This window comes from Sceloporus occidentalis, unplaced genomic scaffold (genome assembly GCF_023333645.1).
Source record: "Sceloporus occidentalis isolate IW3139 unplaced genomic scaffold, rSceOcc1.0.p SCAF_65, whole genome shotgun sequence".
In the NCBI taxonomy this organism is placed as follows: Eukaryota; Metazoa; Chordata; class Lepidosauria; order Squamata; family Phrynosomatidae; genus Sceloporus; species Sceloporus occidentalis.
This window is the reverse complement of record NW_028317045.1, coordinates 4,452,133-4,524,221: the sequence shown is the minus strand read 5'-3', so window position 1 is coordinate 4,524,221 and position 72,089 is coordinate 4,452,133. Positions and strand designations below refer to the sequence as shown.

Here is a 72,089-nt window from a genome sequence, read left to right as displayed (position 1 = left end):
CCTTCCAGAACTTTGTCAATGACATTTTTCGAGATTTATTGGATACATTTATGGTGGTGTATCTAGATGACATCTTGATCTTTTCGTCTACTCTCCAGGAACATCGTGACCATGTTCGTCAGGTCCTTGCCCGTCTTCGCACCCACCATCTATTTGCTAAGTTAGAGAAATGTCAATTTGAGGCTACCCAGATTGAGTTTCTGGGGTTCTGCGTTTCCTCTAAGGGTATTGAAATGGACAAGAACAAGGTACAAGCTATTGAACAATGGCCACAACCACAATCCCGTAAGGAGGTGCAACGTTTTATCGGTTTTGCAAATTTCTATAGACGTTTTATTCGTAATTTCTCCAAGATCGTCCTACCTCTCACGTCCCTTACGTCTAAGACTGTCAAGTTTCTGTGGAATAAGAGTGCTGAGGAGGCTTTTACCACTCTAAAACAAAGATTTGTGTCTGCACCAATCCTCGTTCATCCTGATCCTGACCTACCTTTCGTGGTGGAGGTGGACGCCTCTACGGTGGCTGTAGGCGCTATCCTTTCCCAAAGGCAGGGAAGTAAAGACTTGCTTCATCCTGTGGCTTTCTACTCACGTAAATTAACGTCTCCGGAGAGAAATTAGGACGTGGGGGATCGGGAGTTGTTGGCAATAAAGTGTGCATTGGAGGAGTGGAGGCACCATTTGGAGGGGTCACAACACCCATTTCTCATTTTCACCGATCATCGTAATCTAGAATATCTGCAGAGGGCTAAGAGATTGCGCCCTCGTCAGGCCAGGTGGTCCCTCTTCTTCACAAGGTTCAATTTTCATATCACATACAGACCAGGAAGTAAGAATGGCAAGGCTGACGCTCTCTCCCGTCAATTCTCTAATGAACCTGATCATCCTAACCCGACTCAACCAGTGATACCTCCTACACATTTCCTGGTAACGAAAAAAGACTTTCTCAACACCCTTCGGGATTATTTTCAAAGCAGAGAGAATCGTCCAACTCAGCTTCGTACTGTAAAGCGAGAGGGCCTTTTCTATTATCAAGAAAAATTGTTGATTCCACCTCCATTTGTGCGTGAAGTACTACAAATGTGTCATGACGCACCTTTGGCGGGACATCCTGGGATAACAGGAACCCTTAATCTACTCCGTCGCCGCTTTTGGTGGCCCCACATGGTATCTACTGTAAGAGACTATGTAAAGACATGCCAAACCTATGCCGGCAACAAGTCTTCGCACCAACGCCCTCAAGGGTTGCTACAGCTCATTCCCGTTCCTCGCTCTCCTTGGTCTTCAATCTCAATGGATTTTATTGTGGATCTACCCGTGTCCAATGGGCATACTGTAATCATGGTAGTAGTGGATAGGCTAACAAAGATGGCACATTTTATACCTCTGCAACATCTTCCCTCAGCAGCAGAGACGGCTGAAACATTTATTAAAGAAATTGTTCGGTTACACGGAGTTCCTCTCCAAGTTCTGTCTGATAGAGGTTCCCAATTTACATCCAAATTTTGGAGAGCTTTCTGTAAAGGACTAAGGATTGACCAAGCCATGTCCTCCGGTTATCATCCCCAGACCAATGGGCAAACTGAAAGAGTAAACCAAAGTCTCGAACAGTACTTACGATGCTTCACTACTTACCTGCAGTCCGATTGGTTCTCCCTATTACCCATGGCCGAATTTGCACACAATAATAACAAGAATGCGTCTACCCAAGAGACTCCATTCTTTCTTTTATATGGCTACCATCCTCCTGACTTACCTACCCTGATCCCATCTGTGCCGGTGCCTGAGACGCAACAAAGGTTAAAAACCTTGCAAAGGGCCCTACGAGCAGCCAGGCTCAATCTGGTACAGGCTCAACAACGATATAAAGAGCAAGCAGACAAACATAGACGGGATGTACCTGTCTACTGTCCAGGTGACAGAGTTTGGTTGGCCACCAGACATATAAGGTTAGCCATTTCCTCCTTAAAGCTAGGACCCCGATTTATAGGTCCCTATACTGTCACACATTGCATTAACCCTGTCACCTATCGTCTCGCCTTACCATCGTCTCTTAAGATTCATCCCGTGTTCCACGTGTCACTACTGAAACCAGTAGTGATTAATAGAATGACCAGACATTCTCCGTTACCTCCTCCGCCTGTTTCGGTTGAGGGACACCCTGAATATATTGTTCAGAACATTTTGGACTCACGTTTCCGGGGAGGTCGTCTTTTTTATTTAATTGATTGGAAGGGTTATGGACCCGAGAATAGGTCTTGGGAACCTGCGTCCTCGGTCCATGCGTCTGCCTTGGTTCGACGTTTCCATAGGAACCATCCATCTAAACCCGGTCCTATCGGTTCCCGGAGGTTACCGTTAGAGAGGGGGTACTGTCATAAATCAACTCACCCTCTCCCCGGTTCCAGCGTCGGCAGGTCTCGGCGTCGGGTTTCCTCTAAGCCTCTGCTCGCCAACACAGACACGAGCAGAGGCTGCGTGCAGGCACGCCCCCTCCACTGCCGGCAGAGAGCAGCAAGGAGGAGGACGCGGTCCCAGGTTGCTATGGAGACGCGTCCACTCCCTGCTACTGCTGATAGACGCCGGCAACGTAGGAGTTGTGTACTCAGTATGACGTCATTTTGGCGCCAAATTCAAATTATAAAAGCCCCTTCCGCTGAGAGATCATTGCTCAAGTATCAAGCTATTACTGCCTCTGTACCTAAGCGTTCCTGATTGATTCTACTAGTGTACCAGACCCTTCCTTCTGATTTTTGACCTACGTTCCTTGCTGCCTGCCTCGACCATTGCGTGTGACCTGACCTTGTTTTTGGATTATCGTTTTGTACCTCGCCTCGGACTTTGTGGTTGCCATCTGCTATTAGGAACCATCTACCTTTTCGGCTCACGGGTCAGCCGTGATAGACAGTTAACACAGGCCCGTAATATGGATCCCGCAGAATTGGCAAGGATGTCCAACCATCAAGAAAGACAAGATCAAGTCTTAGCCGCTCATGTGTCTCAGCTCCAATCCTTGGAACGAAAGTTGGATGACGTGGCTGACATGCTCAGATCATTGGCCACGAATCTCGCACCCACAATCTCCCAAGGTGCATCTTCGGACGCCTCACCTCCTGCGCCTGGAATAGGCACTTCAGTTAAAGCACCAAAAATGCCATTGCCTGAAAAACACTCTGGAAACCCACACAAGTGTAGAGGTTTCCTGAATCAATGCACTCTACACTTTCGTGCACATCCTCACACCTTCGCTTCTCACAACAACAGAGTGACTTTTATTATCAATTTATTAAAAGGAGAAGCGTTAGCATGGGCCTCACCCTTATTTGAACAAGACTCCTCCATTTTGGACGACGCCGACGCCTTTATTGCTTCATTCAGGGCTGTATTTGATGCTCCTGGGAGACGTGAAGCAGCTGAATCCAACTTAATGGAGCTACAACAGGGAAGAAGAACGGTGGCTCAGTATGCCGTAGAATATAAAACTGACTGGAATATCAGCGATTTAACTTCTGCTTTTCGTAGGGGGCTGAATGAGTCCTTGAAAGACTGATCTGGAAAATTTAATTGCTCGGTTAGAAGCCAGAGGTCTGGAGAGAAGATTTGAACGGGAGAGAGAACCAGACAGAAGGGCGCGTCAATTTCGGCCTCCGGTTCGTCCTATTGTTCACGCATCTTCAGAACCAGTTCCTGCGGCCGCGGAACCTATGGAAATAAGCCCGTTACTTCATCTTTCAGCCGAAGAAAAACAGCGTCGTAGCTCCTTGGGCTTATGCTTATACTGTGGGCAGAAGGGACATTTGATTTACGCATGCCCCAGAAAGTCGGGAAACGCCAGAACTTAGTGAAGATCGGAGGTGCTTCACTAAGTGCTACTGTAGCCACACCTCCTCAGCCTCAAATACTATTTGTTCCCATCAAGCTGCAGTGGAAAGGCCACCAAGTGGCCACCCAAGCTTTCATTGATTCAGGGGCAGCAGAAAATTTTATAGACAAAACTTGGGCTCTGGACAATAATATACCTTTAAAGCCTAAGACTCAGAAGACGGCTATTTCTGCGTTAGACGGGACTCCCCTGGGAACAGGGATGGTGTCCTCTCAAACGGACGTTATTGGTGCTGTAGTCGGTGTTCTACATTTCGAGGAGATACAATTCGATGTCCTGTCCAGTCCTCACATACCAATTATCCTGGGAATGTCATGGCTCCAATCTCATAACCCCAGCATCGATTGGAGAGAAGGACAGATTTTGGCCTGGAGTAAGGAGTGGTTAAAGAATTGTTGCAACACTCCCACTAAGTTAAGTTTGATTCTGGACACACTGGCTAAAGACCCCCGTCAACTAGTACCGTCTCAGTACTGGGACTATCTGGATGTTTTTTCTAAGCAAAAGGCGGACATTTTACCTCCTCACCGTGCGTATGATTGCGCCCGGTGCGCCCGGTACCCAGTACAAACCCACCTAAACCCACCATTATCTCAACCCCGAAAATCAAGCTTTGGCTCAATACATTGAAGAAAGTTTGGAAAAAGGATTCATCAGGCCTTCAGCATCTCCAGCCGGTGCAGGGTTCTTTTTCATCGACAAGAAAGATGGCTCTTTACGCCCGTGCATCGATTACCGAGGGTTAAATAAGATAACCGTAAAAAAATAAATACCCTCTTCCCCTCATTACTGAATTATATGACCAATTAAAGGACGCCACCATCTTTACCAAACTTGATCTCCGTGGGGCATATAATCTGATTCGTATTCGGGAGGGTGATGAATGGATGACCGCTTTCAATACTCGATACGGGCATTATGAATATCTAGTGATGCCTTTCGGACTGTCTAACGCTCCAGCAGTTTTCCAGAATTTTGTGAATGAGATCTTTCGAGACATGTTGCTATCCCATGTTATGGTGTACCTTGATGATATCTTGATTTATTCTAAGAATCTGGCTGAGCATCGGCGACATGTTTCTCAAGTATTGCAACGTTTAAGAGAACATTCACTATTTGCCAAGGCCGAGAAATGCGAGTTTGAATGCGACAAAGTCAAGTTCTTGGGTTATATTTTGTCATCCGGACAGTTGGAGATGGATCCAGACAAGCTAGCAGCTATTAAAGACTTCTGACTTTAAGGGTGTACAACGATTTGTGGGATTCGCCAATTATTACCGCCGCTTCATCCGGAACTTCTCTCAAATCATTGCCCCAATCATTACTCTCACCCGGAAAGGGGCGAATCCAAAATCCTGGACCCCAGTGGCGAAAGAGGCTTTTGCAAAATTAAAGTTGGCCTTTATGACGGCTCCTATCTTACAACGACCCAATCCAGACTTGCCTTTTATCCTGGAAGTCGACGCATCGGAGAGTGGAGCCGGGGCCATTCTGTCCCAGCGAAATCAAGAGTTTAATCGTCTTCATCCATGTTCATACTTCTCTAAGACTTTTACTCCAGCTGAACGAAACTATGACATCGGAAATCGGGAACTATTAGCTATCAAATTAGCCTTAGAAGAATGGCGACATCTTCTTGAAGGCACTGCCATTCCCATTACAATCCTTACCGATCACAAGAATCTGGTATATATTGAAAAAGCCAAAAGACTTAATCCCCGACAGGCTCGATGGGCATTGTTTTTTACCCGTTTTAATTTCTCTATTTCGTTTCGTCCGGGTTCAAAGAATAGTAAAGCAGATGCATTGTCCAGGAAGCACAAAGCACCTAATTAAGACACCCCTGTTGAACCAATCATACCTCCTACCAAAATCATTGCCACCATTCACAACACCCTAATGTTGCACATCTCCAAATCGCAGACACCTCGACCTAAGGGACTGATACCACCTCCTTGGAGATTATTTGTTCAACCGCGGTTTCGTAAAGCCGTTTTATCTTGGGGTCATGCTTCTCCAGTAGCGGGTCATCGGGGAACTCGGAATGTGAAATTTCTTCTCCAGAGACATTTTTGGTGGCCTTCTATGACTCGGGACATTGTGGATTTTATACAAGCATGTAATGTATGTGGTCATAATAACATACCCCGCATCAGACCGGCAGGTATTATTATGTCCACTACCCGTTCCAGAACAACCATGGCAACATATAGCCATGGATTTTGTTACAGACCTACCTCCCTCCAAAGGCCACACGACAATTCTGGTTGAAGTCGATCTGTTCAGCAAGCAAGCTCATTTTATCGCTCTCTCCAAACTTCCGTCAGCCAGTAGTTTAGCCGAGATCTTCATGAAAGAGATCATACGTTTACACGGTGTACCTCAAAGAATAATTTCCGATAGAGGATCTCAATTCATTTCCAGATTTTGGAGAGCCATGTGTAAACTCATGGGTATCGAACTGCATTTTTCTTCTTCACACCACCCGCAATCCAATGGACAAGCTGAAAGAGCTAACCAAGTACTAAAACAGTATCTTAGGATGTATGTCTCAGAAGACCAGTCAGATTGGTCTACATTGTTACATCTCGCTGAATGGTCTTACAATAGCTCATTTCATGAATCTTTAAGGATGTCTCCATTCAAAGCAGTTCATGGATACGAACCACTATTATGGCCTCAGGAAACCGGTTCCACAGGGGTTCCAGCTGCGGAAGCTCAATTTCGGGTTTTGCAAGATAATTGGGCAACACTTGCTGAACATTTAAAGCACACTAAAAGACTGCAAAAGAAGACAGCTGATAAATATTGGTCCAGAGGACCTATGCTTAATCCCGGAGACTCTGTGTGGCTCTCCACTAAATATCTGCATCTTCAGCAAGCTGCCAGAACTTTAGGACCCAAATATATAAGGCCGTACAAAATTAAAGCAAGAATTAACGAAGTTACCTACTCGCTGGTTTTACCTAAAACTTTGCACATCAATAACGCATTTCATGTCTCATTGCTTAAACCAGTTGTGACCAATCAATTCTCTTCCTCAGTCCGTGTTCCTGAACCAGTAATGATACAAGATGAAGAGGAATATGAAGTACAGACTATCTTAGATTCTAGAAAGAAATGGGGGCATACGGTCCTGAGGAGAGTTCTTGGATTGCGACCTCTGATGTTCATGCTCCTGCCAAGATTCGTTCTTTCCATTCCCCTCGTAGAGGGGGGGGGTACTGTTACCTCCCTGCTCGTTCCGTTGCGGTGAGCTGCCGCCGGGTCCGTCCTCCTTCGAGACGCGGGTCCCCGGCGAGTTAGAGGGATCTTGACGGGGCGCGCCTCCACGTCGTGAGAGCCGTTCGCGCAAAATCTCTTAAAGTGACATTTATCATTTTTCCTCCTCCCCCTAATTAGGAGGGTAGGAGGATCTGTATTGTTGGAGGGATATTTAAACCCTCATTTGGCACTACACCCTTGCCTGTGTTAGTGTCTTTTTGCCTACACTAGCGTTTGAATCCTGCTTTATCTTTCCGGTATTGACTCCTGCTTGAACCTGACCTTTGTTGTTTTGCTACCTGCCCTGACCTTTGCTTGTGACCCGACTACTCTATTGCCTGATCCCTCGAATACTATTATTATTTTTTATTTTTATGTTCCTGAGTTTCACCCTTTACATTGCTCTCGGTGGTGAATGGCCCACATCTCCATTGCCCTGGTGGCAGAGCGTCCTCTCTCCACCAGGAGGCGCCATTTCTGCAGCGCGGATCCACAGCCCGTACCTCGGTCGTGACAGTACTCCTGTGGGTCCTGGATTCAGTGGTCTCCCCTATTCAAACGCTGTCCTTTTTTTTTTTTTTACGCAGAGGAGAGAGAGGGCACCAAGCGGTCGCTCATGAAACAGTTTTCAGCAACCGTTCCGCATCCCTCAGTCTCCTCCGAAAGGCCTCTAGCTAGGTCGCTGTGCCAGCTCAGCAGTGAAGCAGTGCGCACTGAGCAGCGAGACAGAGACCTTGAAGTCTCACCACGGGACCTCTGCAAGGTAAGTTAACGTCAAAGGTTAGATAGTGACAAAGGGGGAGAGTAGATAGTGAGAAGGGGAGGAGAGGGGGTAGATAGTGAGAACGGGAGGAGAGTAGATATGAAATAATTAATGTGTGGATGAATTGTCTGAATGAGTAAGAGTATAAATTAATTTGTGAGAATACATTAATAAATATGCGTAAATGATATGTGTGAATGAGTGAGAGAATAAATGATTGTGTGAATGAATTATATGAATGAAAGTGTGAATTAGTGAGTGACTGTAAAAGTGTTTACATCTATGTGTGTATCATAAATGTATAATTGCTTTGTGGAAAGGCAAAGATGGCCCAAGCAGGGTGTTTGAGCATTGGGGACCAAGATGGCCCAAGCAGGGTGGGACAAAGATAGCACGGGCCAGGCTGTTTGGGGACAAAGTTGACTCATGCTGGGCTGTTTGAGGACAAAGATGACTCATGCTGGGCTGTTTGTAACAAAGATGGCAAGTCCTTTGTGTGTTATCTGGGTGCTGGGCAGGTTCTATGTGGGTAGTGTGGATGCCAGGGTTGGCTTTGGGTTGTGAAACTTGTGATCTATGCCTGTAATTTAGGGTGCTTCATTTATACCTTTAATTTATGTGAATTCCAATTGATTTATACCTGCAAAGCTGGCGTTGTATGTTATTCTGTTTATCCATATCTGCTATGCTATGTTTCCATACATTATTTATGTATACCTGCAAATACAGGGTTTGTATGTCTAAATCAGTTGATCTATACCTGCAATGCTGGTTTTGTGTCTTCTGTTCATCTATACCTGCAATGCTATGTTTCCATACATTATTATCATATACTTGCAAATACAAGATTTGTATGTCTGGTTCTGTTTACTTGATCTATACCTTCAGTGCTGAGTTGACATGTGAATTTCAACTGATCTATAACTGCAAAGCTGGGTTTGTGTATTAATGTGTTCATCTATACCCGATATGCTATGTTTCCATACATTATTTATGTATACCTACAAATACAGGGTTTGTATGTCTTATTCAGTTGATCTATACATGCAAGTGCTGTTTTATGTGTTGTTTATTTGATCTATACCTGAACTACAGGAAGTAAAAGAGAGGTGTGGTTTAGTACCAACTTAGCATCGTTTAAAAGCAACAGTCTACCTGAGAATTGTTGCTGACCATGTCCATATAATAATGCACCATGTCACAAAGCTCACATCATCTTAAACTGACAATGAGTTCATTGTACTTCAATGGCCTCCACAGTCACCAGATCTCAATCCAATAGCGTACCTTTGGGATGTAGTGGAATGGGACAAATCTGCAGCAACTGCGTGATGCCATCATGTTCATATGGACCAAAATCTCTGAGGAATGTTTCCAACACCTTGTAGAAAGTATGTGACAAGTTTAGGCCACTGACATTGATCAGGGAGACCGATCAATAGAATGGCAAGTGATCAGGTACTAATTATATATTTTTATTAATAATTTGTGGGGGGGGGTTATTACCTTAGATGAACCCTCTCTCTTTCTAGGACAGGGTCATCCTATTGGCCAGGAGTGATCTGATCATCATCAGCCTACTTTTGATTGGTTCTACACCAGTTTGGACTGCTGCAGATCCTTAACTCACAACAATTGACCTGGAAGCATCCTTGACTTCCACATTGGGGCTGTTAGGAGCACAGCATTGACTGATATTTTGTCCCCACAAGCTTGTTAGATTGAGCAGAGGAGGGTTGGGGCTGGTCTCCACACTCATGTGGAGACCCAAGAAACTTTAATCCCTGTCCCTGAAGTAGGGGTGATAAAAGGGCTTGTGGGGGTTCTTTTTCGCTGTTGCTGGTGTGTCTGGACTAGCAGTGCCCTGTTCAAAACAGGTATTAAACCTAAAATACAGCGAACGCGGTATTGAAGGGGTTAACGTGATTGTGTGGTGAGCCTGCAGAATCGCTCCTGTAGGAGCGATCAAAAGCTCAGAGGAGGGGGGTCGGGGTGGCTGGTACCACAATAACACAATACGCTATCATATACACTCACCCTCCCCCAGGGTCCTCATATGCTACTCAGGGTTAATAACGCCCCAGGTTAATTACTTCCCTCTTGGTTTATAGAAGGATCCTTGGGAATATGTTTTTTATGAATTATTTATTTAAGTATATATATATATATACGACTAATTTAATGTATTTTACCTGTATAATACCGCCCATTCCTCACCCAAGAATCCACAAAAACTCTGGTTCATTCACTTATCATTTCCCGTCTTGACTACTGCAACACTCTTCTGGTTGGCATTCCACTGTCTCAACTCTCTCCTCTACAGTCTGTCCTAAATGCCGCTGCTAGGCTTATCTTCCTTGCACGTCGCTCCTCTTCTGCTTCTCCACTCTGTGGAACCCTGCACTGGATCCCAATTACCTTTAGAATTAAATTTAAAATCCTGGAATTGACATATAAGGCCATCCGTAATACTGTTCCTCCATATATTTCTGTCCTCATAAGTAAATACTCTCCTACTTGATAGCTACGTTCTTCCCATGGGCTAAGGCTCTCCTCCTCACTTATCACCTCTTCCTTTTCCTATCTACAAGATTTCACTCGAACTGCCCCATATCTCTGGAATCTACACCCAAGGAACCTTCAGCATTTACCCTCCCTCCCAACATTGTAGAAACATCTCAAAACCCACTTCTTCAGAGAAGCATACCATCTTAGCTGCTAGAAATTCCTTGTCATTGACAACCACCACACTACCTCTCACCCTTTCTCTGTGCCTTATGTTTGTCACCCCATTCCCTCAAGATTGTAAGCTTGCGAGCAGGGCTCTCTCCACCTAATGTATCGGTTTGTCTTAGTCTGTCAATTCTCGTCTTGTCATACCCCTTGAATTTATGTATTGTATTAAGAGCTGCATAAACTGTTGATGCTATATAAATAAAAGATAATAATAATAATAATAATACATACATACATACTATCCAGTAAATGCCATACATAAAAAATTATTAGACATCTTAACATACCATACCATAGTTGCAGCAGACCTAATTGTGCACAAAATAAGTGGACAGTAGCCAAACAAACTTCTCTCAGACATATTCCTTACATGGATATTTGGCAGGAGATGAGGAGCTTATTATTTTCTTTTTTTTAGACTAGACTGGCAGGGTGAGGTAATCAGCCTCGGAAATGAGTAAGAAATTCAAGACCTGCCTAATACATTTCTTTTTTATTATTATTATTTATTTTACTGTTTTTTATAATAACAATTGACAAACACAAGGGATACCGAATCTTAATACTTTATTTATAAAAGAGAATGTTGTATCTAAAGTTACATGTTTAATAGAATAAAGTGAAAAGCTATCCACATCTATAAGTATCCAAATTTGGAATTGTTCAAAAAGCGGGGCGACATGTCAAGTGTACATGTACAGGATTAAAGAAAAGGGGGGAACAAAAGATAAAGGAAAGAAAACCAAGGAAAAAAAAAGAGGCTACTTACCAGTGTGTATGTAGTATAAGCTTGCATTCCTTAGACCGTAGCGTAGGTTTTCTGCTAGAGTCATTCACGGATTAGGTGTGCATTTGGGGTTTTGTAACTATGGGTGCCAAATCGCATGGAAGGAGTCATGTATTAAGGCAGTCAGCTGATCCATCTCAACTTCATCTCTGATCTTATCTTTAAACAAATTGATGAGATTATCATTGTATTCCACAGGGATGCTATTGAACAGTGCATAGTGGCTGAGGCTATTTTGTCAATCAATTTTTTTTCATACTTTGTGCAGTCAGTTAGGGGTTGTGCTAGTAGGAAAGTCCAAGGGTCATGGTTTATGTAACAAAGTGGTGCGCAAGGTTTGGGCTTGTATCCAGAGAATGGCCAGTTTGGGGCAAATCCACCAGACATGCAAATAGCTACTAACTTGTGAGCACTTTCCAGCAGAGGTTTTGACCGCCTGCGCGGCAAAAGAAATCTGCCATAGGGATCTGTGTAACTTTTATCTACTGTAAAAGGGTAATATTTACAAATCAATATTGCCAGCCGTGTGGTTTTTTCTATTGATGTGTTTGTACAGAAACTTTAAAGGGAAATTATTATTTCTGAAAAGCTTTAAGCTTCTGAAAATGTGTCTCTTGAAGGCAAAGAATGTCTGTTAGGCCCACCTCAAGACCGCACATCTCCTATATAGGATGTTTAACTCCTAAGCATTAATAGTTGTGCATCTTATAACTTTGTGGATTTTAGACATAAGACCTAATTAGAGTAAATGCCAATATCATTCGAAAAAATTTGATTAGAACACCATGGCTTATATATATTTTCCCCGAGAATGGGGTGGTGCAAGCTAAGAAGTACATTGATTCTTATAACATACACACTGTTAAATTGTACTGCATAAAAGAATCAGAACAACTGAAATAACCAATGAAAAATACAAAAGGGTGGACTTATATTACTCACCAGATGTAAAGAGGAAGGAGTACAAACTGAGACAGGTACAAAGTGTCTAAATGCACCAATGGAGGACTAGTGCATTCGTTATTTGCCCAAAGACCCAAACCAAACAATGGGGATTATAAACTATAACTATATACTTTATATATAAACTATAATTTATGAATGGAAAGGCTGCATATCAACTCTGTCAGCAATCTGTAAGATTCTGATATAGTTATAAATACTAGGCGACCGTTGAAAGCCATTCGTTTGTATTGATAGCTCCATGGGGATAGTTATTGCGCTATTGGGGTTAAAGTGAAAGTATATAGGTGTTAAAGTGGTTATGCAGTATGCCTGAGTTTATGACTCCAAGGTTTGGATTTTCTGACATGTTGTGATACAGCTGACAGGACCGAGAATAACATAGAAGTTAACTTTAGGTGTAATTAGATCCACAGTGGTGGTGAGTACCTAACAATATTCAAGTTGAACCAAAGCAACAAAAACACAAAACGGATAAGGTAACACAAATCTTTAAGCAAAGTCAAGCGTAAGGCTTACAAGGCCTGATCTTATATTCTTGTCTTATTCTTTGTCTTGAGCGGACAAAGATCTCTGCGTTGCTTTAGTGTGAGTGGAGATAGATCTTGAAAGGAACCCTGATCTGTGTCTTTGAAGGTAGGGGTCTGAGAGCAGCTTTGTTGCATGTGTTGGTCTTTAGTGGTGTAGTAGTGCAACCGGACGATGACATCTCTCTGCATGTGATTCTTTGGGCCTGGAGGCCTGAAGGCTTTATGAGCCTGATCTATTTGGAATGCTGATTCGGTCAGCCCTGGTAACATGGTGGCAAAAGCTTCCAGGAGACCCTCCTGTAAGGTACACGTGTAGGTGTGACTTCTTCTGTCAGGCCCTGGATGTGTATGTTGTTTCGCCTTGAGTGATTACCGAGGTCTTCTAGCGATAATTTCAGGGTGTGTACTTTCTTCTGGAGCTGGTAGAGTTGATCAGGGGTGTTGTTGACTACCTCAACTACTTTATCTGGCCTTGTCCTCCAGGAGCAGATTCATTTGTCTGGCAAGTTCTTTAGAAACACAGAAAAAGCAAACATACCACAAGAGTATATATAAAAAAGTATACACTCTACGAGAGTAGCAGCACCTAAAAAGTGCTCCTCCAGCACTCAAAACAGTAGTCAATTTTCACAATGGGGCGCACAAACATATAGGAGAAAGGAATACAGGCAATAGTGTGATATTGTAAAACAATAAAGCAACTGTATTAGTACGGGCAATTATTGCACTCATATCCATACCTGGGAACTTCTGGGCACCGGCTACACGGAGCCTTCCCTTGCGGGACACAGTCAGAACTGCCCACTGACGTCAGCGGGCTGTCTTGTGTCGCTGGTAGGCAGGGGGGCAATGGCCCCCCAGGCCGCTCGAAATCTAATCTAAACGGCCGCTGGGTGCTGATGCCGCCGGCCGGTGCTACTATAATACTTTTTTTTTACTTACTTACTATGGCAAGCGGCAAGCTGATCCTTTAAAAAAAGGTATTAAAGCAGAGCCGGCGTGCGATGGCCGCCTAGTAATGGGAGCAGTGCCAGCGTGAGGGTTGAAAGCTCCGCCCCCTCGCACGGAGCTTTCACCCCTCACGCTGCTCCCATCACTATGCGGCCAATCCAATCTAAACGGCCGATGCGTGCTGCTGATGCCGCCGGCCGGTGCTACTATTTAATATGGCAAGCCGGATTGGCTTGCAATAGTAAATTAAAAAAAAAAAAGTATTAAAGAAGCTCCGGCCGGCGGCATCAGCAGCACGCATCGGCCGTTTAGATTAGATTGGCCGACTAGTGATGATGGGAGCAGCGTCAGGAGTGAAAGCTCCGCCCCCTCACGCTCAGACTGCTGGAGCACCAGATGTTAGTGACACAAAGCAGAAACGGCAGTCTGCAGCTACGAGGAGACGGAGGCCTAGACGAAGAAGTGGAAGAAGGTTATTAAACCAATCTTTGTACAAATTATATATTATTCTTTTGTATTCGGTAAAAAAAAAAAAAAAAAGGTAGTGTCACCTCTGTCCCCAATTAACCCCTCCCAGTGTCACCTCTGTCCCCTTTCAGCTCCCCATGTCATTGCTGTCCCCCATCAGCCCCAACTAGTGTCACCTCTGTCCCCAATCAGCCCCCCATGTCATTACTGTCCCCATTCAGCTCTCCAGTGTCACCTCTGTCCCCAATCAGCCCCAACCAGTGTCACCTCTGTCCCCAATCAGCCCCCCATGTCATTACTGTCCCCATTCAGCTCTCCAGTGTCACCTCTGTCCCCAATCAGCCCCCCATGTCATTGCTGTCCCTATTCAGCTCTCTAGTATCACCTCTGTCCCCAATCAGCCCCTCCCAGTGTCACCTTTGTCTGCATTCAGCACCCCCATGTCATTGCTGTCCACATTCAGCTACCCAGTGTTACCTGTGTCCCCAATCATACCCTCCCGGTGTCACCTCTGTCCACAATCAGCCCCTCCCAGTGTCATTACTATCCCCATTCAGCTCTCCAGTGTCACCTCTGTCCCCATTCAGCCCCCCATGTCATTACTGTCCCCATTCAGCTCTCCAGTGTCACCTCTGTCCCCAATCAGCCCCTCCCAGTGTCACCTCTGTCCCCTTTCAGCCCCCCCATGTCATTACTGTCCCCATTCAGCTCTCCAGTGTCACCTCTGTCCCCAATCAGCCCCTCCCAGTGTCACCTCTGTCCCCATTCAGCCCCCTGTGTCACCTCTGTCCCCATTCAGCTCTCCAGTGTCACCTCTGTCCCCATTCAGCCCCCCATGTCATTACTGTCCCCATTCAGCTCTCCAGTGTCACCTCTGTCCCCATTCAGCCCCCCATGTCATTACTGTCCCCATTCAGCTCTCCAGTGTCACCTCTGTCCCCAATCAGCTCTTCCAGGGAATTAATATTTGAGAGTGTATGGGCCCACTTGATCCTGGTAGGGTACTCATATTAGCCTTAAAAACACTTTCCCTGCTGCTGTGTACTATACGTCCCATAATTCTCAGCCAGTATCATGGGGGACATTTACCTGGCTGAGCATCAGGGAGACATTAGGTTTTGCATTTTTTTTACTATCCTTTGTTGCTATTAAATTTACTTATGTTAAACCACATTTGAATCATATTTGTATTTTTATAATCAATATGCGTTAGAAAATCAGGAAAAGATGGGCGGATTCGGTGGCACAATGGGCCACTTGACTTGACCTGCCCCCCAGGCCTTAGGCTGCCAGCCCTCCCCTGCTGGTAGGTCCCCTGATCTCAGTGAGAAGCCCCCCCTGTCGTCAATGGGCGGTCCCGCTGATGGCAGCGGGGAAACACCCACATTTAAAAGGGAAAATGGGCGGGGCAGGGCGTGTCAAGACCCCGCTCCCACGACCTGGAGGATTCAGGTCTTGACCCGGAGAACCTGTGCTTCACCCGGCAAAACAGATATGCTCATATCCTTACAAAAAACAGGCTGCCATGCCTATCTTCAGCCACTAGTGGTCACCCTTCCCTCTCTGGAGCACCCACTACTAATCAGCTGAGCCACATTTCATTCCCTAAAATGATAGTATACACATAATGGTAGAGTCCCAATAAAAGAGATGTCAAAAATCCATTATATATATATGTCTAAGTGCAAAGTGTCAGAATGAGTGTATAACTGTATGATGGCAGAGTGACAGGGGTGTAACTAGCAACCATAGGGTCCCAGTGCAGCAGTTGACTTCACCAAACATGTCCCACAGTGCCAGCTTTGTGCCTAAGAAGCCTATGAGTGCCATATTTGTCTGTGCCATCTTTGTCCCTAAGCAGCTATACTCTCAAACAGTTTGTTTGAGTGGGGAGGAAAAAAATCAAGTTGACAGAACTGCCATGTCAGTCTGGCTTACCGTATAGTGATATTGGATATGCTGCACTACTGTCAATGTCTGGCTCAGTTTATAAGGAAAGGCAAATATGGCACAAGCAGGGTGTTTGAGCCTTGGGGACCAGGGTGATGGCATTGGACGAGCTGTTTGGGGCTAAAGTTGACTCATGCTGGGCTGTTTGGGGACAAAGATGGCAAGTCCTATGTGTGTTATCTGGGTGCTGGTCAGGTTCTATATGGGCAGTGTGGACGCCAGGGCTGGCTTTGGGGTATGCAATCTGTGATCTATGCCTGTAATTTAGGGGGTTTTATCTATACCTTTAATGCTGAGTTTTTATGTGAACTTCAATTGATCTATACCTGCAAAGCTGGGATTGTGTGTTATTTTGTTGATCCATATCTGCTATGCTATGTTTCCATACATTATTAATGTATACCTGCAAATACAGGGTTTGTATGTCTTATTCAGTTGATCGATACCTGCAGTGTTGTTTCCATGTGTTGTTTATTTCATCTATACCCTCAGTGCTGAGTTCCCATGTGATTTCCAGTTGATCTATGCCTGCAATGCTATGTTTCCATGCCTGCAAATACATGATTTGTATGTCTGATTCTATGCCTTCAGTGCTGAGTTCACATGTGAGTTTCAATTGATCTATACATACAAAGCTGGGTTTGTGTGTTATGCTGATCTATACCTGCTATGCTGTTTCCATACATTGTTTTGGTATATCGGCAAATATTAGGTTTGGATGTTTTATTCAGTTGATCTATACATGCAAGTGCTGTTTTATGTCCACTGGTGCTGGAGTGGAGGGAGTGATGGCATGCTAGGGAGCGTGGAGCGGGGCCCAAGGAAATGATTGCTTATGGTCCAATTTTTTCAATATAAAATGTATCGGTAGCAGGTTCTAATATTTATATATATTGGCAGCAGGGGCTAATATTTATATATATTGATAGCAGAGGCTAATATTAATATATATCGGCAGCAGGGTCTAATATTTAAATAAATATATTGGCAGCAGGGTGTGTGATCTCATGTGCTTCACAGTAGAGGACTGCACTGGGAGGCAGGTCCCACGGGACCCGCCAAAAAACTTGCGGGCGCGGGCGGTCTTTCTGGGGCTGCGGGCGGGAGCGGGCGGTCAGGCACTGTACCTGCGGGTCCCGGTAATCCCGCGCAGTCCCGCAAGGATGCCTTCTCGCTGCTCCATTACAGTGTCTCCTATCTTGCTCTGCCCATGAACAAGGCGGAGTCACGTGATGTGACATCACTTCCTGTGACTCCGCCTTGTTCCTTGGCGGAGCAAGAGAAGAGACGCTGTGAGGGAACAACTCAAGGGCAGCCTTGCAGGACTGCGCGGGAAATCAGGTAAGGAGGTGGGCGTGATTGGCCACAAATGTGGCGGGAGCGGAACACCCACATTGCGGTAGCGGGATTCAAAAAGCAGTCCCGTGCATGGCTCTACTTCACAGTGTGTCCCTGAATTGCAGAAATAAAATGTGGTCACCCCATGACAAACCCATGCATGGGTGGTATCGCTGTACTTAAGAGATGTTGTCGAACACATACTTGACCATTGTTTTGAAGGTATACCAGGGCCTGTAAATTTAGACCTGAAGTACAATATGTGTGAACCACACACACACACACACGCAAAATAAATTACTACCAACAAGTTTGAAAAGGCTGGTAGTAAAATTGGTGCATGGAAAGTGTTAAAACACCAGCATTTGAAATACCTTGGGTGTCTAGAAAAAAATATACAACAAAAATGTTAAAATATCCTCAATCACGAAGAGTACAAAAAGAAAAAACGTGCGGACCCCTAAGGGGTTAATGTTTCCAGGTATAAATTTTATGAATAGCACTGCAAACAAAAATAAAAAGACGCTATATTTTGCATATACTTAGTATTCATAGTAACAAACTATACACGTTTACAAATATGAGAAAATTCTAACTTTCATTTTCATTGCATCTTAGGGCTGTTGCATAATCACTAGTAGTTTTTTCAAATATTTTTAAAAGGAACACGTTAAATAGTTTACGCCTCACCCCAGGCGATAGAAACTGGGATCTTGAGGGAAGCAACGTCAATGTCCGCCACTAGGAGGCGTATCCATCCCATGGCAACCATGGTAACGTTGTTTTTTTTTTTTCACTTGGGATAGTTCTCTTTTTTCAGTCCCCACCCTATGACTTAGGAGCGGAGAGGGGAGGGGATGAGAGACAGAGAGGGTGGAGGGAAGCAGGTTAAGAGTCATTCAATGAGAAAAGACGATACACTCGGTAACAACGTTTAAGACAAGGCCACTCCTAAGGATATATTAACCGATATTCAAGGAAGTAAATGCATAAGGAAAAAAAACAGACAATAGCTCGTGGAATTGGATCCCCTCCCTATACACTGAGGCTGCTGGGAAGATCGCACTGATTTGCAGTAAGGAAGTGTATTTCATCCGTTGCCATTGCTGGTGTTTTCCGTATTTTTTATGCGGTTTTTTTTGCATATCATCTGATTTGGATTATTTTGTGGCAACCCTCCTTCTATGGAGGGGGGCAAAGAATCATGTGTATCCTTTCAGCTTGCCTTCTGGCTTTTGTGTTTGAGGCTAGGTGTACAGACAAGTGTGAGCTCCAGCATTGGATTTTTCCCTCAGCTCTATGCTCCTGGCTTCACCACCTACTGCTTTGTCTACCATAAAACTGCAGTAGATGTGCCCCAGCAACTGGAGATTGTAGACCACATAAAGAACCGGGCCATTGCTTAATTGCATTTTGAAGCATATGATGTGTTTTTCTATGAATCTGATGAGTGAAGCACCAGGGTTGATTTTGGATTACAAAGATGCATCAGCATTGAAACGCTCCCCCTCCCCATGATGATGGCAGCTAAGGATGTTTGCAACCATAGCTGTGACCTAAAGACAGCTAGGCTGTGGAGAGATGCTGCGTTGCGCTCCAGAAAGCTGAGGAGCAGTCTCCGGCAACTTACTGTGACCTGTGGGGAGCAGAATAAGCTTATCCTACCAGAGGACTTGGGAGATGTGGAGGTACTGAATTTAGGTAATAATGCCCTGGAGGAGGTCCCGGATGGCCTGCAGAGCTTGGCTACGGGCAACCTGCACGTCCTAATTCTGCGCAGGAACAAGTTTCTGAATGTCCCTTCTGCCGTGTATGAGCTGGGAAGGCTAACCGAGTTGGACATGAGCCACAATAGGCTTACTTGTCTGACTGAAGCGGTGGGGTTGCTAAGCCAACTGAAGAAGCTTTGCTTGAGCCACAACCAGCTCCAAACTTTACCCAGAGTAATTGGTACCCTTATGCACCTGGAAGAGCTGGATGTCAGCTTCAATCGTATAAGCTACCTGCCCGACACCATGCTGGGGCTGCCCCGCCTCAGAACATTGGACTTGGACCACAACGACCTGTTCAGCTTTCCTCAACAACTCTTACACCTGCCCAGCCTGGAGGAGCTGGACTTCTCTGGCAACAAAATGTTAGGAAGCAATTGTAGTGGGTCCCTGCCAGACGGTATCAGGTCCATGCAGTCTCTGAAAGTCTTTTGGCTCAGCAGCACTGGGCTTTCTACCTTACCTGATTCATTCTGTGACATAGTGAGTTTGGAAAGTATCATGTTGGACAATAACAATCTATGCTCATTGCCTGAACGTTTTGGATCCCTGCAGAAGCTGAGGATGATTAACCTATCCTCCAACTCATTTAATGACTTTCCACGTGCACTCCTGGAATTGGAAGGGTTGGAGGAGCTGTACATGAGCCGGAACAAGCTGAGTGTTGTTCCCGAGGAACTCTCTAGACTCTGTAGACTGGTGACATTATGGCTGGACAACAATGTGATAAGGTATTTACCAGACTCAATTGTAGAGCTTACTTTCCTGGAAGAGTTGGTGCTGCAAGGAAACCAAATAGCAATCCTCCCAGATAACTTTGGGAAACTTTCCAAAGTTAATATCTGGAAGATCAAAGACAATCCTTTGATACAACCTCCTTATGAGGTATGCATGAAAGGCATTCCTTATATAGCTGCTTATCAAAAAGAGCTGGCTCATTCACACCCTGCTGTCAAGCCAAGGTTAAAATTGGTCCTCACAGGCCTGAAAAATGCTGGTAAGACTGTTCTCAGGCATTGTCTGACTGATGGTCAGCAAGCCAACCCCACGCTGGGAAATAAAGGGATTGAAGTTACTAATTGGACTGCAGATGCTGAGAGGGGGCTCTCATTCATAGTGTATGATTTAGCTGGGGATCTGAGCTATGATGTCATTAAACCTTTTTTCCTTTCCCCTGGTGCTCTGTATATATTAGTAGTTAATATAAAATCTTATGTTTCCAATCAATTTTATACATATGTGGGTTATTTTTTGCATTTTATCAGTGCCAAGGTACCACATGCAGTTGTGTGTATAGTAGGGACTCATGCTGACTTATGTGAAGCAAAGGAACTTGAGGAGAAATGTCTTGATATACACCATCAGATATCCCTACAGGAAAAGCGGGACTCAGAGACTCTACAAAACATGGCACAAGTAGTTGATGAAGCTCTCTGTCAGGATTATGATATGCGTGCCTCAAATCCCCACGCAGCCTTTTATGGTGTTAACGATAAAAATCTAAGGAGAAAGAAAGCCCAGTTTCAATATTTATTGAACAATCGTCTTCAGATCCTTTCACCTGTAATCTGTGTTGGTTGCCATGATTATTCAAACATCAGGCGCTTGAGGGAAAAGCTCCTTTCTGTAGCAGAACACCGAGAAATATTTCCAAACTTGCATCGTGTTCTTCCAAAATCCTGGCAAATGCTAGAAGAATTGCACTTTAAACCTCAGGAGCTCTGGCTTACATGGTGGGACTCTGCAAGGTTGGGCCTACAAGCTGGGCTTACCGAAGACCGGCTGCAGAGCGCCTTGTCCTATTTACATGAAAGCGGGAAGCTGCTTTACTTTGAGGATAATACCACTCTTAAAGAGTATGTTTTTCATAATCTAACTAAGCTTATAGACATTTTGAATGTTTTTTTCCAGAGGGATGCCTCTATTTTGTTGCAGAAACTAATGAGTAACACTAAGGTTGATGCGCTATATTCTACTCAGCTACATCACTATATAGAAGGGTTTCTGCTGCATGGCCTACTGCCTACTCACATAATCAAAATGCTTCTTAAACCACATATCAAAACACACCAAGATTTACATCTGATTTTGGAACTGTTGGAAAAAATGGGCCTCTGCTATTGTATCAACAAACCCAAGTCTAAACCGCTAAATGGGGCCACTGCCTGGTATACCTTCCCATGCTATGTAAAGAATGAGGTGCCGCACGCAGAGGCCTGGATTAACAGTACGAATATTTCTGGACAGTCATTGGCTGTAGAACAGCTTCAGATAGAATTCAGTTTTCCCTTTATTTTCCCACCTGGTTTGTTTGCCCGCTTCAGCGTCCAAATTAATAATCACATAGTCCATCGATCGGATGGTAAATTTCAGATCTTTGCCTATCGGGGAAAAGTACCTGTGGTTGTGAGTTTTCGACCATCTAAAGGAGTCCTACAGCCAGACATTTTGTGTATTGCTAGTCATGCATCATTGCCTAATATATGGACTGCATGGCAAGCTATAACACCATTGGTCGAGGAACTCAATGGATTATTGCAGGAATGGTCCGGCCTTTACTACACAGTACATGTTCTTTGTTCTAAGTGCCTTAAGAGGGGATCACCCAACCCACACACCTTTCCGGGTAAGTCTGAAACATTTTAATCTATGTTCAAACATTCTTTTTAATACATGATCTTTTTGCATTGTTGACATTTCCTTTTCAACTGAAATTGAGAACTTGGGACTTTCATAGGCAGGACAGCGTTATATTATGTGTATTTAAAGTCGTATTATTTTTGTGTGTCTGTTACCTTAAAGTATTGTAAGATCCCACCTTAACTGGAAGATATCAGTATTGGCAGGTAAATTACGGGGCTTTTTAAGAAACAATTGTGCAAGCGTTTTAAATAATGTTTTAGCATAACCTATTTATGTTGGTTTATACACTAAATAAAACACTTACCGTAATTTAAAAGCATGCCAAATGCCCCCTTAGACCTTTAAATGTCCTTCTAGCAGAAAAACAGTCAAATGCTGAATACATGCTTTAAAATGCACTGCACCCATGTAAGGTATCAAACAGACATGCTCAGCAGTTGTATACACAGCACCCAATTCCTTTTGTGGAATAGTTTTGTTCTTTTTGCATATAAACAGCTGTAACGTTCATCTTGCAAAGGCATCTCTAGATTTTGTTCCTCTTCCTGGTCACTGACATCAATCCTTTTTTTTTTTTTTTTTTTTTTGCCTAAGAGGATTTGCTTTCTGTGTGTTTTACATAAACATAGTTACAACGGTCATGTAGCTTTATCAAAACATTGTCTGCCTCCAAGAAGCATACACTCATTTGTCACATTGTATTATTAGTTAAAGAAACTATATTCACAAAGTCTGCCACAAGAGGACTGTTCTGAAAGTTTGCATATAGCTGTAGAACCGAATATATATTTTTTTAACAATAAATCACTTAGGGATTCAGAAAGAAAATGTCTAGAAATGTACTTTAAAAACATTATGAATTGCATCAAACTTGGGCACAACACACATCAGTAAAAACATCACAGTTTGATCTTTTATGATGTCAAGATTAAAAAAAAATGCAAATTCCAAAGTTAAACTTTTCTAAAGCTAGGTTTGTCTTTAAGGGATCTTTCTGTGTATTTTCAACAGTTACTGGTGTAGTCAATACTAATAATTAAGGGATATATCTTGCTGCTGTTATTTTTAACCATCTTCCACTTCCTGAAAGAGTTCATTAAAACATATATTTAGAGGTGTTGTCTGTAAGTTCGTAATGTAATTGCACAATGTATTTAAGGCCCACCTGTTTCCATATGTTTTCCATATGAAACAATATTGTACATTAAGCAAAAGTATCTTTTCATATGTAAAATGTTTTAATGTGATGGCGTTTTTACACACGTTAAGGTATGTATTTTAATAGAACATCTTCTGTAGTTGCAGTTCTCACACAATTATTAAATATATGTGGTTCAGTACTGACTTGTCCACACTGCAAGAACAATAGAGTACCCAAATGCCTATTCTAACCCCCTGTCGCATAGAACATATGGAGTTGGGAAGGAAGACGAGATTTGTGCTCCACCAGCACAGATCTATGGCAGCTGAAGCCACTTGTGTGCTCTTACAGGATTTCTTTCCCAGAACGCCATTTCCTTACAATTTGGAACCTTACAATGCATCCGTCCCTCTTTATGTGCTGCCGTAGGCAGACACATTTTAGAGTGAACCACTCTACCAAAACAAATGATCTGTACAGTCTGGTAAAATAGTCTAGTTTTCAAAAAGTAGTTCTGGTTTTGAGGTTTTTGCACTCTGTCAAGTATAGGGTACAGCTTACGAATGAATGGGTTTTACAGTGTCTGTGATCTTTATACTAACATACAATTTGAAAGGTCACCTTTTGCTTCATACAGACCTCACGACTGCTTTTTTGTCCTTGTAATGTAAGCCACTCTCAATGATGGTTCAGAGAGCAGCCAAAGACTAAACATTTCCTCACCCTGACAGCAGCATGCTTTTGGGATTCCTAGAATAACTCAACAGTGGATTAAAGTCCTCCCCAAGATATGAATACACACTGCTTCTTAAATAATCTGTTTATTTTAACAATTTGCAACTCTAGATTCGTACACATTTTCTTCATGTTCACATTTTTAGCTAAAAGTATATGCACATAACCATTTTTTTTTAAATAGCATTTTATTTTAGTACAGTTTATGGTATTTACGGTCCGCACTGGCTGAAGTGACCTTAGAACATTACCTTGAGTTAGCTTTGTGTATGTACAGTGCATTCCAAACTCCCGGAGCAGCTGTACGGCGTCTGTGGGTATAGGTCAACCTTAAAAAACTGTTATTAGTATTGTGTCATGGATTCATAGTTACAAGTATGAATAAACAAGGCATTGAAATTTTTTTGTTAATTTTGATCTTGCGATGATGCTGACAGATTCGGTGTGGTTCATTATATTAATGCATAGCTATGCGTACCAGAGTTTTGCTTTAAATATACTCTGCAGAAAACCTGCAATAACTTGCTTAATAGTAATTGCTGTGATTTGTAAAACATATCCATGTCCGCCCCAGAGGGCTATTTCACTTCAAAAGTACAGTAATCAGACTACATGGCTGACAGGGGATAACGTGTCTTGTAAATACTAAGGTATCTTGAGGCAGACATGGATAAGTATTTTAATAAAACCCAAAGCAGATGAGGTTGAGTGCCCCAATTGTATCTGCCGTAGGCTTCTTGGTTTCCACGCTCCCATTTTTGTTTCTAGGCTATGGCTGATGGTATGTCAATACATACCAGTTTGTTCTGTGTAGGATATCATATCATACCACACAGTGCTTTTAACAGTGCACAAGGAGCCGCCTATCTTTTTACTGAGTTGCAAGGAGCTTAGAAAGTCAAGACACAGTGACTCATACTTATGTTCATCAAAATGTGTTTTCCTTGTCCTGTAGAATTTGATCAATACATTACTGGAAAAGCTATACACATTAAAGAGAAACTCCTTCACAGCTTTTACTATAATAAATGTAATAAAGCTACCTACAGGTTTAGTTTTTTACTTTTGATGAGTCTATTTCAAGATATTTAATTTAAGTGCAAGAGACTATTTTACCCAAAGGCAATTGTGTTATGCGTTAAAAGGCAGCTGTTCTGAAATCCTCTCTGTCTTATGGAGGTTGTGTGAGCCAATTAGATTGTACCAAATTGATTACTTTACAGATAGGAAGAAATACCCGATGAAGGGGAATCATAATGCAGATCTTGAGTGCAGGATGTTAGGATGACTGTTTCCATGACACACCTATTGCTTATTTTAATCACCATTACATATCCTGCAAAGTGTGGGGTTTGGGAAATCAACACGTGCTTAAAAAGTGTGTATGTAGGATATTTTATATAATAGGTGTTGGGGCATATAACAAATGTGGTTCAAATAATACATGGTCAGTGATTTATTTATTTTTAAAGTGTGGTATGGCTGGGAGGGGTGAGATGTGCTTTTTGTTCTGTAGTATATGTGGTGAAGGATATGATTTTTCAAATTTTAGTGATGTTAATAATGTTTCATGCTATCTTTGGTGTGGTCCAAGCAGAATTAGATTTTATTGAAATGGTCTACAATATATGTAGAGGGAACACTCGCTGAGAACATCGGTGAGGGTAGAAAATCAACTAGATAGCATTGATATATACCAGCCTTCAATTGTTCAGCTGTGAGCCAAGGGGCCAGAATGCGACCCACAAATGTAATCAAGGTCTCATAGGTAACTGTTTTACAAAACTGATTTAAGAGTGACTCTCTAGCTTATGGTTGTAAATGGTATGCAGCTATTAACTCCCACTCCTGTTCAAGCAGACTGGGTTATTCAGGACTAGAAATGTAACATCTTTTCTTTTCATAGTACCATGCAGGTCCGGACTGGGACAAAAAATAGGCCCGGGCATTTCAGAATGAGCAGCCCATTTTTATGAAAAAACATAAATGTACATACATATACATAATACTTGGTCATTCAACATGGGAAGCCTGAAGCCACAATTTAGTGCGACTAATCCTTGAAATAAATATTATAGAGTAAATAACACAATACCTTATCTTTTCCACTAAATTATTTCAGGGCCTTGAATGTTTTGTCCCCTGAAGTCAGTACAAATTCAGGAGGGCGTTTTATCTCTGAATAAGTAAAAATGAAATAGTTCCTACTGTAAATTAAGGAAACAGATAACCAAACACACACACCAGGACAGGCTTTTCCACACCAACACCCAGACACACACACCATGCAGGACAGGCTCTGCCACACCAACACCCAAACACACACCAGGACAGGCTCTGCCACACCGACATCCAAACAAACACACACCAGGACAGGCTCTGCCACACCGACCTCCAAACACACACACACACACACCAGGACAGTTAAAAAAAGAAGAAATGGTTCAGCACTCAACTCCCAGGTAGCTGGGAGCTAGCAGCTAAAAAGGGCAAAACAGAAAGCATAACAAAAATAGCAATGTTTCGGCCAAACAGAGCCTTTTGAGCTTGACAAAGGCCCTGTTTGGCCGAAACGTTGCTTTTTTGTTTTGCTTTCTTTGAATAAAGTAACCTAAGGATTGGAAGCTGATTGGAGTGCTGGGGTTCTTTTCTGTGTTCGTACATACACCAGGACAGGCTCTGCCACACTGACACCCGAACACACACACTAGGACAGGCTCTGCCACACTGACACCCAGACACACACACATCAGGACATGCTCTGCCACACTGACACCCAGACACACACACCAGGACAGGCTCTGGACAGGCACACCGACACCCAAACACACACACACCAGGACAGGCTCTGTCATACCAACACCCATACACAAACACACACCAGGACAGGCTCTGCTACACTGACACCCACACACACACACCAGGACAGGCTCTGGCACACCGACACCCACACACACCAGGACAGGCTCTGCCACACCGACACCCAAACACACACACAACAGGACAGGCTCTGCCACACTGACACCCAATCAAACACCAGGACAGGCTTTGCCACACTGATACCCGCATCCAGAAGGTTTCCACGGACGGTTTCACTCAGCCTGTCTGTGGCATCTTTGCCCCCATAACAGCTTGCCTGTGGCATATTTGCCACCAAAACAGTCTGCCTGTTGCATTTTTGCCCCCCTCTTACACATCCATGCTATGACACACATATTCATTCACTTGTTCACAAATATTTATTCACTTATTCACAGATAATCATTCCCTCATTCAGATATTCATTCATTCATTAATTCCCTCATTCAGATACTCATTTGCATATACTCATTCACAAACATTCACTCACTCCTTCACAGATACTCATTAATTCACTCTTTCATTAAATCTCACATACTCCATACGGCATCCCTCACCCCCTTACCTGAACTGATGTACGCGCCGCTCGCAGACTTCTGGGGATCTGCACAGGGGAAGCAGACGCGCAGCAGGGTCATGTGATGTACGTGACGTACGTCACATGGCTCCGTTGGATTCCTGCGTCCCCCTGGTGGTAGAAGAGACGCTACTCGCGCGTGTCTGCCAGGTAAGTAGCCGGCCAGCTGCTAGAGTTGCAGTTGCTGCGGGCTTAAGGGGCAGGTGCCCCTTTTGCCCTGCGTTAAGTACGGCCGCATAGGCCCAGTCAGTCTGGTCCTGACTGGGGCTATTTTAAGGTAGGGGCCTGGAGCTGCAGCTCCATTAGCCCCTAAGTCAATCCGGCCCTGCCCAGTGTGCCCGATGGCCAGTCCGGGCCTGGTACCATGTGTGCTTTTTAATCCTCTTAATAATTAGAAGTATGCTTCTGGGAAGCATTGCTAATATCCTATAAGTGTTTATGAAAACCATAAATTATTAATGCGTTATGCAAATATTATATATTGCCATCTCATTTCATAAAAGTGATCAACCGATAAATGATCAGGCTGGTCCCTGTCGGCCTTTATCCTGGACAATACATTGTTCCAGAATGAGTGTTTTGAGCGAAAGAGGTCTCAGCCAATCAAGAGCAACCAAGTCAGAAGCCAAACTGGGAGTCCCTCCTTCACACAAAGCTCACTGTAAACTGCATCCAGCACCATATAAGAAAGCCAATGTGCGTGTATGTAATTTTTTTTTTATTTTTTTTTTTTATGTGACTGCGTGTATTGCCTTATAATACTGTCAGGATTCTGTTTGGAGCGTAATAGCAGAGAATGCTATCTCTTGCCAGGCACCTTTACCAGGTGGTCCACAGAGATAAACAAGTAGGACACCCTGGTAGGAATGAAAGCACGAAAGTGCCAAATGTAATCCAGAAGCAAAGTCAGGAAGAGTCCAGTAGATCAGGGCAACCGGCAATCTGGAAGAAACGGTAATCCAAGCAAGAGTCAGGAAATAGACAAACTGGTAGTCCAACAGGAAAGTCAGGTAACGGATAATCCAATATAGAGTCTGTAACAAAGCAAGCAGAAGAGAACCGAAGTCCTATAACACAGCGGTCCCCAGCCTTTTTGGCACCAGGGACCGGTTTTGTGGAAGACAAATTTGCCACGTTTTACAGTAGTCGGGCAGTCGCAACAAGCCCGAAGTAATTGATTGTATAACAGGGAGCGGCAGGCGTTGATTTTTTGTTGTACCGCTGCCGCCCCGGGCGGAAAAAATGAGTGCTCTGTCCAGTAGTGGGATTCAGTGTGGCAGTCTCTCGTGCACACACACACAGACTCGGGCAGTCTCTCTCACACACACACACAGACTCGGGCAGTCAAACATAAATAAGTAAAATTTACTGTACAAAAAAAAAAAAGGCACTTTTGAACAATTTCAAGCTGTTTAGCAAATATATATATGAAAAGCTATTAATAAAGCATTTAAAGAGCCAGTAAACTTTTTTTTTTTTTTTTTTTTTTAAATCTACTTCTTGGAAACAAGGTGAAAATCTTTTGATGTTTTATCAATTGCATTTGTCACATAAAAAAATCTCAATCAGCTATCTAAAAAGCACCAGTGCATACTTTTATATACCCCCTAGATATGCCACTCTGCTCCACTCATATGCTTTATGCCCCACTAGATATGCCACTCTGAACCCCCCCCCCCGACATACCAATGCACCCCTAGACTCCCTGGTGCTTAGTTGGGGCAGCCGATGTATGTCTGCGCAATGCACGTGGACAACCTCTGCTGCTGCTCATCACATCCGCCTGTGGGGTTGTCTGCATCGCACAGACGTCCACGACTTTCGGAGAGGAGGATCCAGGTCCCTGCAGCGCTGCGGGCAATCTGAATCCTCACCCTGCTGTTTGTCTGAAAAAATGAAAAAAAAAGATGAACACCCGCCCTGCGCCCGGAACTTCCGCGCGGCCCAGTTGCTTATAGGCCACGGACCGGTACCATTCCGCGGCCCGGTGGTTGGGGCCCCTTGCAATAACACACAGAAACCAAAGCTCTGGAACACTAGTGCAAAGTGGTAACAGTCTGAGGGCTTTTTATAATGCTGCAGGTATCTACTCCTCCCCTGTGCTGAACAAGCTCCTCTCTGGATTGGTTACCGAAGGGGTGTGCTTCCACCTGGCTCACTGTTACTCTGTTAAATAAAATGTGGTCACCCCACTCTTCACCTCTTTAGCTGACTGGTTAACTACTGAAATGAGAACACACATTTAGGTTTCCGATTGTGTGACTGGCTTAACCTTTGAATCACTAGAACCAACATATTTTGTTTCTGATTTTACACAGTTGTGTTTTAGCCTGTGTTTTATTGGCCTTCTAATTTGATAGTATTACTAATTTATTATTAGTTCATATGGGGTTTGGATAACATCTACATAATCATGCAATTATGCAATGTAGGAAGTCTTGTTGTGTTTGAATTGTTTGTTTCACTCAATCTCTTTTACAAACCCAAGGTTCTTATATTGTTAAAGGAAAAGTCATGAAATGTTTTGACATTGCTGCTCTTTAATAATAGGTAAATCCACTTTGTCCTGCAGTGTTTCAGTGGGATCTATTTTTTAAAGGGAGAGTTGTGGATTGAAATCTCCTGACCAACACTGGCAAGTTTCTCCAGAAGAAGGGTTGAGTCAACCCTATATAATGTATTATTAAATCTAAAAGACTTTGAAGAAATACAACTGTTTCAACTATACATTATACAGGGCAGGTCAAGCACTCCCTGCAGAAGAGCTTATTAGGAAAATTATTTCATAATGCATAGGTAAGTCAAAAGCTAAAGTATGACTTTGACATCAAAGTGATCCCTATATGTCATGCCAGTTTGCTTATCCTAGGACCCAGCCTGTATAGAAGACTAGCATGCCTGCAGTGGTAAAGGCAGTTGTTGACCTTAGTCTTGGGTGGGAATGGGGGGGGACTCTTGAATACCCTGCCATTATTTATTAATGGTATTGTTAGGCTGTTGTAAATTGTAAGCAGTTTTTGAGGTACATAATTTGTAGGTGCATGTAGGGGAGATATTCTTGATGAAAGGATATGGAAAGAATTGCTGGGGTCGCCCGATGAGCAGGGCCGGTCTAGGAGATCACAATCTCCTGGTACCGGCCCAACGTTAAGGGGACGTGAGGTCTAACTTCAGACCATAGCTTCCGTGCTCCCCAATCACTCTGCACCAGTAATTGATGCAGAGCTGGATGGAAGAGGAGAAAGGGATAAAGAGATGAGGAAAAGGGGGGATAGTGAGGGATAGTGAAAAAAGGTGGTAGATGAAGGGGAGAAAGGGGGCTGGGGAATAGTGAGAAAAAGGGAGAAGTAGGGAGAAAGGGGCATAGGAGAGAAAAGGGGGTGTTGCAAGGGTACTACACGTGTGTGTGTGTGGGGGGGTGAAGGTATGTGTACGGGAAGTATGCATGGATGGGTGTAACAGGGTAGCCTTACAACCAGATGGACAGGGAGGATCAGGGGGTGGTACATGAGGGGGGCAAAATTTTATTCTGCCCCCGGGCAACCAGAACTCTGGTTATGCCACTACCAAACACCACCTCTTGTCAAAGAGCAACAAAGCAAGTGGTAAACTGCTGCAAGGGCTGTAACCAGCAAAGTCTCCCTTCAAGAATACGGTTAAAACTTGTATTATAGAGGGTAAAGAAGAACTGCACTTTTGGGACTGGACATGGTTTATAAAGCCTCATTGTCAGGGTGAAGTGAGGTTATGTATAACAGGAACTGATTAAAACAATTAATACATAACTCAAAACAAAATGGCAACAGATTACACAGGCAACAATGTACCAGACTAATCTCATCACACAGACAACAATCCTGCTAACATCCTGCTGTCTCTGTGTTTTTTGCTAAAGCTGCCGTGCAAGGGTAACAACGTTTTTCTGTTTTTGTAGGAAGCAATGGCTGCATTCTTAGTTTGACTTTGTTAATCACAAGTGATTTTTGTCTGTTGCATGAATAATGAAAAGAAAAATTTGCAAGGCAGGGTGCTAAAAATACTTAACAGCTGGTTCTGGAATTCTGTCTTACATCAGAATTAGAAACCGTATTTGATGTTGGATATGAAGCATTTAAGCCATCTAATCTGCTTATTTTTTTCTTGCTTTAAAACCACCAAACCTTGGTTTCTTACCTTATCCAGGGACGAACTGGAAATTAAAATGGGCCGTGGCGGTTTAAGGTTGCCCGCTGAACATGCTAAGTACACATCCATGCTCACACACACAAGTACACATCCATGTGTGTGTACATATATCTATATCTATCTATCTATCTATCTATCTATCTCCTACCTCTCTCCCTCCCGCCTACCTCTCACTGCTCAGGCTGCTCACACATGTGCAGTCCTGGTTGGAAGGCCCCGGTACGAGGAGACCGGAACAAGGGGTCGCACCGGGCCCCCTAGAGGCACTGGCCCAGTCGCAGCTGCGACCGCTGTTGTTATGCCAGTACCTGCCTCATTTAGAAAAGTACTCCTATTGAAATCAGTGGGAGCTCATTAAAATTTGCTAAGCCGGTGTTGGAGTTAACTGTTGGTAGGTATATCATGTGCCAAGAAATATGTTTGGCCGAATGCTGGACAAAAGAAGGAAAAGCATATGGGAACATTTTACACCATAATGGCTTTTTACAAAAAACAGATTTGAAACGGAAAGTAGCATTTAAAATGCATTGTTTTTAAGTTTTGCCTAAGAGCCAAAAATATTAAACAGTAGTAAACTAGGATTAAACTCTTGAATGTAGTAACTTGACAAGGCCACCTTCCAGTCGTCTTGTATTTATTTTAGACAATAATAATAAGGGATTAACTTCTTTATTTAATGGAGGTTAATGATCTTCCGGTATAATGGTAATTTGATTCCATCCAGGACGCTATTATTGATTAAAAAACGTTTTAATGTCTAAAGTCATTATATATGCAGAGTGAATGACTGATGACTGATGTCTAATGTTATTATTGAACTGGCTTTGTTGCTCTTTTTGTAAAGTATAATACTATTTCCATCAAAACTATATTAGTTTTTTTGTTCACTAATTTGGTATTCTTTTGTAATTATAAAATGACCTACACAAATGATGGTATATATTACACATCTATTCCGGGCCTTTAAAGACCATGTCAAAGCTACAGACATCCTCGGAATTCAGCAGGTTCTGTATGTAGTGTGTATTTAAGTGGGGTGCCACTTTTGTAAGACACCCATACATTTATCTTGCACAAAATTGCAAGTACCGTATTTGCTCGATTATAAGACACAAGGTTTTTTTCAGAGCAAATGCTCTGAAAAATACTCCTCATCTTATAATCGGGGTCCTCTTATAATCAGACCTCAAATAGGTCTGACTATGAGACCAAGATCCAGATCCCCCGCAGCGCTGAAGGGGACCTAGATCCTCCTGCCCCCCCAACTCTCCGGTGCTTCTGAGTCCCCGGTGTGTAGCCGGGGCAGCGTGTAGACGTCTACGCGATTCACGTAGACAACTTTCGCTGCACCCGGAAGGAGGTGCGGTTAGCAGCGGGGGTTGTCTGCGTCCATCGCGCAGAACTTCCCCAGCTGTTAGAGATCAGAGTTCCCCTCACCGCGAATCGCGTAGACGTCTACACGCTGCCCGGACAACACACCAGGAGTCAGAAGCACCAGTAAGATTTTTTTTGGGGGGGGGTTAAATGGGGGGCATAAGGCATTTCTGTAGGCAGAGTTCTCTATGATATGCCTTTTAACCCCCTTAATACCACTCTGCCTCCAGAAATGCCTTTTAACCCTCTATACGCCACTCTGCCTCCTGAAATGCCTTATACCTCCCTATATGCCACTCTGCCCCATAATATGCCTTTTAACCCCCTAAATGCCAGTGGCATATAGGGATATAAGGCATTTCTGGAGGCAGAGTGGAACATAGGGGGTCAAAAGGCATATCATGGGGCACAGTGGCATATAGAGGGTTAAAAGGCATATCATGGGGCACAGTGGCATTTAGAGGGTTAAAAGGCATATCATGGGGCACAGTGGCATATAGGGGGTTTAAGGCATTTATGGGGCAGAGTGACAAGCCTGGTGCAGATGTGCATAACTGGGAGGCAGGTTGGAAAATAAAAGGAATTAAAAACAAAATATTTTTCTCAATCATAGCTTTTCTTAAAAACATGAATTAACATTTACTGGTAAAACTTTTTTCCTATAGGGTCGTCTTATATTCAGGCTTTTTCTTTTTTTTCCTAAATTAATATTCAGATTTTGGGGGGTTGTCTTATAATCAAGCAACTACGGTATAATCTGTGACCTATATCTCCCATGGATTCACAACGCGGATCTCCGGGGTAAGACTTGGATGATCCTGATGCTGTACACACTGCAGAGGCTCAGTAGAGAAGAGCATAGGCAGAGCCGGCCTTAGGCGTTGTGGCGCCCTGTGCGGACTACTCCTCTGGCGCCCCCCCCCTCACTACCCCCCCTCTCTGCCCCTTCAAACTACCCCCCCATGCCCCTTCAAACTACCGCCCCTCAAACTACCCCTCCCCTCTGCCCCTTCAAACTACCCCCCCTACCCATTCAAACTACACCCCCCCTGTCCCTTCAAACTACACCCCCCCTCTGCCCCTTCAAACTACACCCCCCCCCCTCTGCCCCTTCAAACTACACCCCCCCTCTGCCCCTTCAAACTACACCCCCCCCTCTGCCACTTCAAACTACACCCTTCAAACTACACCCCCCCCCCACTTACCTTGTTGCCGGAGTCCTGCGGTGAGAGCGGGAGGCATCCGTCTTCTCTCTCTGCCGCGGTGCCGGCATTTCATGTTGAGAGCCGGAATAGTCCGGCGCTCAACATGAGATGCCGGCACAGCGACGGAGTCACGGAGAGTAAGGGGCGCCGAGCGGTTGCCGAGAACTTCACGAGCAACCGCTCGGCGCCCCTGACCGGGACTTAGATTTAAGCATCGTTTTTTTTTTTAAACTTTATTTAACATGAATGATGTTAAATAAAGTTTTAAAAAAAACACACAAAAAAAAAGTCCCGGTCAGGCGCCCCTGCAACCATGGCGCCCTGTGCGGTCGCACAGGTCGCACACCCCTAAGGCCGGCCCTGAGCATAGGTATCTATACCAGAAGAGGGTGGATCTTCTCACAGGCAGCACCATGAATGTAGCCCTCTAATGTTGCTAACCTGAACTAGATAGTTGAATGTGGTCTTTAAGGTCTGTACTGTTATGCCTTCTTCACAGCTGAAGAATGAAACCATATTAACTGCTGAAGACCTGACTAGAGAAAAATATTAAGGTAGGGTGTAGAAACAAACACCCACAAACAAAAAAGAGACGGAAAACAAAACATCATCTGTCACAAAATATATATTTTAGTTCTGCATTCAAAAGGTGCATTACTGCTTTTTTCTTTTCTTTTATATGTGTACCTTAGTTCACGGAACTGTGAGATCGCCCTATATAAACTGAGTAATACTGGTTAGCCTCAGATGTAGGAATGGTAGGCACAGACATGATCTCATTCACTGAATCACTACATTATTCACTGAAAGTCAGCTGCATTATGTTGTCATTATTGATTAAAATTTAAGATATTATATTTTCGTTTCTAATGAACAGATCTTGCTTATGATGCAAAATGTGGCATTATAATACTGACTGAGGTGGATTTTCTTTTCCTGTATACAAAATCATATTTCTCAATCCGGCTTGTTAGTTCCTGTCCAGAAGACCTCTACCTTACACAATGGAGTCAGATATCAAATAGATGTAACACAAAATATATTATAAAAGACTAATAACAAATAAAATATTCAAACATGTACAATAGTTGCATACATGTATTGTACTATTTAAATACTGGTGTTTTGGGAACAAATAGGAAGATAATTTCAGTGTCTTGTATTTGATACTGAGATCAGGGGTGCCAAAAGCTAATTGATTCTGGTATGGAAGTGTTTATTGAATTCCCTGGCGGCTCCCTGTCCGCATACACAATGCTGTTATAATGTAAATACTTAGTGAAGTCATATTTATAGAACATTAAAACACCATCTGCAGCATTAAGTGCGGTGAAACCCACTTAAAGATCATAGAACAATATGAAAGACAGTATGTGTGTCACACATACATAGTGTATGTATGTGTGTGTATATGTAATATATATATCTTTTATGAAAAATGTATGAGTGTATCATTTGAACACAAAGAGATTACCAAAACCTATTCTTTGGTTAAGGGCTACTCAATTATGCTTTTACTCTACATTCATTATACTTGCGTGGCCGTCCCCCACCCATTTACATTGGCAGGTTTCTAGGCTGCCTTATGCATGATCCGGCTCTGATTGTAATGCATAAAATGCAATTATTTTGTTAACCAAAAGTCTTGTGTAACATAAGGATTTATAATTTGCATAATTACTCTTCTAATGGGGACACAGACTTCTTTTCACACACATTTTACACATGCTTCATCATACAAAACATAGAGCTTTTTGTTATAAATAAATGTTTGCTCCACTTTACATAAGTTGCAGAGAGTGCTGAAATGTCCAGAACATTGTAACATAGGTGGGGATCAATGGTTATCTCCAGTCCTTTGGCCTAAAACTATGTGATAATGTAAAGGAATGAGGAGTTACTGTATTATTGGTTATTCATATACTTATTCTGGTGGCACACCAAGTTCATGCATAGAATGCTGCCAGAGCCCTTCCATGACAAATGCAGAATAACTCTTTTTTTTAATGATAAGAAAGGCTATACAAGTTCCTGTTGTGTTTTCTGTTAAAATGCTATTTGGGTAAATTTGTTATATAGGAAGGTAGGTATTAGATGTATATTGTCTATTAGCACGTCATAGAAAGTCGATGTGAATTACCAAGAAAAAAAGTGCTTTAGGGACAGAGTAGTCTGATCATCATTTCAACAAAAAGCATAGTCCAATAAACATTCCCTTTGGTAAGACCACTTTTCTTTTTAGACAAAATCTCTCACTTATAAATAACCATTTTTATTTGGACTGAGAAATAACAGGTACTAGTCTTCGATTAGGACAGAGATGAGTCAGGGAGGGGGATTCTGTAGGCCTAGGGCAGTAGGCGAGGAAGTTACCATATTCTCTCTAAATATGTAGGCTACAAGCAGATACAATTAAAATATGTATATATGGGAGCTCTCCAGATTGTACCTGAAGGCTTAGGAAACCGGATCAATTTTGCATGTGTTTGCTGTTTATATAGATTGTTTATATCTACGTGTAGTTAATGTAATCAGATTGCTAGCTTTGTAGGGTTTGGCTGTCATGCAGTGCGATCTTTCAGAGTTGCATATTACACACTCAGAGGAAATTAGAAACCCTCAAGCAAAAATAAACCAAGAAGCTGTGGCCCCTTCACCTTCCCTTTAACCTTTCAGTGTTCCAGATACGCAAACCCAGAGGTGCTGACTAGGCTCCAAAATCAAGGCAGCTAATCCTGCTAGAAATTTAGAGCCATTTAAATTTGCCACATGCTTCTCTTCAATCTACTGCACATCTGCCACCTCCAGCCTATGTATAAGCACCCACTGTATTTTTTGTAACTGAACTGCAAATAAGGTATACGCCTATATCAACCTGGTATAAGGTATGCTCCTATATCATACTAGTAGTATTAGTTTTTTATGGGTCAGTTTGTGCTGTATTGTAGTTGCTAACAGGACTATTACTTTAGGTGGTATGTTGTGTGCAAAAGTTAGTACAAGAAATGCAAAGCTGGCAGTACATGGGCTATAGTGTTTTTAAGCTACATCGTCACCCCATAAAGCTTTATTCCTAGTAATGTATACGAATAAAGGAATAGGAGAAACTCTACATAGACCATAGATTCGGTATATTTATTTATGTGGGCTACCAAGCCTGTTGATATACTTTACTTATAAGACGACCCTGATTATAAGACAACCCCCAAAAATCTGAATATTAATTTATGAAAAAAAACAAAAAGCCTGAATATAAGACGACCCTATAGGAAAAAAGTTTTACCAGTAAATGTTAATTCATTTAAACTATGTGAACAATTGTTTAATAAAAACTATGATTGAGAAAAATATAGTTTTTATTTCCTTTTTTTCAACCTGCCCCCCCAGTTATGCACATCTGCCCCCAGGCTTGCCACTCTGCCCCAGAAATGCCTTATACCCTCTAAATGCCACTGTGCCCCATGATACGCCTTTTAACCCTCTATATGCCACTGTGCCCCATGATATGCCTTTTGACCCCCCTATGTGCCACTCTGCCTCCAGAATTGCCTTATGCCACTAGGGGGTTAAAAGGCATATTATGGGGCAGAGTGGCATATAGGGTGGTATAAGGCATTTCAGGAGGCTGAGTGGCGTATAGAGGGTTAAAAGGCATTTCTGGAGGCAGAGTGGCATTAAGGGGGTTGAAAGGCATTTCACAGAGCACTCTGCCTCCAGAAATGCCTTATGCCCCCCCATTTAACACTCCCTCCCCCTCCCTCCTCCAAACTTACCGGTGCTTCTGAGTCGCTGGGCAGCGTCCGGGCAGAGTGTAGAGCTCTACGCGCTTGAGCGGAAGTTGTCTACGTGAATCGTGTAGAGCTGCCCGGACTAAGCACCGGGGACTCAAAACCTCGTCTTATAATCGGCAAATACGGTATATCATCAACATGTTGGTTGTGTGTTGTGTTCCAATCCCAAACCCAGTACCAAGGAGAAACAAGAAGCATGTAGAAAAGCACCCCGACACCCAGTGGCGTCGCTACAGGGACCCCCCTTAGTTTTTCCTTGCCCCCCCTGTTGCCCCCCCCCGCCGAATTTGTAACCACCCAGGACAGTCCCAGTCAGGTGCTAACGACGGCACCTTGCCGTCACTAGCACTACCTTACCTTGATGAAGGTCTGTGGACCTCCATCACCACCTACCCCGGCGATCTGCCCCTCAAACTGAAGGGCATCACCGGGGCCACCCGATCCGGTGCCGTCTCGCGCAATGACGCGATGACGTCACCGCGCAACTTTATTAACAACTGACAATTGTCAGTTAAAGAGGTATGGGGGCATGCTGCTTAGATACCTGTATCTCAGGCATCTAAGCAGCTACATACCCCCAACATATACCATTGGAAAGGTAATCGCCTCACCGGTATATAGATTGTAAAAAAAGAATAACAAGTATTAAGTTAAAAAAATAAAAATTAAAAAAAAATTTGATTTGGGGGTCTCTAAAGGCAGATAAAAAAAGATCAAAATTGCCTAGAGACCCCCAAATTAAATTTAAACAAAGTAGTTTAACTTTAAAAAAAAAAAAAAAAAAAGTAAGTATTCTAGCTAAATGATCACTGTGGTAGCCAATGTTACCACAGTGATCATATAGCTATAAAAAGTTACATTCCCTTTTTAAAAATCAGTTGATTAATACCTGCAATGCTGTTTCCATGTATTTATTTGATCTATACCTGCAATGCTACATTTCATATATTATTATTGTATACCTGCAAATACAGGGTTTGTATGTCTGATTCAGTTTATTTGATATATACCTTCAGTGCTGAGATCACAAGTGAATTTCAATTGATCTATACATGCAAAGCTGGGTTTGTGTGTTAATGTGTTGATCTATACCTGCTATCGGCAGCAGGGTCTAATATTTATATATATATTTATATATCGGCAGCAGGGACTAATATTAATATATATATCGGCAACTGGGGCTAATATTAATATATATCAGCAGCAGGATCTAATATTTATATATATCAGCAGCAGGATCTAATATTAGGCCCTGAAATCATTTAGTGCAAAAGTTAAGGTATTGTGTTGTTTAAAGGATTTCAAGGATTAGTCGTACTAAATTGTGGCTTCAGGCTTCCCATGTTGAATGTACAAGTATTGTATTGGCCAATAACAAAAGTATCATTCTATAGCACATTACTTTTGGCTATATATATATAATGTGTGTGTGTGTGTGTTTTTTCAGTGGTATGATTTAATGGTGGAAATTATTAATACCCCCCCAGTTTGACTGTGGTATCTTGTGTGCCCCCCTATATATTGTTTCTAGAGTCGCCACTGCCGACACCAATGGAAGCGTATGTGTACATTCACTGTTTTTCTTGATATTTACTGAGCTCATGTTGTAAAGGGAGTGTTAGCATTTAACGCAAAACTTGCTGTTTTTTTATTAAAAAAAAAACCAAAACATAATACTTTGAGACGTGAAAAATATACTGCATGGTGGTTCTTAACTGTTATCACAGTAGGTTATGTCTCTAGTTATTATATAACTACATTTCAAAGACACTGCTGTATGCTGACAGTGTGTGTTCACTGTTTAGTGCTGAACTTTGACATTTTTAAAAGGAATTACATGTATATTGTATGGGAAGTAGGTTTATGATCTTTAGGTCAGTATACTATTGATGCCCTGATATATGTGCTATATACCACATACGCTTTGTCCTGTCTTTTTTTCCGTTCACACCTGCATCTGTTTCGTATCTAGTTACGGATTATATAGAGCATACTTTCTGCTTTATTTTTTATTTTATTTTTTTTTTGGTGCACCGGTCCTGGAGGTACTGCAATACCAGGTCAATGCGTGGAGTGGACAGAGCAAGCTCTTCTTCCATCTCCCTGTTCTAAAAATCCATTTAATATATGGTCCCCAGATAGGGGACGTATCAGATATTAAACTGATAAGAACAGATACTACACTTGATCTTAGCCAAAAGGCCGAGAAATACTTTCTGCTTTATTATTAAACAAGAGGGGAGAGGAGATAGAAAGGAGAGGAGAGAGGGGACAGAAAGGCAAAGGGTCAGTAGAGTCAATGGGCTTCCAAACCTGCTCCCAAATCAAGTTTTCCAGACAGTGTCAATAAACCTATTTTTTCCCCAGATTCAGCACCGATGACACAGCGGGTCATCTGCACAGTCTACAATCTCCTGCACACGCACACTTGGATACTGTATCTCAAAGCGGCTATCACCCCAACAATGAACATGTCCCCTCTCATCAAAGGCTACTGCTGAGTGGGGCAATCAACTGCTTTCACTTGTTCCAGGGCTACCCAGGTAGAACCCACACAACTGTCACCTCTACCTTTTGGGCTTTCAAATAGAGGGGGGAGCCCTAGAGTAAAACAACTTGAGAATTATAAAACAGCATTAGGAACTGTTGAAACCCCTGACACACTTATTTCTTGAAATGTAGTTTACATCTATCAAGTGTCCTTCCAATAACAGTAATGCTGAACAAACTTTAAAGACCATATGAAGCAAAGAAGGAAGCACATCACAATGATGGGAAATAATATATCTCATGTCACAGGAAATAATGCACTCCACTGAATTGAGCGTGCCATTTCCTACAGGAAAGAATCCTGAATATGGAAAAATACAGGTATAAATAATACAATACCGCACTTTAAATACAAATTGTCACTTCCACCGTTACCTAAAAGCAGAAGCTCTTCTGCAAGGAAATACCTAACAAGGGGTTAAGACCCAAGCTAAGAGGACGGGGACAAGGACAAACAATCCAAACACTGAGGAGGCTCAGGTGTAGATAGGTAGAGTTCGGCCCTGAGTGTTTTAGGCAAAGCAGCAATGGAGCCAGATACCTGTATAGGTAAACTGCAGGCAGGTAATACAGGGACCCAGGAGTTAATGCAGGATGGATGGCCAGAGGCAGCCAGGTTTGATAGACAAAACGGGTTGTCATACAAGCCAAATGTCAGTTTACGGAACAGTTAGACAAGCAAGATCCATCTGTAGCAGAATCAGGGGCGGCCTGGGCAATTGTCCCCCAGGCCGCCCTAAAGGTTAATAAAACGCCCGGCCGAGTGGCCGATGCAGCTGCACGACTGCCATGGCCGCGAGTGGCACCAAGTGATCTGCAGTTCAGGTAAGGGTGTGGGGGAGGTTGTATGAATGAGTATGCGTGATTGAGGGAATGAATGAATATATGTAAATGATTAGTACCTGTAAATGAGGAAATTAATATATTAATGAGTGAATGAATACGTGTGTGATTGCATGGATGTGTAAGTGGGGGGAAAGCATTGCACGGGGAGGCTGTTTGAGGATACCACAGGCAGGTTGTTTGGGTGCAAAGGTGGGAAGTCCTATGCTTCCATTCTGGGTGTTGGGCAGATCCTGTGAGTGCTAAGGGGGGGGGCATTAATTCACTAGAGGGTGCTGGCTGGGGGCATCACATAAATCAATACTAAAGGAGGGGCTGGGCAGTGGCGGCATCAATACACAAGGGTAGCAACTGGGGCAAAAACACTAAAAGGGGGGTCAACAACAAAGCAGTGTGGAATTATTTTTTTTTATTATTATTGTAGCTTAGCCCATCTGGTGTGTGTCAGAGCCTGTCCTGGTGTGTGTGTGTGTGTTTGGGTGTCGGTGTGGCAGAGCCTGTCCTGGTGTGTGTCTGTGTGGCAGAGCCTGTCCTGGTGTGTGTGTTTGGGTGTCGGTGTGGCAGAGCCTGTCCTGGTGTGTGTTTCTAGGTGTCTGTGTGGCAGAGCCTGTCCTGGTGGGTGTGTTTGGCTGTTGGGGTGGCAGAGCCTGTCCTGGTGGGTGTGTTTGGCTGTTGGGGTGGCAGAGCCTGTCCTGGTGTGTGTCTAGGTGTCTGTGTGGCAGAGCCTGTCCTGGTGTGTGTGTTTGGCTGTTGGGGTGGCAGAGCCTGTCCTGGTGTGTGTGTTTGGGTGTCGGTGTGGCAGAGCCTGTCCTGGTGTGTGTGTTTGGCTGTTGGGGTGGCAGAGCCTGTCCTGGTGTGCGTGTTTGGGTGTCGGTGTGGCAGAGCTTGTCCTGGTGGGTGTGTTTGGCTGTTGGGGTGGCAGAGCCTGTACTGGTGTGTGTGTTCCTGGCACTTTACTTTCCGTAGGAAAAAATTGAACTATAGTCACAGGACAAAACTTTCTAGGCCCAGAAATCAGTGAGCAGAAAATTGAAGGTTTTGTGTTATTTATTATATTTCAATCTGCATATTTTATTAAAAAGGATTAGTCGTGTTAAATTGTGGCTTCAGGCGTCCCATGTATAAAGACTTTTTTTTTTTGTGTACTAACGTACTCCCAATCCCATTCCATCACATTACATCAACATGCGTTAGAAAATCAGGAAAAGATGCGCATGGATGTTGGGCTGATTTGGTAGCGCAATGGGCCACTTGACTTGCCCCCCAGACCATAGGCTGCCAGCCATCCCCTGAGCAGATTCACTAGGCAAGAGAGTAGTCAGGCAAGCTAAGGCTTAGAAACTGCAAACATAACTCCAAATCAGTAAACACAATATCAGGACCATACTAGGGTATCTGAGTATTGCCCAGCCTGCCCAGACTCCTGCCGCACGTTACAGGTGTGCCTCCAGTGTTTTCCTGCTGTCAGGATCTCGCAGCTGGCTAAGATCGGGCGAGCACTCGTCACCTGGGAGCCTCACATTGGCTGGCAGCAGCATCATGCCTGCCGGTAGCGGATCCCTGCAATGTGACACAAAGATACACAAATAAAAATCTGTGTTCTCTTAAGCTTTTAGTGCCTTGTTGTGACAGGGCCAGGCTAGCTGGCTCATGTGTCATATGAAGTTTAGCCGGGTCACGGAGCACTTTTGTGTTCGGTTCTGTATACCGTGACCCGGTAATATATTATATTGTGTTTATTGTGTAACCGGCCCAGAGACTGATGTGGATTCAGCCCCAGCCTTCAAAGTGACGATCCTATAATCTGGCTGGGGCTCTTAATCAGCCAGCACAGCCCTGTCTGCCCAGACGGCACCCGCACTACAGGGGGGATAACACAGGTGGGGAACCCATTGTATTCTGTAATCCCCTCACCTGATACATCCCCTGTATACTGATGGGATTTGTGATGGGATGTGGCTGATGGGATTGGGGGTTGGGTTCGGTACACATTGCATTGAGATTGTATAAAGTTCTGTGTGTTTGTAAATAAAGAGAGTTCTTCTTGGTTTGCTACGAATGGTGGTCTGGATGATCCGTGGATAGCTGAGTGCTATCCGTATGAGGGACTGACTGGTGATTCCTCAGCCCTCAAACAGGGGTACCCAGCCTTGGGTACGGTGACCCTGTAACATTGGTTGGGAGCGGTGGGAAGAATCCCACGACTTGGGTGAAATCCAAACCACCAACTGGGATTGCAGACGAGAGACACCGAGAGAGCTCCTGGAGGTTTGTAGCAAAGGAAAGGCTACTCTGATTGCGGACTGCAGAGAGATGGACCGGCACCAGGATGCCCCAGAGGAGAGCCTGGGACTGAGTGCTCTACAAAAGAACATTCTATGGCACCTATCCCTGTACCCAGGAGGGGCTACATCGGAGCAAGTGACGGCGGTGATTAAAATGTGTCACCAGGAACTGAGCCAGAGTGGGTCTGTATCTCCCAGACTAGGGGAACAGACCACCAAAATATCATACCAGGATATCCAACCCTTCCGAGAACCAGCCGAGGTGTGTGAGCTGGAACACCAGCAATGGCAGTTAGAGTCTGCGCCTGCAGACTGGAGGGATGATTTCTCCCATCCCCACTTTGAAACGTACTGGGCACAATACTGGACAATGTGGGATATACGAGTTCCACTCCTGGGGGAGAACCCGTTGCCGGAGTGGGAAGAAGAATTGAGGGGTCTCATATATGCAGAGCTCGACCTCCAGAGCCGCTACCAGGGATTCTCCCAGCAGTTAGCAGGTGAAGACCACAGCGACCCTCTGATGCTGTATAGCCCCGTCGACCCAGGACTGATATATGATGCCTTCCAATTTGACTCGTCCTTCGGAAGCCCGTGCCAGTACCGCAGGGATACAATCTGGGACAACCGTGCAGAAGTCCTGGTTTATACTATTCCCCCCGAGCTGGAGGCTGTTATGGATTGCCTGGTCCAAGAGGAATGGCAGCTCGAGAGGGACTATAAAGAATTGCTGCGGAGAGTGGAGCTCCAGGAGTTACAAGGAGACTGGGAGCATGGTACTACAACTTGCAGGAGTGGGACCGAGGTCCTCTTCACCTACTCTGCGGCCCCTGCCCTGGCGAGAAGAACCGAGGTCCTCGCCAGCAAGAAGAAGCGGAGGAGGAAGCCAAAAGCTCCGACCCAAGTCCTCACCAACAACCCTGGCTGCTCTACCCCGGCAGAAGAGATGACTGTCCCCACCGCCCGAGTAAGTGGCACAATCCCCCTCACCAAACCCCTAGCTACGCCCGTAGAAGCCAGTGCCCCAGACTGTCCCCCTGATTTCCTGAGTGTCCTGGAAGAAGCCCGGGTCACTGCCCCAGAGGTTCCCTATGAAGTCCCCGGTGACCCAGTAGAGGCACCGTTCCCTAACCTAGCGAGGACGCCAGAGGGGCTGCTGAGTTCCCTGGGTCCTCTCAGTAGCCTGGCGCAGGCCCTGGTTCCTATCCCTGTGTTCTCCGAAGTGATCCCTGGTTCCCGAAGTGTCCTCCTAGAAGCCCAGGTCACTGTCCCAGAGTGTTCCTCTGACTCTTCCCGTGCCCAGGCAAAGGCACCTGTCCCAGAGAGGAAGATCGAGGGTCTGCTTAACCCTCCCGGTGGTCCAGTATTGGCACCTGTCCCTGCCCCGGAGTATTCCCCTGGGTCCCCTGAGTACCCCGCAGAGCTGCTTAGCTCACCCAATAACCCTGTAAGGGCACCTGTTCCTGTCCCAGAGTGTCCCCTAGGTCACTCCAGTGTCCCGGTAGAGGCCCCGCTTACTACCTCTACGTGTTTCCCTGGTTCCCCGAGTGCCCCCGGTCCGATCAGCAGGGTTTTCCTTCCATGCAACCACCCTGGCCTGGCAGCTGCCCCAGACTCAGTTCCCAAGACTAGGGAGCAAGAGTCCCCACGTGCCCCTGTTACCCCGGTGAGGGGGATAGCCATGTGCCCCCGTCTGAGCTGGGACCGTCCTCCAATTCACAGAGGACTACTGACTATCCTTTTGGGCAACCAGGGCCCTGGCCCACCTTCAATGGATGATTCTGACAAAGGGGGCCATGAACTAAGGCCTGCACCTTTGAACTTTGTCCACTCGGACAGCCTGCAGCAGACCCGTGTGGATCTGCCTGGTCTGCCGGACCGTTGGTCAAGGGGGAGATCTGTGACAGGGCCAGGCTAGCTGGCTCATGTGTCATATGAAGTTTAGCCGGGTCACGGAGCACTTTTGTGTTCGGTTCTGTATACCGTGACCCGGTAATATATTATATTGTGTTTATTGTGTAACCGGCCCAGAGACTGATGTGGATTCAGCCCCAGCCTTCAAAGAGACGATCCTATAATCTGGCTGGGGCTCTTAATCAGCCAGCACAGCCCTGTCTGCCCAGACGGCACCCGCACTACAGGGGGGATAACACAGGTGGGGAACCCATTGTATTCTGTAATCCCCTCACCTGATACATCCCCTGTATACTGATGGGATTTGTGATGGGATGTGGCTGATGGGATTGGGGGTTGGGTTCGGTACACATTGTGTTTTGTAAATAAAGAGAGTTCTTCTTGGTTTGCTACGAATGGTGGTCTGGATGATCCGTGGATAGCTGAGTGCTATCCGTATGAGGGACTGACTGGTGATTCCTCAGCCCTCAAACAGGGGTACCCAGCCTTGGGTACGGTGACCCTGTAACACTTGTGTTCTAAGAATCTATAGTGTTCAGCAGGGTTCAAAGAATATTTACCATTAAATTACACGTTACTGTTATAAGTTGTGTAAATCATTCAGTGGCGACTCTAGAAACAATATATAGGGGGGGCACACAAGATACCACAGTCAAACTGGGGGGACATTAATAATTTCCACCATTAAATCATACCACTGAAAAAACATATATATATATATATATATATATATATATATATATATATATATATATATATATATATATATATATATTGCCAAAAGTAATGTGCTATGGAATGATACTTTTGTTATTGGACAATACAATACTTGATCATTCAACATGGCGAGCCTGAAGCCACAATTTAGTACGACTAATCCTTGAAATCCTTTAAGGACACAATACCTTAACTTTTGCACTAAATGATTTCAGGGCCTAATATTAGATCCTGCTGCTGATATATATTAGCCCCTGCTGCCCATATATGTTAATTTTAGCCCCAGTTGCCGATATATATATTATTAGTCCCTGCTGCCGATATATATATATATATAAATCTATATATAAATATTAGACCCTGCTGCGGATAGCAGGTATAGATCAACACATTAACACACAAACCCAGCTTTGCATGTATAGATCAATTGAAATTCACTTGTGATCTCAGCACTGAAGGTATATCAAATAAACAGAATCAGACATACAAATCCTGTATTTGCAGGTATACAATAATAATATATGAAACGTAGCATTGGCAGTATAGATCAAATAAATACATGGAAACAGCATTGCAGGTATTAATCAACTGAACAAGACATACAAACCCTGTATTTGCAGGTATACATAAATAATGTATGGAAACATAGCATAGCAGATATGGATCTACAGAATAACACAGAAACCCAGCTTTGCAGGTATAGATCAATTTGAATTCACATAAAAACATGGCATTAAATGTATATTTAAAACCCCCTAAATTACAGGCATATATCACAGGTTGCACACCCCAAAGTCTGCCCTGTCGTCCACACTGCCCACATAGAACCTGACCAGCACATAACATCTGCCATCTTTGTCCCATATACACCCCTGCCTGTGCCATCTTGGTCCCCAAGGCTCAAACATCCTGCTAGTGCCATCTTTGCCCTTCCACAATTATACATCTATGATACACACAAACACATTAACTCATGCTCTCCCTCATTCAGACAATTCATCCATTTTAAAAAAACTACACCCCTTGGAGCTTCAAATGAGGGGCTACATGTATTTCTAGGACAAAAGTTGAGTGCACAAATAATGATGGAATATGTCGCTTTGGCTAGAAAATGTTTTTTCTAACCATAGCGACATGTTCATTTGTGCCTTGCGCACTTCAGGTTTGTACTAGAAGCACATGCAGCCCCTCATTTGATGCGCCAAGGGGTGTAGTTTTTGCAAATGTGTACTTTTTCTGCCATAATTGTACTTCTTACGTGAGAAGTAATGCCACGTCAAGGCTTCAACCCTAATTACTGGTCATTCACACACCTTTCATATCTCCATTCACTCGCAGAAGCACACACCATACTTTCCATACATTCACTCACAGAAGCACACACCATTCTTTCCCCTTACAATCCCAAAGAAATGATGGTAAAGGGAGAAAAAAAATTCACTTTTACAGCAAAAAATAAGTTTTGTAGTAAAAATGCAAGGTGCTCCAGGGATGAGATGGTTACTCACGTACCACACAGGCTAAATGGCTTATTTTAATAATATTTTAAGTTCATCAGAATTTCAAAAATTGCCTCCCTCTACCGTTGGCTAAATTTAACCCCATGATCAAAGGGATCATGGGATTAAAAATTAGTATCGCCCATTTTTAAAAAGGGAATGAGACTTTTTATAGCTATATGATCACTGTGGTAACATTGGCTACCACAGTGATCATTTAGCTAGAATACTTAAACTTTTTTTTTTTTTTAAAGTTAAACTACTTTATGTTTAAATAATTTAATTTGGGGGTCTCTAGGCAATTTTGATCTATTTTTATCTACCTTTAGAGACCCCCAAATCATTTTTTTAAAATTTTTATTTTTTTAACTTAATGCTATATACTGTTGGTATATGTTGGGGGTCTTTAGCTGCTTAGATGTCTGAGATACAGGCATCTAAGCAGCATGCCCCCATACCTCTTTAACTGACAATTGTCAGTTGTTAATAAAGTTGCACGGTGATGTCATCGTGTCATTACCGGCCGGATCGGGTGGCCCTGGTGATGCCCTTCAATGTGAGGGGCAGATCGCCGGGGTAGGTGGTGATGGGGATCCACAGACCTCCATCAAGGTAGGGTAGTGCTAGTGACCGCATGGTGCCGTCATTAGCACCTGACTGGGACTGCTAGCGACGGCACCATGCCGTCTTTAGCAGTCAAGGAGTTAAAGTCCCATTGCGGGACTGTCCTGGGTGGTTCCAAATTCGGCGGGGGGGCAACAGGGGGGGCAAGGAATAACCTGGGGGGGGCAATTGCCCCCCTGTAGCAACGCCACTGAAGTCATTAGTGATCAGAGTTTAAAGGGACAGTCAAACCATAAGTCTTTATCTAGAGTGCCTTTTCTGAAAATGATTATTTACTTCCAGAAAATTGATAAAGATAAATAGCTTTTTTAATGTAAAAACACTCAAAATAGATTACTTATTACACCCTCATCCAACGGAAAATGAGCTCAATCCTCTTACTCACGGTTTTCATCTATATTTAAATATGTAAGGTTTACCCTATCAGATATTTTTTCTATGGCATATTTCATGCACATACTATATAATAAAGAAAAAAACACGCAAAGCCCCAAACAGGCATGTAAGTGTATTACCTGTTACAGATAAAGCCAGTGGTATTAAAACTTAACCTTTAGTTTTCCAACCACGGATGGTCCCTCTCACTGCCTTTATCTGTAACAGGCAATACACTTATATGCCTGTTTGGGGGTTTTTATTTTTTTTTTTCTTAATTTGAGAAATGGCTTGAGGCACCATACCTGAAGGCAAAGACTACTTTAGTGGTGCTGCTACACTCTATTGAATATATAATAATGTATTGCCTATTCTTTATAATAAGAGAATATCATAACCATTTTCTATAATTGTCAAAATTAATGTTTTTGAATGTATCTGAACAAGAATATCAAACCAGAAGACAGCTCATTGATCATAGTCTAGACAGCTTAACATTAGACAATTTTCTTTTAAGTTTTATTAATGCAGGGCTTGACAAATTTGTTGTGAATCTAGGCGCCAGGTAAAAAAGTTAGGAGCCAGGATTTTTTTAAACTAACAGTTGGTCAGGAGTGATCTGATCATCATAGCCCACTTACTAAAATCACAGCGTTTGACCTGGAAGCACCCTGGACTTTCAGGTCAGTGCTGTTTTTTGTTTTTTTTTACTCTTTCAATGCTGATGTTCCATTGGAGCACAGCATTGACTGATATTTAGTCCCCACAAGCTTGTGGGGACAAATGTTAACCCCTGGAATGCCAAGAATGTGTCATACACAATTGTGGCATTGAAGGGGTTAACGCTGCACTGTCGCTCTCATGGAGCGATCAGGCAGCAGGGGGGTGTTGGGGCTGGTCTCCACACTCATGGGGAGACCAAAGAACCCTCTCCCCTGTCCCTGAAGCTGCCTCTGGCAGCTGTGAAGCAATTGCTGGTCTATAGACCAGCCATTGCAGGGGGGAGTCTCTTTGATGACGACTGTAGGCTTCCATGCCTACAGGAATCATCAAAGGGCTTGTGGGGGCTCGTTTTTGCTGTTGCTGGTCTGCCTGGGCTTCCAGGCAGACCACCAGCAGCAGAGTCCCGTACAAAACGGGAATTAACCCCTAAATGCCGCGATCGCGGCATTGAAGGGGTTAACGCGGCACTGTCGCTCTCATGGAGCGATCAGGCAGCAGGGGGGTGTTGGGTCAGGTCCCCACACTTGTGTGGGGGCCCAATCAACACACAACCACCTTACCTGAAGCTGCCTGTGGCAGCTGAAAACACGATTGCTGGTTTTCCAGCAACCGTGTTTTCAACCTACAGGATCAATCCGTGGGAGGGGTCTCAGGCTCGGGGGCGGGCTCTGTGTGGCTGTGCTGTCTGCCCAGACTCCTGGGCAGACAGCAGCAGCAGCGCCCCCGTGTGGTGACTCAGCCTCTTACATCCACAATTTTTTCTGGATGTAAGAGGCTGACAAAACCTAGGCGCCAGGACAAAATTCTCTGTCGCCATGGCGACCTGGCGCCTGGGATTTGTCGAGCCCTGTATTAATGTATTTGTGTAAAATTCTACTTCTGGATACCTTGCTGAATTAAATAAAACATTGTCACAAATTGTTCATTTTCTAGTAGGCCAGTCAAGGCAACACTGACTTAAGGGGTGCTACAAACCAGATAAAAACTTGTGGTTGGCCGGATGTGGCCCATGGGCTGTAATTTGGAGACCTCTTGCCAAGAGCAAGATGCTTGCAAATGAATGCTTAATCAAAGCATATGCTGTTTTGCTCTGTAAGAGAACGAGATATCCTTACAACAGAGATATCCTTATCTATTTTATTTATTTCTGTTATCAGGATGTTCTCGGGGAGAACATTCAAACAATCCTGAGTGGTTTTGTTATTTTAATGGATGGTCATCACTATTGATTTATAGATCTGTTTGACTGAGAACCCAGTCTCTTATAAAGCTAACAATCTTAGAACACATGGAGTAACATTCAAGGGTGAGTTGATTGAGTGTGTGAAGCACTGAATCCATCCACAGGCTACAATGTTCTGGACACCTGTCCTTTTGGAAAAAGACCAATAATTCATTCCTTGCAGATCTGGAAAAAGCTTTCCCTGGATAATAACTTTCATTCTGTAATACTTTAATACCCTGAGCCTGTTTTGGAATTAGCGACTTAACGTCTGAAATCCATACAGCTCATTACAAAAATCTTCTCCTTAAGAGAATGGGTGACAATTCTTTAAAAACTGTATGTTCTGTTGGTTTGTAACTATAAATTATAGGCACCACAATATTTTGCAGTGTCTATTTTCTGTGAGTAACTTCACTCAAACTCATTGCATAAAACATGTTTCCCACAGGAAATTATGTGCAATAAAGTTCATAAAGTAAAGATGGACTACAACTGTACAACCCAAAACAAATATTTGTTTTAAATATTAAACACAAACTGGATACTATACACAAACCCTTACAACTACAATAGGATGGCAAAGTTGGTGGACTATATGTAATATCATGGTATCCAAATTCAACTGGAATAAGTTTGTTTGGATGGGCAGTGGGTTGGTATTGTAATCCCTTATTTGTTAATGCTGGCAATTAGTCTTAAATTGTGCCTGTCCATTTAAGGCTCTGAAAAACACCCCTAAGAGCATTAGGAGCTGAGATGTATGAGATGAATGCTGATAAAGACCAGTATATATTATTTTCAAAAAGCTATTTTTGTAAGTCATACTTCAACTATTGATTCATAAAGAAACAATGATTTTCTTTGAAATATATTGGGTCTTGTGCCTCTAAATCATGTGGAAGAGAAAATTAACATTGGCTTTCCATAGATAAAAGTAAATTTCAAAAAATGCACAGCAGCCTGTGAGTAGTACTAGAGTCGCTAAGGCTACCTCCCTTCTTATCATGAGTAAGTCCAAATAATTGCAGGGCAATTGCCTTAGCAGCTGATGGGGGCCTTGGATTGTTTGCAATACACAGGGACACTTCAATCCCCTCTATAGCCCTACCAGTAAATAAGTGCTACAATATCTATTCTTTACCTGTAAAAAAAAAAAAAAAAAAAAGATAAAACAAGGCACTTACCTGCTTAAGACTCTGGAATTCCACAGATTCAGTGTACTGTCCCCTCTATTGTCCGAGTTTCATTACACTTTTTGCTGCCAGAAGCAGCAAATCACTGACTGGAAATCACCGTCATTGAAATCAGTTGAAGAGGTTTCTGCATATACTTGTTAGACCCTTTAGAATTTCTGCACAAGCCACCACTGGTGCTAGATGGATTGTGAGTATACTCGTAGCCAGGCAATGCATCATTCTAAAAGATAATTTTAATAATCTTTTATAAAGCGCCAATAATTTATGCAACGCTTCTTACAATACATATATTCAGGATATATGACAAGACTAGAATTGACAGACTAAGACAAACCAATACGTTAAGTAGAGAGAGCCCTGCTCGCAAACTTGCAATCTTGAAATTATTTATGTAAATGCATGTGTGAGTATTTTTTTTTTTAAATAATGCTATCCTAAGTTGGTTTAAACAAATTACAGTTGAAGAAAATGCCGTCTTCCAAAATGGATTTAGCAATATTAAACAATTTTCACTGTCTTGTTATAATTGTCTATAAACAGCCATCTGACATCCGCCCTAACTTGGTATTAGTTGGAGTATCTGATATGATCTCTATAGCAAGCTGTCGGAATTTCCATAACACAAGCCAAATGTTGCAGCAAAAATGTATCCATGTTTTTCATTTAGAAGAATGTATATGGGATATTTGAGATCAAACACATGTTTTTGTTTGTTTTATTTTTTTATTAATTGCAGTGTATAAGAGCAGCCTACGTTAACAAAAACTTGTGCTCAGTATAGGACATGAGTTACCTTTGTTTGCACCATGAGATTCAGTGCCTAATCTATCCAATGTTGTGGAATGAACATACAGGGTGAAGTAGATTTAAAAAAAAAAAGGTTTAAATGCTCATCTCTACAGTTTCACTCATACAATTAATTTGAGGACATTGTGCGCAGTCTGAACCCATACTTACCAAGTGCTAGTTAGTGCCAGTGCTGGCTCAGCAAATGTTATGGGGGAGGGGTCTACTAAGATCCCTTGTGCACTTGTTTGGAAAGTGCTTTTATGGGCGGATGGCTTCAACCAGCTATCAGTGGAAAGAATCACCGGACCAAAGAGGAGGAAGCCACTCTAGGTCTGCAGCCTTTCAATTTTATTTATGTTTAACTTTTTAAAGAATACATATTAACTGGAAAACTTTAATATGCATGGCCTTTGCATTGCCCACCCATGCAAGTTACTATAACCCCATTACACAATATACACATGAAGAACAAAGTTGTTTAAAAACTGTCCGCTGCATGTAATGAACAATACTTACCGATGTTAACATGCATTTAATGAACAATACTTAACATTGGTAACATGTTGAACAATCTTAATACATAACTTCACATCTAATCTTAAGTTCTTTCACTATAAGCGGTCCCTACCACAACCCCTTGAATCTCTACTTTAAAACCCTATTTTCTTATATCCACCCCGGCATATGCCACTAGTCATTCACAATAACACAGTGGGTCTGGGGTTTACCATAATATTCATTAACACCATATTCCCAATAGGGCATAATCTAACCTCTAAGGTTCAATCAGTTCACTTGCCATTCGTCCAATCAATTTACTGAAATTCCCAGCCCAGCTGTTTGCATACTTCAAAATAAACACCTTTCCAATGAAAACCTCAAATTCCTACCCATCTAACTTAAGCTTCAGATGCATCCAAAGCAAACTGATGCCCCTCTGGTCGAATACCTGCCCCTTTTTGCAGCCCCCCAAAAATACAAATGCCCAAGGATCCAAACCAGACATACTGTAAAAAAAAAAAAATACAAAAGAAAATAATAGCATTGACTAATGTCCTTCCCCTCATGCGTCCTGACATAACCTTTAAACTCCACCATCTACCAATCATTTGCATATTGTCTTCACGTAAACCCCATGAAGGTGCTTGGGTGGCTGTGTGCACAGCGACAGCGCGCAGTCCTTTCTAATATTTGTCTATGAGGCTCCATATTATTGCAGGTGCTATAGCTGCAAACAATGTCAAAATGCTTCCAGGTCATAAAAAGTCTTTGGTCATCTTGCATGAACCAAAGATCTGTTTGATATCTCCTCAGAGTGGCTTGAAGATATTAGGGTCAGGAGAACGTGATGGCCTCTCCAGAACCTCCACCTTTTTCTACTGTAACCAACTTGGCCTTGTGCTTAGGGTCATTGTCGTGCTGGAAAGTCCAAGTACTTCCCATGTGCAGCTTTTCTGCCAAATTGTCTGCCAGTATTTTCTGATAACATGTTGCATTCATCTTGTTGTTACTTTTCGCAAGATTCCCTGTGCCTTTAGAGCTCACCCCCCCAAAAAAAACATAAGTAAGCCACCACCATGCATCACAGTGGGAATGGTATTATTTTCGCTATAGGCCTTGTTAACTCCTGTCCAAACATGGCGCTTATGGTTGTGACCATAAAGCTCTATTTTGGTCTTGTCACTCCAGTGACAGAAGCTGTGAGGCGTGTCAAGGTGTTGTCGGGTATATTGTAACTAGGGATGCAACCACTAATCAATAAAATTGATGATAATCGATAATGAAAATTGTTGCCAATGAATCTGTAACAAAGCCAAACATTCAAGGGTATGTATATTTTTGATCAGGGCCATTTGGGTGATATGTTATCATTATGATGTAGAAAGTAGCCAAACATTGATGTGATAATAAATGGCTTCATATAATCACTAGCCTTAAATTTCTGCCAGGGTATGTCAACTTTTGAGCACAACGGTACATTTTGTTCAAAGTAGATGGTTCCCCTGATGACATAACTGCAAAATTATTATTACATGTTAACACATTTTTTATTTTTTTAAACATCATCTCTCACTATGGGGCTTGCTGTCAATGAAACTGCTTTGTGCTGTTGAAGTGAAATTCACCTGACCAATCCCTTTCCTCAGTGGCAAGTCGCGTACTGTCCACTTCACTGAAGAACGTCACCTCTTATGTGCTGCCCCTACAGCTTCACATCTTGGTCGCGAAGCTACTTTAGGCAGACTTCGACCTGGCTGTGAACTAGGGACTGACTTCTCCTCAGGACTAAGGCAAACTGGGGGACCTGAGCCCTGGAACTTGTCTAAGTTGCACCACCTGGAGCCATTACGCATCCTGCGTCTCCGCTTCCACACAAATTGATGCTAGCTGTTCTTCCATCTTCCTCTCTGCAAGAATATCACTTAAAAAGTCTTGATTGAATTAATTTAAAGTGACAACCATGGCTATAATAGCACAGGCTATTATGCTCCTCCCTTGTCTCCAAGGGTGTGATAGGCTACTTCACTGTCACCCAAAGGTGCCCTGCCCTTATGTTTATTAGGTAGAGTAAGGCTCCAGGGGTTCCTTTCTTCTTTGGTGAGGCTATCTGGTACATTAAACTGTCCCTTTTAAGAGGTTTTGTTTTATGTGATAAAACCTTTGTTTATTTACATTCTCGATGATGCAATTAGTGTTTTATCTTATTGGACCAGCACATTTAATATGACAATATGAAACAGCACACTAGCTAAACACAGGCATATGTTTGACTAAAAATGCATCATATTATCTTCACTAAAGTATTACAAGACTTGTAGATGGTCAGATGTTGGCACACAGGCAGATGTTTCTTCATTTGTTTTATTTAAACTGTAACCAAGGAAATACTTTTGTTGCTAAGAAACAAGCAATGTTTAGTTTTATCAGAATGAATAATAAAACCAACTTTAGTAAGACTCTTTTATAAAGTGGTTTGTATGAGGTTTGCATTATCTATCATATCTAATTCAAAGCTGTTAACCTGAGAAATATAATACCACGCGAATATTTAAGGAATGGGGTATGAACATATCCATATGCTTTCAATAAACATATGTGGAAACAGTAGTTCTGCTGTATGCTTTTAATGAGGCAAACACTATTTGCTCACTAGAAATCAGTGAGCGAATAGTGTCTGCCTCATTGATGGTTTTCTAATACTAAAATAAGGATGTACAGTGATCATGCACTGTGCTGGCAGCAGAAGTCCACTTCCTGGAAGGCAGCACCACTAAATGTGCTATGACCATGTCTACAGGCCGCACACTTTTTCTTCCTGTTTCGGCTTTTTATTTCAATGTGTCTAGTCAAAGTTGCATGGTAAAATTATAGAAACCTGCAATAAAAGGCTCTCTTGTTTTCTGTCTCTGGTCCCACTGACAACTCCCCAGCATAACACAGTACATGGGGAGGCCTCTTACTCAATTCTTGACCTTGATTGCCCCTTGAGTGTATCTCTTTACTTTAGCACAGGTAATCCCTTAGTTACTACAGGTCATAAAGACAACTAGGATTAGGTGTTTTGAACTCAAACCCAGTCATAGGGGACCACATATAATAAGTTTTCTAACTTATACATTGTTTACAGAAATCCTAACCCTTTGTCAGGTTGGCAACACTCCGATAGGGTTCGCAGGCTTTGTTCTCACGTCGGTATCCAGAGTTTCTACACTATTGTGTATATTGTGTTAAAGCTTGTGTTCTTGGATTTCATTGCACAGCATTAAAAACCATAACGTTTTTGCTTGTTCTCTTCACAGGAGAGTTATTGACCCAGCAACGACCAGAGGGAATAACAGAAATAATCTGTCCAAAAAACGGTAGCGAGCGAGTCAACGTGGCCCTGGTGTATCCACCAACCCCAACAGTGATCAGCCCCTGTTCCAAGTGAACTATTTTGATGCCTTGCTCTTCCACTGCAGTATTTGTTAATTACAAAACCATAAGTAAATAAAAGGAATTATTAAGTTAGAAAATCAAAACAAGGACTGAAACCTCATAGTATTTCAAAATGCTTTAGAGGCACTATAATTATTTGGAAAGCAGATGATTTCAGAGCTTTAAATGTAAGTAGAAATAACATCCACTTTTATACCTTATTTGTATAATATATTTGTATGCCAGACATGAGTAGATGCATTGTAGTGTGAATCTTACCCCCAGTTTTAGGTACAATGCTCTACAGAATGTTGCCATTGGTCATTAAAGTCAAGAGAAACATAGCATCCTCAAAACTACAATGTTTTTTTTTTGTTTGTTTTACGGATAAGCCAATTTACAAAGCAGCCATTTGGACGCTAAACGTGTTCTCTGTGTGGTCATGGCGCAAGATAACTTGCACTAGAACGTTACACCCACACATTTAAATAATAAAAGAAACCTATACTACTGTACAGGCCCTGGTGCATGCCTTAATACCATACCATACCATTTCCCAGTGTAGGCTACCCGGAGCTCTCCCTGTTCTGGGGAAGTGGTCACCTAAAGAGGAAAGGTCCCAGACAGCTTTTAGTGGCCATGGTTAAGTCCCAGGGGAAAATATTTTCTTTGCATGTTAAATATAGCCCTGTATAGGGTAATGTAATTTTGATTTGAAGAAAAGGGAATTTTATTTTCATATTGTTTTTTCCTATACACGTCCTTTTTCTACATGCCTGTAGGTCATCATTTCATAGCACTTCAGTCAGCATTCTATTGGTTCTTATGACATTATAGTCACTTTTAAACTTTGCAACAGAATTGCAGTTTATAAATAACCCCCCATTGTGTGTAATACAGGAACATGTCTAGTTTCTCCCATTGTTTGCCACAGCAAATACACTATTAACTGGTCCCAAACTAATGTGTGGATTGTGAATACTAAAATATAGAGTGAGTACTACATACTGGAGGCAAACTCTCCTGTTGTCCTATATTGACTGCTTTATACACAATCTCCTGTATTTTTTATTAGGAAATTATAATAACACAGAATAGATATTTTCTTTTAAAAGGCTATACTGTAACCCAATGATTTTTTTTACTGTAAATCAAATTTTTTCCAGAAGTATTTTCCATTTTATTGGTAGTTGCTATCCATACTTAGTCCTGATAATTTCAAGTCCATTAAAAACTACACACAGTTCACTGAAATTCATTCTTCCGAGAAACACTGTGAATCTTAGATTAAGTACTTTACTCAGACAGGAGAACATGCGTTTCGTAATGTGGAAAACATTTCTGCTTACTTTTTGCCTTCTTCTAGATAGACAGCAAGGTTGAACTTGATGGACATCAGTCTTTTTTTCAACCTAAACTACGATGTTACTATGTAAAATAAACTGATGATCTTTTGTTATCTGGGAGTTTAAAACTCTTAACTTGTTCCTCCTCTAAAATAATTACATTGTAACCAGTCAAGTGATATCTCATTACATCACACTACTGTGCGGCATATAGTACAATGGTCTTAGCTTCTTTTAAATATTGCAATCCATTTTGTTTGTCCATACATTTCATAAATTGTTTTTAATAATTCTGTTTCATTTTTTACAGGATAACAAAGTAGAAGAATTCATTAATTCTTTGCTGCAAATGGATCAGGAAAGAAAATATCTCGAGCACTTAAATCTGAGAACAAGAATAAGATTTTTGTGCATAATAGACATTTTAGATATTTAATTGGTGTATATTGCGTTCTAATGAGATATAAAACAATGTGAATATAAAAATGATATCAAACAAGCTTAAGAAAATTATTCTCCTTTAAGGGGGTGACTTTAATAAATACTGGTAACTGTGGCTTCTCAGGGATTATGCTTGCACATATAAGCCATAACATGTAAAATTGTAGTATTGTCAAAAGTCAGCTTTTCAAATAAAAAAAAAAAAAAAATTAATTCACTATGTCATTTTCATAAAATAATCCTAGAATTAGCAACAAAAACCATTATCAGCAACATGATCATATCTCTGTATTTCAGACAAAAAACATAGCAGAAATGTCAAAAAGGCATTGTCTATCCTTTTTAAAAGGCAGCAAACAAATCCAAATTCACACAGGGCATGTTTGGAGTTTTTATTATTATTGAAACACAAAGCAGCCTACCAAACGTATTGAACAATGAAATACACATTTTGGCTGACTGGAGATAACTAGCTAAATGGTTAATTAAATTGCATTCCAGAAACATGCTTGGCACATAGAGCAGTTGTATCCAATGCATAACTTAACTCACAGAGTTCTGTATGCCAAATTAATAGAAATAAAATAGGAAGGATCCAATCATGGTTAAAATACTGCAAAATCAAGGTAGTGACTATAATAATTCAAATGCCCAGCTTGTTAATGGAGTGAGGAGTATTCCTGGAATGATCCGTGGTGTATTCTGGCCTGGGCCCACTAAGCTTAATGTGACAGCAACTCTTCTGCTGCAAAACTAAGCATAGACTGCCCAATTAGGAGACTATGCTCCTTACACACCACCGCTCCATAGGCCGGTTAGGGACATCGGAGGTCTCCAACTAATGTCATAAAAGGTGGCCCATATACACAAATCCGCACAGGCTCCATAAATATATCTTGACGCACACCAAACATGATGGTGGAAATTAGCCACGGTAAGCATTTTGGAGTTCAACTGGTCCAGAGTATAGTAAAAAAGGGAACAAAAGTAGAGTAATATAGAGAATGCATGGTACCTTTCAAATATGTTATCAGAGCCGTAGCTAGCTCCTTTTGTGCCTGAGGTAAAAATGGAAAATTGTGCCCCTAGCTATTTTATTTACACTGCCCTTACACACTGCCTTTACACACACCTGTCCATAAACACACATACACGCTGCCCTTACACACACCTTCCCATAAACAGACATACACTGCACTTACAAACAACTGCCCATAAACACACACATACACATATCCTGCCCTTACACACACACACACCTGTCCATTAATATACATATACACATACACTACCCTTACACACACACACACATACATACACACCAGCTTACAAACATACAAATACCTACACTGCCCTTACACACACACACACACTGCCCATACACACACCAGCTTACAAACACACACATACACAGCCCTTGCACACATCTGCCCGTACACACTGCCTTCACACACACCTGCCCATTAACACATATATACTGTACACATACACTGCTCTTGCACACACCTGCCCATATACACACATACACTGCCCTTACACAAGCCTGTCCATACACACATGTATACAGATACTGTCCTCACACTCCTGTCTTTACACACACACACATATATACCCACAGACCAGCTTACAAACACACAAATATCTACACTGCCCATGCACACACACTGCCCATACACACAGGCACACAGCCCACGCACACACACATACACACACACTTCCCATACACACATATATATATATATAGCCCTTACACCCCTTTCTCCTCATCTCTTACTTTTCTCATCTTCAATCATCTTCTATCTTCCATCCTGTGGTGGGAGTGTGAGGTCTGTCAATCCAGGCCTCTGCTTTAGTACTCCCTCGTCGCTATGCCCTGGCTATTGATGCAGAGTGCATCATTTGCCGGCGTGTAGTGATTAGGGAGCAGAAAGATGAGGTCTGAATTGACAGACCTCGCGCTCCCTAATGTTGGCCCAGATAGACGGGGATTGTGATCTCTCCAACCAGCCCTGCTCATTGGACACCTCCTTCCCAGACCAGCACTGGTGATTCCTGTGTGCGCACTGCCCCGGAGAGCTTCTGATGAGCAGGCCTGGTTGGGGAGAGCACAATCGTGCCGCTCCCTCGGCAGTCACCTGAAGACCGGCCCAGGGGAGGCTGTTTCTCTGCTCGCCCCCTGCCAAATGGATACGCTACTTTTAGGGGCTTCGTGGGGAATCACGGCTAGCAATGTGATTCACCATCAGGCTGCAGCTGCTGATTGGGCGGCTGTGCGCCCCCTCGCTCCCTTCCTACGGCCCTGTATGTTATAACAAATTTATAAACCCTTTGGATACCAGAGGACACTAGAAACAAATTGGAAAAGAATGTGTTATTCACACTTCTGTTAAGTATTAGAATTGTGCATATGTGTTGGTGTCTCGGAGACGGTAATACTTTGATATCTGTAAATGGAAACCAAAGAAAACATAAGTAAGGAAATGTGTACATTTTTATGTTTGGGTTTAATGCAATTTTTAGATGACACATTCATGTTTGTCTGCTAACATTCTAGAAATTTTCTTGTTGGAAATTCCATCTTACTGTAATGGAAGTTGGTGTAGGATCATCTAATATAAACATTTTGGAATCAATGATACTAAATGACTCATTAAGGTGAAGACTTGTTTCCAGATAACTTAAAGCATGATATCGTTCATAAAATAAATTAAATATTACAGAGTTATTTGTCTGGCAGGTGTTTATGTTCATTCAAAGCCAAGAACACTCCTGGACCATTTACTTAGCATCAAGGCTAGTTTGACTTCCATCTGTACCTTCGGTGAGTGGCTTCCACTCTTCTGGGAAGGCTTTCCGCAAGATTTTGGAGTGCTTTTGTGGGAATTTTTGGCCATTCATGCAGTAGAGCATTTGTGAGATCAGGCACTGATGTTGGACAAGAAGGCTTGGCTCATGTTTAATGTTCTAGTAAAGCTCTTGTCAAGGCTGCCTAGGAAAATGGGACTTCTTACTCTGTCATGCATGAGGTCCCTTTAGGTCTGAAAAGGAAAACACTAGGATATCACAACTTATTTCAGTGCTCATTCCCGCTCAGACCAAGAAAAAAACAACAGCTTGAAAAAGTGGCATTTGTTGAACGGCAGCACTGAGTCGTATAACTCTCCCAAAGTCCCAAAGTCTGTGAGGGCCAACCTTTTCAGATTAATTTTATACAATCAGTGTTATAACCACCCTGTTCTAAAGGTGAAGGTGACTAAACAGAAGAGGACCCCAGTGTCCACTGTTTTAATCCAGAAAGTCTCTAGCTGTAGCAATTTCCTGGATTGGTCACCTCCTTGACCAGGGATATGATCTATCGCCATAACCTCAATTTAGATAACATGATGATGTGATAAAAAATGTTTAGTCACCGGTTTGTCTGTCTTCTGATCTCTATAGGCAGTACAAATTCATGATCTGTGACCCCGTATACGGTCACATAATGTAAGGTCCGTATTGCCTGTATAGGATAACCCACAGGGAAGCGTGATCATATAAATGACCGTAGAGCATGTAATACGATACTTAATCTGTTATCTCCTCCCTTTATGTGGACAACTAAAATGTGTAAACATTTAAAACATCCAGAACTTTGATGCCCTGATTTGTCACTAGACAGCATGTTCCAGTTCTTTTTCACAATATTTTTAATGCGTTGAGATGCAGTGTTGAAACAGGTTACAAAGCCTTTTTCACATGTATAGGTGATTGATCTTGTAAGGCTCTGTCCAGAGCTCTCTGTATATTTTGTATTGAGTACTCCCATTGATAAAATCTAGAAGAAATCTCTTGGAGCTGTACGTCTCTATTTTCCACTGAGTCGTCATTGCATAACACCCTTAAATATTGTGTATGCGGCAAAGATCTTTTCATAGGTTCTGAGGGAAAACTGGCAGCATTTGTAGGCTTGCGGAATAGTGTATAGCCAAGAGAGGGACCACTGCAAAACCTTCACATTTAAAAAACGTATCCAATCATGATGGTAATGCAGGGTGAGGAATATTGGGACTGGCAAATTGTTCAAATGTTCAGCCAGTTCATGAGAGGCTGTCCAGACCAAAAAGATGTCATCAATGGAACGGAAAAATAACGCAACATCTTTCCCAAAAAAAGGTAGTGGTGTGGTACATAAATATATTGGCATAAGTGGATGCCATCGCCGTACCCATAGCTGTGCTAAAACGTTGAATGTAGAAATCTTTTTCAAACTAAAATAGTTGTATTCCAAAGTGAACTGTAACAGAGTTGTACAGCTACACTACTCCTTCAGTGTGCGGTATAACTGTATATAAGCATGTAACATCCATAAGCCATTCTGTAGATATTGAGGTACTTGCTTTAAATGATGTGGAAAATCAGGAGTATTCCATTGGCTCATATAAAAGGTAGTTACTGTCCCTTTAAGATGGAAATCCATTCATTTAGCAACAGGTTTCAATATACTACCTCTTGCTGAGACAATACGTCTCCCGGGTGAACATCTTTAGGCAATGTGTAGAGCCCAAGGCAATAGGATCCCTCAAGAAGAAACTGACAGGTCTTCTCATCAAGGGGTCTGGTTTCCAAAGCCAAATTCAAAATGTTTTCAAGTTTAGAGGAAATGACAGTCGAAGGATCATATGAAACTTTTTCTTAAGTGGTGAAATCAGCCAATTGTCGAAGAATTTCCTGTTGATACCTCATATAGTTCTGTATTACCACCCTTATCGGCCACGTGAATCACTATTGAGGAATCGGCTGCAAGTGTACGTATTGCCTCTACTTCTTTTTTAGATAAATTACATTTACGTTTCACGAGTATAGTTAGCATTTCTAAATATTTATCAGGGTAACTTCTAACTATGCTAAAAGTTAGCTAACCAAAGGATCACTTTGATATGACAGACAAACCCTCCATATTCTACCAATGGTCTTAAGATTTGCCAAGGCAGTGTTTGATCGCAGTGGATTGTATCCATATTCAGCAACCTTAACTTAGGTAATTTAATACTTCAATATTTTTAAGCTACAAGGTTGTTGCAAATGGACACATTTAGCAGTCAGGGTCTATAACAGATCTTCAGCTATTAATGCATGGCTTTTTGCTGGCCTCAGATTTCAACAATGGTGAAAAACTGCTCCTGACCAAGCCTGGTCTAGAAGCCCCAGAAGCTTCCATACTTGCTTTTCAATCAAAAGAATGTCCTTTCCTAGTAAACTACTGTATATGTTATCCTCAGTTGTAACGCATTATGTTTACAAGTATAAACATATTCACGTAGATAATTAAAGCAACCTGAAAAAGAAACTGGCCTAAATTACGGTATTTGCTCGACTAGAGGACAACCTTGATTTTAAGAAGACCCCCCAAAATTTTAATTTATAAAGAAAGAAAAAGCTTGAATATAAAACTACCATATAGGAAAAAAATATTAATTCACATGCTAACTATTTTTTCATATGTAATAAAAACTATGATTCAGAAAAATGCATTTTATGTTTTTATTTCTTCTTATTCGCCAACTTGCCATACAGCTTGCTAGTCTACCCCCAGATATGCCTTATACCCCCTTATATGCCTTATACCTCCGACGGGGCTTCTATGACTGAGCACCGGATGGTCATGTAATGCCGATGCTCCGTTACAGAAGCCCCGGCAAAAGTGCCGGCAGCAGCAGAGGTTGTCTGTTTGCATCACGCAGACGTTCACCACCTACCAGAGAGGAGCACTGCAGGAGACCTTGATCCTCCTCTCTGGCAGCCGGTGAATGTCTGCACGATGCGCACAGATAACCTCTGTTGCTGCTGGCCGGTACTTCCGCCAGGGCTTCTATGGGGGAGCACCGGAATATCATGTTACGACGGGACTCCGTCATAGAAAAAACCTTGTCTTATAATTGAACGTTGAAAATAAATAACTGTATAGTCCATTTAACTGAACAAAAAACAATATTTGCACGAGTATTAAAATGATGAGCTAAAATAATAGAAAGACTATGGAAGCGGTCACATTGGGCTGCTTGTTTTTTTATCCTGCCTCATGATGTTGTTCTGCTGCTTTGGTTAAGCAGTGTGAGGTGGCGATTTTCTGTAGTCCCCAAACACAGTGTAGTTGTGTGTGTATGTATATATAAATACACAAACGGTCAACATTATTGACACACCTTATTATTACATACTATATCTTGTACATTATGTACAATATCTCCTGAAAAGTGTATAGTGTATAAAAATGGAAACATTGCCATAACATGATTATTGCCACCCTCTTGAATAATTTAAATCAGTTTGAGAACTTGAATGGCGTTGCAGTAAAGTTGTCAGCGTTCACATGAATAAAACAATCAGTGATCGCTTTAATGCTTAAAAAGGCCACTTTTATCCCCTGATCCTTAATCACAGCAGACAAGTGAGCTGTCTAACAGCATCAGAAACTCTATTATCACCAACTTCATTTAATGAAGAGTACAATGTGAACTCCAAAGAGCTTGGCATCCCATTTTCAACAGTTTGCAATGTTATTAAGAAGTTTGCTCAGGGAACTGACAAGAACCTCCTGCGAAGTTGTGGCAAGAGAAAAAATGATTAAACTCTTTAAAGGTTGGTGTAAGTGTGGAAAAAAATACAACATGAGACTTACACATTGCTTAAGCTGTCCTGGAGCAATCTGGAGTGGTTTCAACTCGTATCATACACCACACACTAAACCAAGGGCTTTTTGAGCGAAGGCCAAGGAGGATCCCACTGTAGTGATGGGAAGTTCGGATCATTAAAGTGAATTCATTAGTCAATGAACCCTCCTGCCTGCCTACTCGAGTGATGTCAATGAAGGCAGAGAGTCGTTCAAAGATTCGGATCTTACAGGGATCCGAATCTTACAGTGATCCGGATCACTGTAAGATCCAGATCACTGTAAGATCCGGATCTTTGAACGACTCTCTGCCTTCATTGGGATTCGAATCATTCAGATAATATCACCATACTTTTATAAATAAATACATTAATAATCACTGCCCCCAGAATTTACATTCCCCTTTACCTCCAACTGCACCTTAAGCTAACTTTATTAAATTAATTAAATTAACCCTCACCATTAAATTAACCCTTATCACCCCATCACCCATGACTGCCCCTAAAATTAACCCTTAACACCCCATCAACCATGACTGCCCCTAACATTAACCCTTAACACCCCATCAACCATGACTGCCCCTAAAATTAACCCTTAACACCCCATCAACCATGACTGCCCCTAAAATTAACCCTTAACACCCCATTAAGTATAACTGACCCTAAAATTAACCCTAAACACCCCATCAACCATAAATGCCCCTAAATTAACCCTAAACACCCCATCAACCATAATTGCCCCTAAATTAACCCTAAACACCCCATCAACCATAAATGCCCCTAAATTAACACTAAAGACCCCATCAACCATACCAATTTATTAGGTAATATATCTGGAGTACATGCAATTAATTTAGGGGCAGTTATGTTTAATGGAGTATTTAGGGTTAATTTCAGGGGCCGTTATGGTTAATGGGGTCTTTAGGGTTCATTTCAGGGGCAGTTATGGTTGATGGGGTGTTTAGGGTTAATTTAGGGGCAGTTATGGTTGATGGGGGCTTTAGGGTTAATTTAGGGGCAGTTATGGTTGAGGGGGTATAAGGGTTAATTTTATGCTGATGACTGAGGGTTAATTTAATTAATTTAATAAAGTTAACTGAAGGTGCAGTTATAGGTAAAGGGGGCAAACTCAGGGGAATCTAAATCCTGGGAGCAGTGAACATTATTAATGTATTTATTTATAAAAGTATGGTATCAGTAATATTCTCTGAATTATTCGAATCTCTGTAAGATTCGGATCCCTGTAAGATTCGAATCATTTGAATCATTTGAATCTTCGGATCATTCGAATCTTTGAACGACTCTCTGACTCTATGAGTCATCGTTCCTCTGTGAATTAATGAGCTTTAACCTGACCCCAGAGTCTGTGTCTGAGTGCTCTGCAGATGACTCACTCTAGGATCAGGTTACAGCTGCATGATTCACAGACCGAACTGGCACTGCTACAAATGAATCGTTCAGTCTACTGAACCGATTCATCCGGATCACTAAAAAGAATCGGATCAAATGAACAATTCGTTCATGATCCGGACATCACTATCCCACTGCTGAAACCAAAACAAAGAGATATGCCTGATCTTTGCCAAAACCTGTCTGGAAAAATGTTGAAACCAAAGTAGAGCTCTTTGCCAGTGCAGACGAGCAATATGTTTATAGGTGACAAAATGAAATTTCTAAGGAAAAGAACATCTTACTTACAGCTAAATATGGTGGAGGATCTATAATCTTGTGGGTCTGCTTTGCTGCCTCTGGTACTGAAGGTCTTGAACGTTTTTAGGGATTTATGGATTGCATAATGCAAAATAGAGTGGTCGTCTTGAGCCCCACGCTCACACCTGTCTAGCTTTCATGCACCCACTGGTAACCAAGGTGTCCACTGGTTATATGTAATACACAACCCCACAGTGCAGGCAGCTCACACACCGCAAGCTGCATGAAGAAAGGACTCTGCTAGAGGCAAGGGGGAGGGGGTCAGGAAATGGACCATCACATCAATCATCTTGTAAAAGTGAAGTTGCAGGGTATGAAACTGAACCCAGACATGAAAGCTCCCCCTACTCTGCATCCACACAAACCCTAGAGATGTAGTTAAGCAGCAATGAGATTTGTGTCTCAGATGACTATGATCTATCCCCGCCGCTCCTTTCCTGGTGTTCCCTGCAATTTGAAACTGATACTGTGTGACAAACAGCTGTGGGAGCTCCTCAAATATTGACAACAGGGGAAATGGTTTAAATTTAAATATAAGAAATATACATGCATTGCAATCTAACCATGGACAAAAAGGATGGTAAGCCAGATCAGTAGCTGAAGACTGGTATGTTGAACATGTTTTAAAGGTGTTTCTACAGATTGTCATTTATTTCATTTTCTGTAACTTAAAAGCTAGTTTCATATTTTACCATAATATTTTTATTTGCGTGACAACCCTAATGCAACGGGTACAATGTTTTACACGGTTTGTCGTTACAGCCTGATGACACTGGGTACTGGATGGGGCAAGAAGAGAAATCTTAGTCAAGCCTTTAAAAACATATCTCCACAGATAGACAAGTACAGGGCAGCCATCAGAAATCATTGGGCCCAGTGCAGGCTTAATGTTAAAAAAAGCTGGTGTCCCTTACACTAGTACCTGTACTACCTGTACATGTTATGTGCCCTGCTGGGTGATTTACCAGGCACTTGATAGATAGCGGCCCTGAACAAATATATTTGGATGTAAAATTCTACGTATAGGCCACCATGGATCTCCTGCTTTCCTTGATTTATGATTCAGTGAAGGTTTCATACAAAAGTGAAAGTCTGCAGGGTTTTTTCACATTTCTTTTGTGAAGTCCTTGGATAACCATGCTCCCTCCATTTCTGTGACGAAAAAAATGGTCACATGTGCTCCAAATGGTTTTCAGTCTTCTCCTTCTGAGGCTGTACTCCCCCGAAGTCAAGGGAGGGCTGGATGTTCTAGGGTCTCCTCCAAAGACCCACTAAAGTCTTCAAGGGGGGGTGGTGGCCAATAACAAATATTTGACATCAATTCCACATGTGCATAAAAAGGCTAAGGTGCCATCACGGGGAGGGCCCAGGCCAAGAAGGACTTTTGCAACAGGTCTTTGTTAAAATAAATAGATTTTTGCTTAACAACCAAATCCTGGATCAGCTCTATTGCAATATAATATAATACACACATTAAATACACATTCATTATATTAGGGATGCAGCGATACCTGTTTTTGAGGCCGAGTACAAGTACCGATACTTTTTGTCAAATACTCACCGATTCCAATTACCGATACTTTTTTGGGAGCAGCACCAGGAGGCGGTACCAGGAGGCAGGCAAAACGGAGGCGGGCAAAACGGAGCAACACTGACACTCTGGGACCAGTCCGTGAATCAGCATTGGTATAGGAGCTGGGTGGCGAGCGAGCAGCACTTGACTGACACTGACTGCGCTCAGAGATTCAGGCAGGCAAGGCCAGACTAGGAATGAAAAGCAGCCCTGGAAACATTTGGAAACCCGCCCCATATAGTTTATCTCGTGGTCGAGCTCTTATACCCACACACAATACATACCCGAGTCACACTATTTGCCATAAAAATAACTATAAAACATTCTTTTTATCACATTATTTGTATTAAAATGCCAGAAAGCAAAAGTGTTAAAAAGGCCCTAATAAATTAAATCCATTAGACATAATGGAGTCAAAACATTTGCTACTGCAAACATTTTTAGATTAAAAAGTTCCATTTTATTCAGTGGAACAAAACAGTGATTGCCTTATACCAGGCCAGAGTGGCATATAGGGGGTTAAAAGGCATATCATGGGACAGAGTGGCATATAGGGGGGTATAAGGCATTTCCGGAGGCAGAGTGGCATATAGGGGGTATAAGGCATTTCCGGGGGCAGAGTGGCAAATAGGGGGTTAAAATGCCTTTCTAGAGGTAGAGTGGCATATAGGGGGTTAAAAGGCATTTCTGGAGGCAGAGTGGCATAAAGGGGGTTAAAAGGCATATCATTTGGCACTCTGCCTCCTGAAAAGCCTTATGCCCCCATATAACCCCCCCCCCCCCCCGACTTACAACTGCTTCTGACTTCCTGGTGTCCGGTGAGGGCAGCGGGTGGAGGCCGTTCATGAAATTAAAGGGGCCACAGCTTTTCGTCCCACCCCTTTTAAGACGTGGGACGAAGTGCTGAGGAACGGCCATTAGGTGGCGCAGTGCATGCACACCAGCCCCTTTAATTTCATTAGGCGCCAGCGGCTGGAGGAGGTGGCTTTCAATGCCGCTCGCAGTCGCTCAGCGGCTATTTTGAATGTCGGTATCGGTGCATCCCTACATTATATATAGACGTGTGAAAATGGGCAATGATTTTTGTTTCCTGCCCATTCAGTTTGACTGAAAATCTGGGGACATTTTTAATTCAGGAACAAAGTTCATTGTCTGGTGCCCACATTTACTCTCATGCACTCACTCACTCTCACCATTTTGACAAAAGTTGCCGGGTTATGTCCACAGAGATGCAGACGAAGAAAGAAGATTAAGGATTGAAGATTAAAGAGAGGAGAGAAGGAAGAAGATAGAAGATGCAGAAGCTGAATTGGCCGGTAGGGAAACATTTAGAGAGCATGAGAGAATGAGTGAGACTGTGAGAGTTTAAGTGAATATGGACCCACCCATGTGAGATGAAAATTCTGAGCTTTGTTTTTCATCCAATTTGTGAGGGGGGTCTGTCCTTGTTTTTGGTGCTTCGTACCAATCGCGGAATTGGTGAGTTCTTTGGCTCGTAATATGTATGCATCACAGCTTTTTCTTGGCCAGCCTCCTCTGAAATATTTTGACACAAACTGTAATTCGGTATCACAAGCTGTCTCTTTAGCAATCTCTCTAGCCTGTATTATACCTGTAAAACACACACCTGGAAGACTTTTCTGTACAACTGGTGAGGAACTCTTTAGTGGAAGTCTTGACATGACATCAGCATTACTATGGAAGTCATGGGCCCGATTTCATAGCGCAATGATACGCACCCAAGGTTAAAGTGTATCGTTGTAATCTGGCAGGTGTTGTAATTGAAATTCCTTTTTTTGGATTAAAAATGGTTAACAACGGTTTATGGTTTGTTAACAGAGTAAATTATTTGCCGTAAATATAGTTATGGAATTTCTTTACAGCCCATACCATGGTCAATGCTTCCTTGTCTAATTGAGAATAATAATTCTCGGCTGGTGTCAGAGAACGAGAAGCAAAGGATACCAACCTATCTGACCCTTCCGGCATTGTGTGTGTGATAAGACAGCTCCTAAACCATAAGGTGAAGCATCACATGCTACTGTGAGAGGTTTATACAGTATCTCACAAAAGTGAGCACACCCTTCACATTTTTGTAAATATTTTATCTTTTCATGTTACAGCACTGAAGAAATGACACTCTGCTACAGTCAGTAGTGAGTGTACAGCCTGTATAACCGTGTAAATTTGCTGTCCCCTGAAAATAACTAAACACACAGCCATTAACGTCTAAACCTTGGCAACAAAAGTGAGTACACCCCTAATTGGGCCCAAATAGCCATGTTCCCTCACCCGAGTCATGTGACTCGTTGGTCTTACAAGGTGTTATCGCTCTCACATACTCTCATGTTGATCACTGAAAGTTCAACATGGCACCTCATGGCAAAGAACTCTCCGATGATCTGGAAAAAAAATTGTTGCTCTACGTAAAGATGGCCTAGGCAATAAGAAGATTGCCAAGACCCTGCAACTAAACTGCAGCAAGGTGGGCAAGACCATACAGTGGTTTCAAAGGACAGGTTCCACTCAGAACTGGCCTCGCCATGGTTGACCAAAGAAGTTGAGTGCACATGCTCAGAGTCATATCCAGAGGTTGTCTTTGGGAAATAGACGTATGAGTGCTGCCAGCATTCCTACAGAGGTTGAAGGGGTGGGGGGTGAGCCTGTTAGTGCTTAGACCATACGAATCACACTGCATCAAATTGGTCTGAATGGCTGTCGTCCCAGAAGGAAGCCTCTTTTAAAGATGATGCACAAATAAGCCCGCAAACAGTTTGCTGAAGACAAGCAGACTAAGGACATGGATTACTGGAACCATGTCCTGTGGTCCGATGAGACCAAGATAAACTTATTTGGTTCAGATGGTGTCAAGCGTGTGCGGTGGCAACCAGGTGAGGAGTACAAAGACAAGTGCGTTTTGCCTACAGTCAAGGGTGGTGGTGGGAGAGTCATGGTCTGGCCCTGCATGAGTGCTGGGGAGCTACAGTTCATTGAGGGAACCATGAATGCCAACATGTACTGTGACATACTGAAGCAGAGCATGATCCCCTCCCTTCGGAGACTGGGCCACACAACTGCTGCTAATGAAGTATAAGGGACCAGCGTACACGGTGCGTGCACGCTGGTCCCTTCGCCATTGGGCACTTCGCCGCCCAATGGCCGTGCCTCAGCTCTTTGTCCCACGTCTTAAAAGGGGTGGGACGAAGAGCTGAGGCACGGCCATTGGGTGGCGAAGTGCGTTCACACCGGCCGCTTTAACTTCATGAATGCCAGCATCCACCCGCTGCCCGGGCACCAGGGAGTCAGAAGCAGTAGTAAGTCGGGGGGTGTTAAATGGGGGGCTTAAGGCTTTTCCGGAGGCAGAGTGCCCCATGATATGGCTTTTAACCCCCTTTATGCCACTCTGCATAGGAGTATAATGCATTTCTGGAGGCAGAGTGGCATATAGGGGGTTAAAAGGCATTTCTGGAGGCAGGGTGGCATATAGGGGATAGAAGGCATATCAAGGGGCAGAGTGGCATATAAGGGGGTTAAAAGGCACATCATGGGGCAGAGTGATATATAGGAGGGTATAAGGCATTTCTGGAGGCAGAGTGGCAAGCCTGGGGGCAGATGTGCATAACTGGGGGGGGCAGGTTGGCAAATAAAAGGAAAGAAAAACAAAAAATATATTTTTCTCAATCATAGCTTTTTATTAAATATGAAAAAATAGTTTACATAAATTAATAAAGAAATAAAAGTTTCTTACAAGAATACAGTCAAGAATAATGTAATCACTGTTTTGTTCCACTGAATAAAATGG

General features: G+C 42.7%; 1 protein-coding gene and 1 non-coding gene across 2 annotated transcripts; one reads left to right on the top strand and one right to left on the bottom strand.

Moving 5' to 3' along the window:
• Nucleotides 1-19,152: 19,152 nt before the first annotated feature.
• MFHAS1 (multifunctional ROCO family signaling regulator 1) lies at nucleotides 19,153-64,275 on the top strand. The gene is made up of 3 exons (XM_089493582.1): nucleotides 19,153-22,027; nucleotides 56,452-56,578; nucleotides 64,200-64,275. The coding sequence occupies exons 1-3, from the start codon at nucleotides 19,153-19,155 to the stop codon at nucleotides 64,273-64,275; spliced, it is 3,078 nt and encodes a 1,025-aa protein (XP_089349708.1).
• LOC149286984 (U2 spliceosomal RNA) lies at nucleotides 39,935-40,125 on the bottom strand. Its single transcript, XR_016277550.1, has one exon. It is a non-coding gene; the product is annotated as a U2 spliceosomal RNA (small nuclear RNA).
• Nucleotides 64,276-72,089: the final 7,814 nt, after the last annotated feature.

What these genes read in the sequence shown, in the direction of transcription:
- MFHAS1 (XM_089493582.1), top strand. Translation starts at nt 19,153, where the DNA reads ATGGCAGCTAAGGATGTTTGCAACCATAGCTGTGACCTAAAGACAGCT. An exon ending in CAACCCACACACCTTTCCGG is followed by an intron (nt 22,028 to 56,451) that starts GTAAGTCTGAAA and finishes TTCTCTTCACAG; the next exon opens with GAGAGTTATTGACCCAGCAA. An exon ending in GTGATCAGCCCCTGTTCCAA is followed by an intron (nt 56,579 to 64,199) that starts GTGAACTATTTT and finishes TACTTCCGCCAG; the next exon opens with GGCTTCTATGGGGGAGCACC.